We start from the raw sequence: 58,047 nt of genomic DNA, 5'->3' as shown, positions 1-58,047 counted from the left end.
CGGTGGGTTTAGGTCCCTGAGTATTTGGCATAATGAGCTTTTGATTACAGTTTCGAAGACATTACATAACATTTTCTTGGCACAGCAGCCAAAAGCAGTTTGGCGAGAAGTTACGGAGCCCATAGAATAATTTGATTATCTGGTGTACATTGAGAAGATTACAGTTGACTGGTCCCAAACAAGACAGCAGGAGTAAATGGCCTGTTCAAAAGCCGTGTCCACTCTGGCAGACTATGGACGCTGCACTGATGACAGATCTCGTGTCACTGTCCTCCTCTAATGGGACCGACTGGCAGACTCGGCCACAGTGGAGATCTGGTGTTGTTGTGTCCTGTTGCTCCGCATGTGTGAGAAGCAACCTGGAACGCTGAGAGCAACTCCAGCTGAAGCTCAGAGCCTCCGGTGTTATCTCATGCTAACCCTTTTCTTCTTGAAGTGTGTCCTTATGAGACTGAAATTGTCACTACTGCTACCCCATCCACAATCTCCTCTCTGTTCTTAACAAGCTATTTATAGAGTTGGCTCTCTATGTATGAATGTTTAATTGTAGGGAGTTTCCGAAAGGAAAACATGAACACAACTGAATAAGTATTATTTCCACCGAACAGCTGTGGGAGCTCTCCTTGTAGAATAAATGGGTTTGTAAGCTGGATGGTTGCTGTGTGAAGGGCTGGTAGGCGCAACACAATACAGCTTTTGCATTCAACTGGGCCCACAGACTGCCTTGTGAGTCATATAATGGGGGTATAGTATATAATTTAGATATAGTACCTCCTTGTATTGCATACACACACACACACACTTGCATGAGATCTAATGTGTCATGCGGAGATTGCTAAAAACATCCCACCTCCTCTCTTTCTGCTCTACATCCTATTCAGCTGATGGTTTGCCTCTTCACAGACAGACAGCAGTAGGACCTTTCTGCTCTGCTTCACCTGAGCACCGTTTCCTTGCTCGCTGCCTTCATATGTCCCTCTGCTACTCACCACTTAACCCCCCTCCTTTCCCACACACGCACACACACACGAACACGCACACACACACACACACACACGCACGCACGCACGCATACGCACACACACTCCCAGTCTTTCTCTCTGAAAGTTGCACTATCCTCGCCCATCCGCTGGTGCAGTGTTGTCGCACTGCAAGCTCCTGACTGGTTGCTGGTGGATGCTGGTACATGTGGGATCCTCTGAGCTAAAAGTAATGCCAAAAATATGTTTATGTCCCCTTATGTTTCCTCATATTTGGCGACAATTGGTACGCAATGTTCAGATTTCACAGGTTAACAGGTACCCTGAAGCGTGCAAATCCAATAGGATCTATTCATTGGATCCTCAGATGGGTAGAGCATGACACAAACGCTGCCATTAGAGTGTTAACACTAGAGTTTCCCACTGGGGTTAACCATACTAAAAATATATGCACTCATGGAGAAAGAGAGAGAGAGAAGAAAAGATGAGGGGCAGCAGATGGGGGAAAGAAAGAGAGAATGAGTGTGCATGAGAATGAGTGTGTACGTGTGGCCGTGACAGGAGCTGGGGTTGCTGGATGGGGCGGGCGGGGGGGATGAGGGAGATTTGGGGATTGGAGGTTGTGGATGGACTTCATTTTTGCTAAGGCACGCATCAGTCCACTCTACAGTCGAGAATAAAACCTAAAAACCTAAACACTGAAGTGTCCAGTGGGAGTTAATTGAGTCGGTGGACTTACTGACTCAAGTCAGAAGCCCATGAAATTGACAGCGTTCAGCCACAGGGGATATCACTTAGCACACTACATTAAACCTGTCTTCTTGTCCCAGCAGCTCAATAGTGGATGACATTTAATTTTCTAATGTGATAAGCATAGAGGTAAAGCATCATTAGGCGTTAGAATTTTGAAAAACGACCGCACCAAAGTGACATTCAGGTGTGAACTAATGAAGTGCACTTTCCTTAGAAAGTCTCAAATGTTGTTATTCCTTCCATTTCAGCAGGAGAGCTGTCATCTTGTTAAAGTTTGCATAATTCACTATCTTGCTCACATGTTTCCAGGATTAGTCCTAACAAGTGAAACTTTCTTGGCCCAACCGCAGCTTGTGTTCAGATGGGCTGATTTCTCTCAGGGCCAGTGAGTCTTATGTTCTCAGACACAGGAGGTCTGATTGGTAGATGGCCTTTGATGATGACGATGATGTTTTTGGCTAGGCTCACAGCAGGCTATATCACCAAAGGCAGCTCGTGTCAGTTTTAATGTTAAACTTCTTACAAAAAATTCTCTGGCCCCTTGAACATGAGTTCATGAAGTAGTCACTACTAATTCATCAGGGGTTTTGCCCTTGCCGAAAGGTTATTTTTGCTTATTTATGATATGAGTAAGTCAAATGTAATCTAATTTGGAATATGCACTTGCAGTAATAATCCTTGTGCTGACATTCAATTGGATTCAAGCAATGCCAACACTCTCCTACACGTTTGTTGTTTTTTTTTTAATCTTTCTTTCAAAGGTGTGTAAATATAGCTGGATGAATCAAAGGATGGTATTCCTGCCAGTCCGCTTTGCCGATCAGATTTCCACTCTGGGTCTTTGAATGTGATGGGATACAGACAGTGGGTTTGACAGAGGGACATGTGCCCTTGGGATTGATATGTGCACACAGCCATGCAAGTCGTCGGAATGCAAATCCGCTCGACCGGGCAGGCTTTCATTTTGTCTTTTGGATTGTTTATCTCTTGCGCTATCATTTCATTATATACCTATTCTTATTGCAGCATGGCCTCCTCCCCCCCGTCTTTCCCTGCATTGCTCTTTTTATGTTTGAGAACTATTCAGAGAGCATACAAATGTGCCATAAATATGCCAACACGGCATTGCACCTATTTTAATACATATGCAGGTTGTTATGCTTTAAGCGAGGCTGAGAGGCAGCTTCTGTTTAATATGTTTTTGAGGCTGCCGTGGCCTGGAGTGCACTGGATGATTTTGGTGACGACTACCCTTATTCAGTTATGCAAAGCTAAATAGTTCACTGCTGCACTGTCGGGTCTTATGTTTCAGCCAAAAATTGTTTGTGTGTGTGACAGACAGACATAAACAGAGAGAGAGAGAGAGAGAGAGGGAAAGAGGGAGAGAGAGAGAGAGAGAGAGAGAGAGAGAGAGACATTGGGGCAATTCATGGGATGATCTCTTGACTATGGGGAGACATTTTAAAGAGAGAATCATTTGATTTATTAGAAGAGTTCCCATGCTTGACAGTTTTGTGAGGGCATATGACCAGTTAATTACAAACCCAATGGTGTCAAAGAAGTTAAAGGCGGCAAGTCAGCTGTCCCTGGTGGCCACTAACCAATCAGCATTCAGGTTAAGCTGGAAAAGTGCTCTGTTCGACACGCTGATAATAATAGCTCCCAAAGATCTCAGCGGGCATGACTCTATATCTGGTATCCAGGCGTGAGAATGCTCCTCTAATGTTTGTACAGCTGGATGTTTTACACTTAAACAACACTCCTTTCAGTGCTGTGAGTTTGGGTGTGATGAGCGTCAGGCGGGCCAAGTTGCTTAATTAAACAGAAAGAGGTAATGGTCCACTCAATGTTTTAATAATGGATGCCGACAAAAAAAAAAAAGACACTCGTCTGGCGGCATCAAAGCGATCCTCTCAGCGGTGTATTAGCACTTACCTCATCCTCTTTGACGATAAGGGGGAGCGAGAGGGTTGAGCCGGGGAGAGCTAGCGCCGTAGCGCGCCCTGTCCAGCGCGCACGATAACACAGAGCCGCATGATGTCAGCGTGGAATCAAACCTCTGCACGATGACAAATGCACACAGCGAGTACTGTGAGCGTCACAAATACAATCTGACAGATTTGCCCACTGAGCTGACTCTAGGATGAAGAACAAATGCTTTTATTTTTATCTCAGCAGGCTTGAGAGAGGGGCTGTGTTGTTCTGGTGACTTGAAAATCCGCCGCACACCCTGAATATCTGCACCATCTCCATGTTAAATTCAATTTGAACTTTAAATTCAGTTAAATTAGGAAGTGGATTTTTTTCCAAATTGATTAAAAAAAAAAATCTGAAAAACCTTTGCCATAAAAATATTATGTACAATCTATATTAAAGTAATAAGTTATACATAAAAGGACAGAAATAAGAAATAAAACCATTAAAACTATTTCGGTAACACTTTACAATAAGGGTCACTAAGTTAAGGGTTAGTTCATGCTTAATAAGCAATAATAATAATAATAATAACCCTTAATTAACAGTTAACTAATGTGTAATTTACTAATGGTGTTCATGTTAACTAAGGTATTAATTTATACATTATTTAATAGTTTATAAAGATGACTATTAAATAATGTATAAATTAATACCTTAGTTAACATGAACACCATTAGTAAATGATTACCAGACACATTAGTTAACTGATAATTAAGGGTTAGTTAATGCTTAACTAACCCTTAACTTAGTGACCCTTATTGTAAAGTGTTACCACTATTTCTATTCAGAACTGTAGATAGGCGAGGATACTATTTTCATTGGCTATTTACTGAGCGAATTATACATAGTCTTGACTGTATTTTCTACATTTCCAGTCAAAAAGCTGTTATCTATCTATCTATCTATCTATCTATCTATCTATCTATCTATCTATCTAGGTGAAAGTGACTTTACCCCAGCAGTGATCATCACTATGTCAATGCATAATACTTATATAATGTCAGAATTTCCAAAAAACTATTCACATATCGCACGGCATGTACATGTAACAGTGTACATACACAAACATGCAGTTATGACCAGATTAAAATGAAATACGCTCAGGATCAAATCTTGTTAAAATTAGCTTTGGTTACTAAACAGCATAGCTGTGTTCTCCCTGAGGTGCAGAGATTATAATAGGCCTTGAACACCGGGGATTGATGGCAAGCATGTGTTTTAAATCCACTCCCATCATATCTGCCACTCAACTCTGTTGTTACAGCTGTTGACTGGCTTAGCAAATAACCTTTTGCCTTTACATTTCTACCTCAGGAGGTAATTTCAGTTATATCAACCCTGGAATTAACTCCTGACATGCAAAAGTAGTGAAACGAAACACACATACAATATCACATTGAAAAAACAACTATATATTCCCTTATAAATTACTTACAGAAACTAGAAGGGCACTCGGAGAGCGCAAGGTTCGCTCTCCGCCAAGGTTCATTCTATTATTGCTTGTTCGTGAGTCGGATCTGGATCCGCTCCAAAATTTAATGGGTTTTTCCTTGACCCATGCTACACCCTTCCACAAAGTTTCATGAAAATCGGGCCAGTAGTTTTTCCGTAATCCTGCTAACAGACAAACAAACAAACAAACAAACAAACAAACAAACGGCACCGAAAACATAACCTCCTTGGCGGAAGTAAATATAGTAAATGTATACATACTCGTTCTGGCCAGTGATGTAGTACATGAGAAGTCACTTATCACAAGGTATATTAAGAATTTATATCATAAAGATTTGTGTCATTGTGAAAAGGTGGATACTATATTTATAACAGTGGATAAACAGGGTTTAGTTGGGTAAAACCTTCGCTACATTCCTGAGTTTAACCCCTAAACTAAGCAGCTTTCACACAGAATACATTTGTAATGCATTGCATCCAATCGAAACTTATAGGAAGCAAAAGCCTTAATTGGCTGCAACACAGATTTGATTGAATTGCAGTTTACTGCATGTTTTTGTTATCCATCTTCATATCTGACAGGGCATTAGTATAAGATGTATTGTTTTATTTCCCCCACCCAGAGCAGCCACACTGTAACAATGTTAGACGTCATTTTGTATGATTCATGTCTTCTGAGGAGATCCAGTGTCACAGTGCCATCAGCTCAGACCACAGGAAGAAAGGAACTTATTTGGATGTAATCAGACGCTGAAATCACCCATGTCCTGTTTTTCTAAACTTTAATGGAGTGTTTAACTGTGTTTTCCTAAGGGCAAATGGAGACTTTGAAACAAATTTGGAAAATAACCCAATATGAGCATTTTGTTGAGATGGGCAGGGCCAGTAAAATACAGACTTGGCAATTCATCTGTGTTATTTCAGAACAGAATGAACTTGTATGTTGTATCTAGAGAAATCACTACTTCTAATAGTTCAGTTTCTAAAGAAGTTTTGTTTTATGACAGTTACAGTGCAAAGAAAAAGGGCTGTGTGTTGAGAGAGCTGTGACAACAAAGCATACGCCGGGATCCAAATCCATGCAGCGAGGAACATAGCGAACGCCTCATCAAACCAAGCCACAAAGGACAGGCTGAAGCTGCTCTTTTATGACGGGAAGTCACAGTTATACCTCCATTGACCTAGTTCATTTGAAGGAGTTTGAACTGAGGCAGAAAGTGAAAGAAGAGTGCTGTATGCCTTAATTATAGACCAGTTAGGGACATTTTTTTTTTAAGATTATTTTTTCGGTATTTTTGCCTTGTATTGGATAGTACAAAGTAGGGAAAGACTGGGAGAAAGAAGGGGATGACATGCGATAAAGGTCCTGAGCCGGATTCCAACTCAGGACGTCACGTTTAGATGGTACACGCCTTAGACCACTGATCCAGCAGGACGCCCCGTACTTTGGGGCATGTTTTGTGTGTTATCCAATCCTTTTTCTGTTTCTGCAGGGAACATCTTCGTGGTGAGCCTCTCCGTAGCGGACCTGGTGGTGGCGCTGTACCCCTACCCTCTGGTCCTCATGGCCATCTTCTACGACGACTGGACCATGGGCGACCTGCACTGCCAGGCCAGCGGCTTCATCATGGGCCTCAGCGTCATCGGCTCCATCTTCAACATCACGGCCATCGCCATCAACCGCTACTGCTACATCTGCCACAGCCTGCACTACGACCGCCTGTACAGCCTGAGGAACACCTGCTGCTACCTGGGCCTCACCTGGCTGCTCACCGCCCTCGCCACCGTGCCCAACTTCTTCGTGGGCTCGCTGCAGTACGACCCCCGCATCTACTCCTGCACCTTCGCCCAGACGGTCAGCACGTACTACACCATGTCTGTGGTGATCATTCACTTTCTGATCCCGCTGCTGGTGGTGTCCTACTGCTACATGAGGATATGGGTCCTGGTCATTCAGGTGAAGCATCGGGTCAAACCGGAGCAAAGGACTAAAGTGAAACCTAGCGATGTGAGGAACTTCCTGACTATGTTTATGGTGTTTGTGTTGTTTGCTGTGTGCTGGGCTCCGCTGAACCTCATAGGTCTGGCGGTGGCCATCAACCCGGCGAAGGTGGCGCCCAACATACCCGAGTGGCTCTTTGTCACGAGCTACTTCATGGCGTATTTCAACAGCTGCCTCAACGCTGTCATATACGGACTGCTGAACCAAAACTTCCGTAAAGAGTACAAGACGATCCTCCTCGCGCTGTGCATCCCTCGCTTGCTTCTCATGGAGACCTCTAGGTGCGCTACAGAGGGCCTGAAAAGCAAGCCATCACCGGCTTTAACAAACAATAATGTAGCGGAGATAAATGTATGAATGGTGTTTAGCTACGTCACCAGAAATCGGAAATACTTTCACTAAGAGCCTCATTGTGGATATGTATGTGATGATTCACCTAGTGCCTTTTCATGAGAAGAGTGTGTCATTTTTCTGTTGTGAAGGTATAATCTGAGAGGACACTGTGCGTGCCATCATATCCCCTTCTGCCATGTCAGTACACTGTGCTGTGAGGAAAACCATCAATTCAGTGGCACTAATACCACTTGTACATTAAGCTCCATTGTGAGAGCATCCCTTCACTCTGTTTAAAGGCAGAACATAGACCAACTAACTGGGTAACAGGCGAGGGAGATCCAGATAAATTGTCAGTATTCATAAAAAACATTACAGAGCACCGTGGGTGGTCAGGACTTGGCAGTGTAGTGCTGTCAACGTTAGCTGTGAATACAGTTATAAGTCAATACATACCGTGTAGCCTATTTGCTGGATGGGAAAGAATACACCTCCGATTTCCATTTGATGGGAATGTCACTTTTCAGGCGACACCCCAGCCTGTGTACATCACATGCACAAGAATGACTCACTGCGTATTTGCACAAATAGAAGATGATGAGTAAGTCAACAACATACTGACAAGCAAATAAATTTATTTTCTGATCCCACTGTGTCTTTCCGCTCTTGTATGCCACAATAATGATGTAAAAGCCTAAGGTTGGTTGTTTCCCTTCAATGTAATCCTTCATCTAATTTTAGATTAAAACTGAAACCCTTTTATTCCATTGAGACATGCAATGCCAGGCTCAATTATGAAGGATTTAACACCATTATTCAGCCCTTTAGTGACTCTGAGAATAGTAAAACTGGAGTAAGTGCCAATTCAGAAACATCTTTAGCTGCAGTAGAAGGTATGGCGCAGTATGCCGCCCATAGTCTCAGTGTTGCTGAACAATGTGCTAATCTGTATGTATATCTCGGGTTCCTTCTTAGTGGGAATGTAGGCCATTTTAATTCACTGTGATGCTGTTTCCCCCCCAGGCTTGTCTTCTGAGCGATGTTTCTCTCACAAAACACACTGGGAAGATTGTGAAAGCTTTTTCTCTGGTTTTAATATAAAAAAAATATATCAGAGCAAGCTTTGTCTAAAGGAGAAAAAAAACAACCTGCTATGTTGTTTGCAGTATAAAATTCTTTTATAGTTTCCAGTCAATTCTGCTGTTACAGAAAACAGTTTTTACAGTTTGATGTATTGCATGTATCAATTTATCAGACAAAAAAAGTACAAAGCCCTAAGGATCCCCTTCAGATCCTGAGTGATTTAGGATTAGGAGAAATTATGAAAGGGGAGGAATAGACGATAAACAAAGCTAGCTTTCTTGCTTATCAAATGCCTGAGGGATATGACACGCATCAGGAGCCAGAGATGTAATTTCGTGACAGTGCAAGTGTGCCTGAGCGCATGTCACCCTAGCCGAGATGAGCTCTGACAGCCTCCCAGCATAACTTCCATCCAGCAAACAAACTATGAGCAGTTCACCTCACAGGGAGGCTGCAAGATGTCAATGTGACACATTCTTGATATGATGCACTGTTAGTGGAATATTAAAGAGACTACACATTCCCTATGTCTAATTTGAAAGGTTTCTAAACATTCCTTGCATATCATCCTTTTGGCTCATTTTTGTATTCTGCTTTGCTATAGCTGCAGATGCGCTCAGTTAGGCTCCTGGATGTCTGAGTAAAATTAAATCCTCAGACACTCAAAGGATGATTGTAGACAGAGATGTGAATCTGAATGCATCACGGATCCTGTCAGGAGCCTATAGAGCCGGATGCCGTCGAGTTGCGGTACAGTAAAATGCCACAAAACTCTTCAATTCCCCATGCAGTCACTGTCAGCTCTGATGTGGAAAAGAAGCAGCCCACATGCCAGTGCAAGGTCAGCCACAGATGAGTGGCTAAAGGGGCTCCAGGGAAGATGACAGTGTCGGCTCTACCACACCAGAGAGTCACAGAGTAATGGCGGGGTCATCCTTCTTCCTCCTCCACCCACCATTCACTCTCTTTTTCTTGCTCTCTACCTAGATCTCTCTCTCCACCTCTCTCGCCCTAAAAGCCCCCCTGCCTTCTCTCTCTCTCTCCGCCGATGGCATCTTGGCGCCTCTGAAGATCTATCAACATGAATACTCATGTGACTGAAAATGGCCAGTCTGACGCAGAGAGATCAGGGGGAGCTGCTTATTGGTGTTCACTTTCCGGCTATAACACACAATCGATTTATCATAGAATTTGAAGTCCTTAAGTAACTTTCTAACACTTATGAAAGACAGCTCTTGTTCGAGACCGATAGATTTGAAAAATACTGGCTCGGATTTAAAATGTTCATTACCTCCTTTGCCATAAGCCATTTGCCATATGCAACATATTGACAGAAATGTAATGTGAAATGTAATGTGACAACTCATAGATTACTCATTCCGTAAATCAAGAGTACAATGCAAGGTCTGCAGAATGAATACCTGAAGTGACTAGTCCGCCCGCTCAGTCTGTCATTCTGCCTGTCAGCTAATGTAAGGGCAATAGCTTGTGGAGACATTTGTCTTACTGTTATATTCAAGGACAGCATGATCCATCCATTCAGACCTGCTCTATAAAATCCGCCAGGCCCATAACTCATGAGCTTATTTTTCCAATTTCACATACATCTGTGGTTCTGTTTCCAAGAAGTGTTTAACATTCCCCCGGGTTTCTCTCTACCCTCACCTCACCTCAGCACGCCTCCCTTTTGGCTACTCACTGCCCTACAGGTAAGCTTTCTGGAGCCAGTTAACATGAGTCACATCATAAATTCCTCCAGACTGTCATGTTGGGATATGTCAGAATTCCATATGAGAAATTGCATTGTTTTATTTTTGTAAATACAGTGTCTGCCTTGGTAAATGTGTGTCTGAGAGAGCAGCAGTGCATCCACTTGATGCCATCGAGTATTTATGCATCATGCCCAAAACTGGACCAAGCAAGAGGGAAGCTATAGCCGTAAAATTGAAGTTGTCTCAGGACGTGATACTCTTCTCTTTCTGTTTCCACGGCGATGCATTTTATACTTGCTTATTTCCATCTCATCTCAATGGTATATGAGCAGGAAAGGCCTCCAAGAAACAAACTCTCATGCTGAAAGATGAGGATTATTTCCACAACAGCAGAACGCTGCCACAAAAGTAGTTAACACAAAAAGGATGAGCAATGGGACATTATACGGCCTACTACTGGCATGACACGATGGCTTCCCCCCATTGGTTGAAGTCGGACACAGCTCCTTCTGTGCACAGAGGAATTTCTACAACTCTCGCACATCAATGCATTTTACAACGGAGGGATCAGACTGTGGGCCTGCTGCTACAATAGAAAGCATGGAGTATGTCTCCTAATGGATTTGTGCATTGGGTTTAGCAGAGCCTGTGTTCTCATGCATATGATGTGTTCCTACATGTTCCCAACGGGCCGTGGGTCACAATACCAGGAGGTTTTAGGTGTCATGGGCTGAAGGAAACCAATGAGAGCAGGAAGTGGGGATGATGATTGTTTGCGTCAGATTTCTTGACTTTATTTTTGGACATAATCGTATACAGCAGAGGGGATTATGGATGGTTTTGTATTTGTTTTGTAATTTATTGCTTGACAAAGTGTTCCCATGCTCTCTGTGTGTTGACAGTAACCTCCAGGGTGCCATGGTGCCAAGAGACAGACCCAAACGCAGATGTTGGCTAACATGAATTAATGCTAATAACAATCCTCTTACCGCTACTGGCAGCAACAAATGACATTATGAACTTACACGGCACTATAGTCTCTTTTATGTTTTTATTCAAGCACTCATTTCAGACGGACGCTTCATTTAATACTTCCACTCTATAGTTGCATACCTTAGCAGCACACCGTATCATGTGTGATGAAAACAACAGGTGTGGAGTGTGGGGTGTCCCATAGTTGACATACAGCGCTGGTGACTCATGGAACAAGGCATAGCTCGGGGAGTCCAGACAGAGAAAGCCATGGGAAACACTTGTAGAAGGTCAGAGGTCAAGACCCATGAGGAAGGACGTCCCGATATTGAACCTGGCACAGAGGACCCCTTCACTAAATCTACACAATGTGATTGGATGTTTCCACTGAGAACACGGACACGGTCAACATGACTTTTTTGCGGCTTCTATTTTGGAATCGGTTGTTTTATTAGAATTCATAATCCCACCATAACAGGGTGAACATGCGAGCAGCGATTGCCCCGGCTTCCTTCTCTGGCTCAATGCAAATTAGCTTAAGGTTTATTCCCAAAGCGCACTGTAATAAAGTCTCTGATTACATTTTAGTTTTGCATCTGTGTCCAGAGAAAATAAGTTTCCGGTGTTTCGGGGGGATAACTGTGATCTGGAATAATTACTCATGACCTGTTTATGAAAAGTAATCACTTTACTGTTTTTAATTATTTCTGGCCCCAATACTTTGGCCTGAAATATTTTGCCGAACATTTTATAGTTTGAGTAGTCTTTACTATAGCTAACCACCTATAGCTGCCCTCCAGAAACAAATCTTCAGCGTGTGTGATAAAAACAAAAGAGCCGCCCCATTCTCTTTTGTTTGAGGTTGTTGTGGATATCTTCAGAAAATAATATCTGAGGAGCTAAAATGCATTATGGTCTTGATTGTTCTCACCAACTCATACAAAAGATGTTCAATTATTCAGAATATATTAATCTGAAATATATTCAGAGGACAAAGTCAGGTGCATGTGGCATTCGGTTCTGATCTTTCAAAAAGAGAGCCGATATTGTGATACCCTTTTTTTCATCATTCAAACTTCCAAAAATGTATTAATAATTCAGAAAATATTCCAAAGTGCACTTACAATCCCTTAAAAATCAACCTTAATCTGGTTGCATGTATTTAAAAAGCATCTCTGGCTGATTATATGTAGTTTATTTTGTAATCGGATTATGCAGTTCTTGAGTTACAATTATCACCCAACAGTCTCCAACAGGTTAAAGGTTTCAAGAACAAAGCCTGCTGGAAATAATAACGCAGCAGGCATTAATATATGAACTGTGACACTGAAACAAAGTGACACTGATGTTTCAAATAGTTCAACTTCCTCTCTCTCTCTCATCCTACATTTACCAGGCAGAGGCAGCGGCTTCTGTAATGATGAGGTTTGCATATGATGCTCTCAAAAGAAGATATGAATCCAAAGAAGTATATTTGCTTTGAAGTGATGCAAGTCGACACACAGGCCTATAAATCTCTGGGTTGCTTTCAGTGAGGGAGTCTAATGGCTCAGGGAGCTGGGGAACAATACTCGCAATGTTGTGGGTTTGAATCCGGCTCACAACCTTTCCCCGTGTTTCCCGTCGCTCTTCACTGTGTGACATCTAACGAAGCAAAAGTGGCACAAAATAATTTTAAGAATTGCTCTCAGTGGTTCAGCCAGCCACAGCATTGTGTATACTGTTAATTTGATTCGCTGTGACAGTTCTCCGGGTCTACATAGGCAGTGACGTCTTGTAGGCTACTTTTTGTCAAGTAACTACTTGGGGGTGAAATTGCCACAGAATGCAAAATGATTAGTTTGAACACACATCACTGAATAGCCCAGTTCTTTAGTGGGTTTGGTCGGTCCCTTTTGAGAGTCTCTTCAGATGAAATGGGTTTGGAAACCTGCTGAGCGTGGGACCAGTGAGAACAAAGCCAACTGGAGCAGAAAGTGCCACTCCTCGATTCTCAGTCAGGGAGACTTCAACCAGCAGAAACACAGCCAGTGCCGCAGAGACAAAAGATTTATACTTGGCACGAAATGGACTGAATGGCTCTCCGTTACATCAACAATTAAACAAAAAATAGCCTATGGTGTTACATTATTCAGAGATGTCGGGTGCCTACATGTAAAAATGTCAGGCTTGTGGATACTCCTATAGATGTCATGACATTTTATGTTCATATAGGGGGGGAAAACACATTTTTGACTTAGGTTTTACTTGAGGGACGTGGCCTACCTGAAATTAGAGGTATAACTCACCCAACTCTGCAGTTGTAGGCCTTAACAATCTGTAGTCTTCCTAGTTGTGCAAATGATGCAGACCTAACCTAACAGGTTATAAAATTGTGATTTACAGTCATACAGATGTTACAATACACCCAAAATAATAGCAAAATATAAACAAACATAAATATTTATAGATTGCTTAAATGTTGGTAATCTGGCCAACACTTCACCTACTTGACATTGAGCCAATATTTCATAAACAACAGCTGTTATTTACAGTATTTTTTTGAAAGATCAACATGGCTGTTGTTTAATTTATTTTATTTCTTTATTTATTTTTTATTTTATATAGCTATTTTTATTTTTATTTTTTTTATCTATTTTATTTCATTTTACTGTGAACGTGGCTGTTGTTGGTGCATCTTTACACTCCTGAACAGCAGGTGGCAGTCAAACACTGGTCACGTGACCGCCCCGTGATCACACGCGGAAGTAGGGATTTCAATAGTGTCAACAAAACAACAGCGTCAGGTCTTCTTGTCTGCGCTAGCATTACTTATATTTTCAGTTTTTGCTCCTCATCTCGCCCCCCATCGGCACAGCAATGGACGGGTCTGTCAGATCATCTTCACACACCGCAGCTGGACCGCAGCCTGACTTCAGAGGGTGAGAAAAACAACAGCAACTTCAGACGAGCAGCTAACATTAGCTTCTTAGCGACTTTCTTAGCCTTTCTCTAGCTGCCAAGTCGCCAGCACGAGCCACTAAATCCCGACTCCCAGTATTGCTTTATCCTGAACTAGTGCTGAACTTGCCAGATGTCTTTTTCTGTGTTACGTTAGACTCAAACACCCTATTATTCATTCCTAACAGTATCACTGTATCAATAGTCACAATGTTAGAGGCCCATAGCTTGCTAACAGTAAGGCCATTGTGTTGGTTCATCCTAAACTGAATCATCAAATTGTGTTCTTCTCCAGAAATGAGAGCTCCTTGGTGTCAGCCCTGAAGACATTGCTGTTCTTCACGATCCTGATGGTAACACTGCCCATCGGATTATACTTCGCATCAAAGGCGTACATCTTTGAAGGTAAGGTTTGGAACACATTGCCTTTCCTTGTATCTATGGTTGCACACAAACTCTTTTTTTTATTATTTCTGATGAGAAATTTGGGACTATGCACTTGTACATCATCGAGTTGACAGCAGGGTTTGAGGCCATTCATGAACTGAATTGAGAATGCATGGTAAATATCATGTCAGTTCCTGGAGTTGGAATTGGAATTGCACCCAGCTCTTGGAATTGAATTGGAATGACAGGAAACAGAATTAAATTCCATTAAATTCCATGAAATTCCATTTCTAAGAGAGGTTGTCTTGACTTGCTAAACATTATAAATCAAACATTATGAATCAAATAAAAGACAGTCAATAATGTGTATATTTCAGTCACATGTTATGCATCAAATACCACCTGAAAGGTTCCTTTAACATTTTATGATATTCAGTATTGATAATATATAACACTACATGTAATCTCATTTATGTGGTAAGAAAAAAAACAAAAAAAACATGGGATTTCATCGAATTAAATTAAACTTCCCGAAATTCTAATTCAATTCCTGCAGTTTCCTGCAGTTTTTTTAAAAATTCCAATTCCTCAGCTGAATTGTTATCGATGAGTTCATTCATGATTTGACCCCACGCCTCTCCACTCCCCTCTCCCCAGGCTCCATGAAGATGTCCAGCACCGACAGCTACTTCTACGCCGCCATCGTGGCGGTGCTGGCCGTCCACGTGGTCCTGGCTCTGTTCGTGTACGTGGCGTGGAACGAGGGCACGCCGAAGGGGAAGGGCAAGCACGATTAAAGGCGCGTCCTCCCGTCGGCTCACGGAACCAGGGGGAGACGGACGAGACGCGGGCGCCGACCCACAGCCCCTCACCACAGGCTCCAGCCCCAACCACAGCACCACCTACCAGCCAGCCCGCTCGGGGGAATCTGGTTTGCGCTTGGGGTTTGAACCGAGGTTAATGCCTGAAACTACTGTATATTCCCTGGGACGGGGGAGTGGAGGCTGTTGGGTGCGCTTTCTTTTATTTTTTTATTTTTTTTTTTCTCCCCAGCCTTAGCTATCCCAGTGCTTGAGCTTTAGTTGTCATTCTCTGAAAATATGATACTTTTGTTTGACAAGAAGACGGCCCCTATTTTTAAGAGGCATAATCATAAACTGGCATTTTGTGCTGCAAGTACCTTCACAGCACAAAGGTTTGTCATGTAGGAAGCCATCTTGGTTGCTTTTGTTGTGTGTGCATAACTGTGTGTGTGTGTGTGTGTGTGTGTGTGCAGCTGTGCACGCACACAGTAGCCTACGCACTTGTCATTTCTACATATTGTCTTGTCATTAAAATAATTTGACGCATCTTTTTGTCCTTGTAAATGTCTTTGATGTAGGATGTTCAAGTGCTTTGTTTTTTTGTTTTTTTTCACGTGGCTAAGTGATATTCAGAATTTGAAATTAGGGAATTATTGACAAAAAAATCTAAATTGAAATCAAATTGCAGTTAAAAGAATCCCTGCCATTTCATATTGAAGATGTTAACGTGAGGATGTAGATGCCAGTGGAAGTTAGTGTGATGCAGATGAATATGCTGACATGTTCAAATACACTTATAACAATACATTTAAACCTGATCAATCATTTCATATACTGTACAAAGCAAAGATTGTGTGCTGCTTTTGTTCTGTTTCACCAAAAAAAATAAAATGTTCCAAATTATGAATGTATTTTATTTGTTATTTATTTTGTCCTGTGGTTGTGAACATGTCAAAGTTGAGCACAAAAACCCTTACATGTGAGGTAAAGATTGCTACTTGTCACAGTTAATTTTCCCTATAAAGAATACAAGGCTTAATAGAACAATACTCATCTGATCTTGACAAAATCAGAAGACTAAAATACATTTTTTAAGCAGACATCAGGGGCTTCCTTTATAGGTTTCTGATGTGCAATTGTTTTGCTTACAGTGGTTTGCATTGATTTTCTTAAGCTCTCTGTGATATAGCCTATCAAAATTTGAAACTTGTCATCACCCAAGGTAAGAATTTTCATTCGTTTTTATTATATTCTTCGGGAAGATACTACAATGAAATCCAGTATAAAGGGATATTCTTTATAAACGAGGCCTGTGTGTGTGATAAACAAGCTGCACCACACAAGAGGCGAGACTGGACTTCCCCCTACCATCTGCTGTGTGTGTGTGTGTGTGTTTTTATTTACTTGGGGAAATTTCTCACAAAATTTATTTCGGAGGAATGGAGGGTTAGCCTAATTCATGCTATGTCAAATTCAGAGCTTCCATCAATAATATACTGTATGTGTGTGTGTGTGTGTGTGTGTGTGTGTGTGTGTGAGGAGAGATGGTGTGTCTGCAGTTTGGCCCGCTTAGTCATAGATAGATAGACAGATAAATACACACACACACACACACACGTATACTTAATTTATCCCAGAGGCAAATTCAATGCAATACACAACATAAAATGCTATAGTAAGAGCTATTAAAATGTATCTTATTTCAATATACATAATAGCCTTTTTCTGAAAATTCAAAAGATTTGTTGTTTTTTGGGGCTTGAAAGTACATTTTTACGTCACTTTAACCACACAAGCGTTCTTTCAAGCCTGCTGAGATAAAAATAAGAGATTGGCTATCTTATTGATCCCTGTAGAGACTTTCAGCTGTCACATGGCGGCAGCAGACAGTCAGTCTGTTCCCAGCATACAGACAGACACACACACACACAGAAGAGGCCAAGCCATGAAGTGACAGATGCCAAGCCATAATGATATTTTCTGCCTCAGAAACCATGTTGAGAGTTGATTTTGGGTTCGTTTTCCTTTAAGTTATGCAAGTCCCCTTTTCAACAATTCTTTGGTGCAGCTTGCCCCGTATGCTTTGCACATATTCTGCAGAAATAAGAGATGTGCTGTGCTTTAACCAGGCTGGTGATGAGGTGACAGGGCTGCAAGTAATCAGACTCATTCAGTCAGTAAACCTTACTTTCCCCTCAGCTGATATTTCATAAGCTCGCCCTCGCAGCGACACAGAGTTGGTGTAAGGGCAAGCTCTGCCTCTGGCTCTGTCATTTCTCACACATCAGCAGTTTGGCTGCAGAGTGTCAATATGATGAAAAATGGGGCAGAAAGTGCTGTCCAGTTTCTTGAATAAAGCATTGGCAAAACACTACAAGTCTCCTCGATCGATTTTATTTTGCCCTCCTGACCCTGCAGTACAATCCACACCCAGTGCTGACTCCTCGTCCACCTCTGCCCCAACTGGGGAGTTTAGACTGCTACAAATAAAGGTTTCACCATCTTTATACTCTCAGTTATTAATCAGTAATCATTCTTGCTGTTGCAAATAGGAAGGGCATGACAAATGGCAATTATCCCACCTAGGCACACTTAGATAAGCTGTTTCCCTGAATCACTTTCCCAAACGTCCACCAGATGGCGTATTTGCAGACACGGCCCGTAGAGAAGCAGCATGTCTGCTGGATCCACAGCGGTGAGACCGAAGGAAAGGGAGGGGGCAGTAGAGTACCGCACTACAGCTGCTGGGTGATAATATTAAGCATCGGACCACAGGGGACAAACACAATATAGTGGTAGAATAATTCATCTGGACACATAAAATTACAGTGATCTTCCTCCTTATCCAACCATTAAATATAATAAAGGCAGTGCTGAAGAAGCACTGAAGAAATAACAGCAGTGGGATCCCACTGTTTGTCTAAGCATACAGGTTTTTAAGAAGACCTTCAGATATATACTATCACAAACTGGAAGTATTTTTCCAGTCTGTTAAAAAGCACTTGAAGCAGTGTTTTGTTATTGACATATTAGAAGTAGAAGTTATTAGCATTTGTCAGATTTACTTGTGCATGTTAATGGAACCTATGATAACCTATTCTCTAGCCTATATAAAATAAAATAAAAGTAAAGTCCTCCTATATAGTTTTCTACTGGAATCTGATTGAATGATGTCACATGTTTTCTGGACAGAGTGAAATGAGTCCCAGCTTAGGATAAGATTTTTGTTTAATTTTTTTAAAATAAAACTAAAAATTATACCTACAAATTCAAATTCAAAGGGCAAATCATGCGGCCTACCACAAAGCTAACATGCTGCTGATAGGCTATTCCTATTATTAGCAGGTTAGATTGAAGCTAGCCTTCACTATTATATTATAGCCTATTATATTAAATAATACTATTCTATACCTATTTCATGAGTGCTTTTCATTTTATATTATTATACATTTTGAGTTATGGAGCTCTTGATTTAACTAAAAGGTGAATGGAAGGCTACTGGACCTTTGAGAGCTTTTAGATTTAAACTTGCTGATTTACCCATAGCCTTCCACTATATTTGTAAACTCTAAATGTTCACTGTAAACTCCATTTAAATGATCAGCATTCAGTGGGGTAAGCAAATTGAAGTTGAATGGGCTCATGATGATCCAGCTTCAGTAGCTGTGAAATACACAATGGGTGAAGGACAAGGCTTTCATTGCAATTTAACTTCCTCAATGTTTACACTTGAAATTGCAGTGAAATCACCATCTTTGAATAGTCAGTAGATCAGTGTCGCAGGTGCTCATGTTAGCAATTTCACTTGAAGAGCTATTAAATACATGAAAGGCAACGTAGATCAAAGTCTTCATGTGCATTTAGAAATCAGCCAGTTTTTACACTAGAAACTCAATTAAAACTATTCATCATTTTATCTGATCTAAGCCAGAAATGTCAATTATTATGCCATTTAGCTACTGCAGTTCACAGACTTTTACTGTATGACTCACTCAGTGTTTAGACATTTGATTCAAATTACAAGCTGCTATTATGTGTTATTTATGCTCATATATCCATTTTGACTTTTGTATATAACATATTGAAATCTTTATATTTCCAAAAATGTGTTATCATCTATGAAGGTGCTACCTACTGATACAATCACAGTCTGAAATGTAACACACAGGGTTTCATTCCAAACTGCTGTGCTGTATATCCACTTAGGAAAAAAAATACGATACTTGATCTTCATCTGTCAACATTTCAAACACCCATAGAACTCTATCCTCGAAAAACATGACTACTCTCCAGGCAGATGTCTTCAGATGACTTACTTTCATGCTTTACTTTCATGGCAGCAATCCTTTTGTAAGGGTAGACATGAGATCTTTCAAATGGTGGATATCTCCTTTTGGATATCTCCTTTTTGGAATGAAACTCTTCACTCACTTCAGCTCTTTCGCCCAGGTTATGTACCATGAAGTTATACTTTTTGAATTAGAGGCTATCCATCATTGGTTCACTCACTGACTGGGACTATACAGAAAAAGTAACACTTCCAGCTGCTTTATCTGGTTCATGCTATTATTTCTTTCTAGTTTTGGCATATTGGAGCTCTGGAACTTATTCTCTGGCAGCCCCCCCCCCCCCCCCCCCCCCCCCCCCACACACACACACACAAAAGAAACCCTTAAACTTTATTTCATCTTTAAACCAGAGACTGGCATGCTCTTGAAAAGACATTGACATGATTTACATCTGTGCCCATTATAAACATTCTACTCTTCAATCATAGACCCCAAGCCAATTTTGTAAAGGTAAAAAATAGCCTTTTCAAAAAAAATTGTAACATACGAAACACATCCTTTTTTTTTTTGATTAAATATATCCCTGCTGTTGGATGAAAACCTTGTATCTCCAAAATGTCAACTTTTAGCTTGACCACCATGCATTTTTTACTTTATCCAAGGGGTTTCTTAGACTGAGGATGGTGGAATTTTCTCAAACCATAAAGAAACATGAATTCCTTCCAATGAAGTGAAAACATGAAAAACACACAGATTTTCACATGATATATACTTCACATGTACTATACTTCCACCAGTGCCTTCCATCATATTCATACTATATATACTATAGTAACAGTGTAGTTCTTGCAGGACCATAAGCTTTAATCAAATCTCAAAACATGAAGGAACTCTGTTACTACTTTTTTTTTTTTTTTTTTTTTTTTACATATGATTGAAAATTGATATTTGCTCTGCCTGTGACACACCAAGAGGTTACAGGAAATTATGAGCGTACCAATCTAAAGTTGCGAGACAGCTTCCTAGACATGAACATCCTATCTCATTCATTTTAAGGCTTTCATACCACGGGTGCCCATGTGTGCTTTCCTGGCATTGATGAGTAGCCTACAAGATACGGGTATGTGGGATATGCAGACTGCAGAGGCTTTATACATAGCATGTTTATTTCTGCTCAAACACTATAGTCTTGAGCAGGTTAACGTGTTCATGTTTTTGAAAATATACCCTGCATATTCTTATTTCAAAGCTGATCATGCAGTGTTCACTGAATCATAGCTATACGCTGATTGAAAAATTCAAACATATGGCAACAAAGCTACTGTATAAATATTGGAGCTATTGTTCAATACTCCCATCACTATAATTTCTAATCCAATCAATTCATCTTGATGTATTTGTTGGAAACATTTGAAAAACATGTTGAAATGTGTTCTAGTTACATTTTTTTTTCTTGATATAAAGACTGAAGATCACAAAAGAAATACTAACATTGCAGATTTAAGACAAGTTTATTTATGGAGCGCTTTTAACAAATAGGATTTTCACCAAGTGCTTTACAGAAAAAATGACACAAATACACATAAAAACAAGGATAAATCAAACAATGTGTTCAGAATTATGTGCTTTGCTAGCTCTTGTAACAGATACAGTACAAGTGTGAACTCCACAGACCACTGCAATTTATTTTGAGCCATGTCCTGGAATTACTTACAGCATTTGATAGGTTGTCCAATGTGTTGTCAGGTATTGCACAACTTTTCACATCTTCAAGTCGAAGCAAGCAAAGTATGCTACTTGGTGACCTCAAAACAGTTAAGGAAGTTAAATTTAACTATTTGCCCTATCTGGTTTCTTCAAATGAGGCCAGGAGGCCAGTACTCAACAAATTTCTGCTCCATTCTCAAATATGGACCTTACACTGCACATTCATTGGCTCATTCAGTAAATATTTTCAGTTAGTCCTTTTAACATAGAGGTTAATAATTCATGTAGCATTGGTTTCTTTTACATTACAGTTTCTGTCCCTAAGTTTATCTGTGATGCTTCATATTGTCACAATCAAACATGGAAAAAGAAATGCTCAATCTAAAGATGCATTTGTTTGTTAGACTTCCATTTTGTTTCTAGTGAATTCTGTTGATTTTCTCAGTGATAAGCAAAAAAATAAAAAATACTCACAGCTGAATAGTGGGAAGGCAACATGAGTATAAAATCAATTACATAAATACAGAAAACACCAATATATGTCAATATTAACTGAAAATATTGTGATGCCACTATCAGTGTCAAAATACCATTCAAACTACAATCTAATATGTGACATCCAGTCAAGTTGTTGTTGCTGTAATTTGCCAATACAACTATCCGTGAAGAATAAGTAGAATTTTCTTGAACTTTTCTTGATCTAAGGCATCTGAAATGTCATTATGTAACCAAATCAGTATTTACACATACTATGTAACAACTGCACAGTGTATTTGTGTGCCCTGTAAATGTCACTCCCTTCTAAGTTGGAATGAGTCAAAGCGGTGCCATCTTAAAGAGGAGAGTCAGTTGGGCATATCGGAGTGCTTCAGAGCAACATATGACCCCTTCACAGCAATTTAAGACCCCTCAGAGAAACATAAACCCTCTCATATCTTCAGATCATCTATTCTAGTCTTGTTGTTGCTGTGTTTGGCATGGCGGCCGGCCCTGGCCTGCGTAGGTGACCCAGGGGCTGATTCTGCTCCCTTCTTTGCTTTCAGGTCACATTCCTCTGGCTTGCTGCTGCTCCTCTCCACCGCCAAGTTGTCCTTATTCTGTTTGTAAGCCGCCTTGCTGTGGTAGGGGTGGAAGGAAGAGTCCGACTCCTCGGACAGAGGGGAGAGGTTGTAGCTGGGTACGGGCGGGTAGCCAGGCTGGACTTGGTGGAAGTAGTCATCGTAACTGGGTGCAAATGGCACTGCTGCCTCGTTGGGCTCCTTGCAGATGGTACCGGAGGGATTAGTTCTCCTGTAGCTCATACCCTGCCGACACTTAGTGAAGCCCAAGTGATAGACCTCTACAAGGTTAAGGAGCAGCGACACGCTGGCCACTCCTAACATAAAGATAATGAAGATGGTTTTCTCTGTGGGACGGGATATATAGCAGTTCACCACATTGGGGCAGGGGGGTCTGTCACATGTGTACATGGGCTTCAGCTCAAAGCCATACAAGAGGTACTGGGCCACAATGAAGCCCACCTCAAACAGGGTTTTAAAGACTACGTTGAAGACGTAGGTGCGTAAGAGCTCCCCCTGCAGGCGCACGCGGCCCTTGTCGTCCCTCACCAGGTGCTTCTTGTGCTTAGTCTCCACAATGAGAGCCTGCTTGTCCGTATGCTGTGCCATATCCTTCTCCTTCTGTTTCTGCTTCTCCTCCATTCGCACCAGATGGAGGATATGTCCCAGGTAGATTAATGTAGGCGTGGACACAAAGATGATCTGCAGCACCCAAAACCGGACGTGCGAGATGGGGAAAGTGATGTCGTAGCACACGTTCTCGCAACCGGGCTGCTTGGTGTCGCAGGTGAAGCCCGACTGCTCGTCGCCCCACACCTTCTCTGTCGCAGCACTCAGGATCAGGATGCGGAAGATGAACAGAACCGTGAGCCACACCTTCCCCACCACAGTGGAGTGCTCCTGGGCTTTTTCCAGAAGCTTCCCCAGCAGGTTCCAGTCCCCCATGGCTGTGTGAGATCAGATCTGTGGCTAGAGAGGGATTGAACAAGAGTTTAAGTACAGAAACAGATTTTTCACATTTTAATCTACATAGAGCCTAGTCTATAAACCAAGTAAATGACATAACTTGACAATATTTGTGAAATATCAAAAATGATCCAAAGGTTCAATGAAGCTCCAGTGTTCCCAATGTTTTTTAATGGCTAGAAGTTCTAACATGAAGTTTAGTCTTCCTTTCCAAAATGTCTTACCAAGTACAGTAGAGCTTAGACCAAAGAAGTCTCTAGTGAGCCAAGCTGTTAACTGAGTGCTCAACTTGGTGACTCCAATGCTGGGCAGGTAGTGGCCCTTTCCACACGGGTACAAACAGGATTATATTTACTTTAGGAGGGTATATATTTGGTAAGTGTGGACAGGGAGATGGCAGGTTCCGGTCATGATACCGTGGCTGCTGGCCGTCATGCCAGGGTAACATGATCCACACAAGGTGAAATGAAACACCCGGCAGACGTGGTGGAAGTGCGAATTAGAAATAGTCGAGTAATGACAGGATCGTAAGTCACTCTGATACATTATACATTATAAATACACCCAACTTCTCTGATGTACAGTAGTCGTACAGCAAATTCAGCATAAGCTACTGTGAGGGAGCGTGAGTTCTGATGTTTGCTGAAAAGTGATCAGAAAAATGCGTAAGACCATAAGAATTCACTAAAGGTGATACGGCAGACTTAGCCAGTGTCTCCCACAATTGTAGACTTTGGACTGAACTGTGATTTCAAGCAAAAGGAAATGCTTTAAATATTAAGCCCACCAGACAATGGAATCTTCCAAGACAAATGATAATACTATGAAAAACACAGTCTGACAACCAATAGAACCAAGAGACTTTCTTCCACGAGGATGGGAAAAAACGAATGCTACGGTTTAATATTTCACAACCCCTAACATCGTCTTCCCACACAAGTCAGTTGGTATAAACAAACTATAGGCTTTGGCCACAACTTCTACTCTGAGTCGTCTTGTGTTTGATTATTTCTAACTTTGATTCCCAGTTGCACGAATACTTCAATTCACAAAGAAGACTAAAGTTCCTGTAGAATCACACACTCACTGGGTAACCCACCTTGTCAGCTTATACATCCCCTGTGGAGGAGCACTACGTGTCTGTGAGGGTCCATGAGGTCCCCCTGCTTCGTTCGCAGGCCTCAGCGCGAGGTCGGTCTTCGGGCCCCCGGCAATGCCCTTGAATGGACAGGAAAACTGGACTCCCGCTAGCCGCAGCCTCTGTTCCACACCGGCAAACCCACCGACTCAGTCCTCCGTCTTCAACTGCGGCTTATCCAGGATCCACAGGCCCTGGGGTCTTCCACTGGCCACAGCACACATAACCTGCTGGACACACTCACAAGCAAGTCCGGCTTGCCCTCCCTCAACCCCCTCCCCCCATGGTTAAATTTGGCACAGGGCACACTCTCTAATGTAAACTATTAAAGCCCCTCTACTCGCTTGTTACAGTGAGTGACAGGGCAGCTGGCCAATAAAGGTTGTCTGCTAAGTCTGTCTGGCCACAAGTGCTACTGTGGTCTAAATATAGCATGAGGGTCTCTCCTATCATAGGGGGCATGACTTGGAGATGAGTAGCCATTTGGGTCTTCAAGTTACAAATCGCAGTGACAGAATGGAGCTAAGTCAACGGAGAGGTGTCGGCTTCAACATGTCAGTGTTGAGATGAGCCATTCTACTACCAAATAAATAGAAAACATGGGGTACATAATTACTGGAAACAGGACAAGGACAACTGTGATCCTTTTATCCTATCAACACAGCCCATTTCACAATAAAATATGTTGAGAGATAACACTGCCATGAAATGAAACAAGAAGTCGTCGTATGATTGCTGAATAGTTTGTGTCAATATATTTGTAAAATTAACACAAAGTTTATTTCTTAATATTAAATAATGTACATATATACAGTTCTAGCCCATTTTTTATATTTTAACCGGATTGTTTACCTGGATGTAAATTGATATGCACATTTAGGCATGTCTACATAAGACTTTTTTGTATACAATGTGAGTAAAAACAATAGCAGGTTAATTTCAAAACACAACAACTCTATAAAAAGATGCCCGCCTACTTCTAGTCTAAAAGGCGCACCGGACCAGAGAGATACAGAATAATATATGGCAATGGGAAGCTTTCTGACAGTGATGGGTCTCTGTTAAGAAGTATCTCAAACATTTCTCAGAACCAACACAAAGATGACCTTAAACAGAAGCTGCAAGGGAGTAGGTGATTTACAATTCAAGGAATTCAAGTACTTTTTAAGAGGATGAAATATGGACAGTGCTTGGCTGGGATCTGCAAAATGCTAAGAGAGACCCAGCAGGGAATAAGAATGAATGTTCTAATTTTGCCTATTCATCATTTGAATATCATGTGGCATCTGCAAAAAAAACACCATTTTAGTTAGTGAGTTAGGCCTGGAAAGAGTCCAGAATAAGTTTATACAAGTTCACTGAAACTTCCAACTGAAGATCTTATTAAAAACCTTTGATCTGTCACACTTCTGAATATTGTGTCAGCACAATTGTTAATTAGTGAAATAATTTACTTTACTAATTGTTCAGTAGTAACAAAAATGTTTGAGAAAAAAAGAGTTTTGCTTATATGTCATTTTATTTTTTATTTTTAACACTATAATATCCAATGTCCGTTGCCTTTGTTGGGATAGCTTTTACCAGTTTTCTTTGGTTTCCCGTTAGCACCATCTGTTATAATATTTCAGTAGCTGTATGCTAATAAAGTTACACAATAGTTACAGCTGTCTGTATACAATATATCACAATCAAATAGCTAAAATTGTCCAATAAAATCAAATATTGCTGTCATACTATTCCTATAAGACATTTACTCAAATAAATGCCCCTTTCTCCTTTGCCTTGCACCAGCTTTGACCTGGATTGGAATTTAGATATGAGACATATTAGCGAGATTTTTGATCACAATGAAAAAGTTAACCTTCCTTTCCAGCATTTCAATTTGTACAGGACTCTTTCCTTCTTAAACCTACAGTACCGGCTCCATATCTTTTAGACAAGTTCCCACAGCAGCTAATGCTTGTGTCAGTAGAATAAATGGAAAAATGGATGAAAATAACTGACTGAATGATACAATACATAAATGAACGGTCTAAATGAGTATATTCAAAATGAGCAAATATACAGTATATGTAACATTAATGCAGAGCAACAGTATGACAGCACGCTCCATGGACATTACTGTTGATTAGTTTCACTGGGAAAGGAAAGGTAGTGTCTTAGAAAGCAGAACACCTCTCACCCTTGTCAACTGGGCTCTTTTTGGTCACAGTGAACTTAGACTTGAGTGAATGGTCTGCTATCAGCTGATTGATCTCATTTTGCTTATAAGAAGACAATTTTTGAGTTATCCAAGCCACTTTGGACTCTTCTTCCGAGCCGTGTAAGCACCGAATGCAGGCCCTGCCTATGAGGTATACCACCTCGGCCAGGTTGAGCAGCACACACACCCCGGACACTGCCAGCATGAACACAGTGAAAATGGTCTTCTCTGTGGGTCTGGAGACAAAACAGTCCACCGTGTTGGGGCATGGGTATGAGTCACACTTCACCAAACGCACCATCTTAAAGTCAGGATAGATCAAGTAGAAGATGTAGAGGAAAGCCACCTCGAAGATTATTCTGAAGATGATACTGATCATGTATGTCCACCACAGAGCTCCAGTGATCTGGAACTTCTGGTTCTTGATGTGTTCTAGCTCCTTGGGGCTGCCGCGGCCCGACCTCTTCAGGATCTTCTTGTCAATGTGGCGTCGGTGGGCCACATGCATGGCCACCAGCAGGGCGGGGGTGGAGACTAGGATGAGCTGGAGCGCCCACAGGCGGATGTGAGAGATGGGGAAGAACTGGTCGTAGCAGACACTGTTGCATCCGGGCTGCTGGGTGTTGCAGGTGAAGCCCGACTTCTCATCTCCCCAGACGCTCTCAGCTGCCACCACCAGCACCAAGATACGGAAGATGAAGATGACAGAGAGCCAAATGCGTCCAATGCCAGTAGAATGCCTGTTTACGCCGCTGATCACGGCATAAAAGGACCCCCAGTTCATTTTCGATTCCAGGTCTGGAAAGGCAAAGGTTAAATGTTATAACACGGATGTAGGCTAAGCTAAATCTACATCTTAAGAAGGTTAACTGTTATAACCATATAATTAATGAGTAATAGATCAAGTGAATGATGTTATCAAGCAAAATAGTGTATTAATATATCAATAGTCAAACATCTTTCAGGAAAAGCAAAATACAAACTAACTTAATGAAAACCGCAGCTTTGTAGCCTTGCATAAAGACACAGTCATATTTATAGCAATGGTATAACAGGTGGAAAACATTAAATAACTTGCGAGCTATTACCACTGTCATCCTCCACTACAACTTTACGCAATCATTTTGTAAAAGTCTAACTGTTAGAACAGTTTTGAAGAAGTTTACCAGGCTCAGCCGGCGGTGTAAAGGTCCAAAGATGACCATCTTCAGGTGTGGCCTGAACATCAAGCTGGATTTGGCAGAGTAGGAACAACAGACGAGAATTGCCAAGTAGCTTGTTGGCGGTATAAGAGCAGGGGCGATGGCCTACCGCCGTGCACCGTCACAAGACGCAAGAGATCGAAGCCAATTGCGAAAGATTCGCCGAACCACGTGATTTGCTCGCTCTGTATTAATACTGTACTCCCAATCTGACCTACAGTTCAGTTGCAGACAGACTGACAGACTATGCCAGCCAATTTCTCCAAGGAATCAGCAAGACATCCATCTCATTACATTTTTTTTCCTACGACAAATGAGAGACCTCTATTGTTTGTAAGAAAGGCAATAGGCTTGATCTGATTTGCCTAAATAAAAACATAAAATGATCCAACTAAGAAATATTTATATCCTGAAAAGTTGTTTCATTCAAATATTACTACTATGCAGAGCAACGATAATTTGCACAACAGCACGCCAAGTATTTGTCAAGACATCGGGGGCACCTCAGCCATCACTCACCCCAAATCTGACTTCACTGCACACTGAATGTTAGTACAAAATAGAATTGATGAAGGATAGAACATGTATTTTACCTTCAGCTGTGGTGGTACACAAAAATGTGTACAAAATGGGTGGAAATGAATTAAAATATTGTGTTTTTTAGCAAACCAAAAGGCTGGATTGAGAACACCATGCGTTTGGAAAATGCTAATCATTCCTCCGCCACTAGCCACTGCCCTGCACCGTAGCGGTCATATGCTCTTATATAAACTATTTACATACAATGGCATCCTTTATTGGGCTGCAACAAGACTCTTTAGAATTCAGATCAAACGCCTCGATTTCCGCCTACCCCAAGCAAAAGAAAGAATCTGTGTGGACACAAAAGGCCTTAGCCTGCCACATTATTTATTGTGCTTGGCGGGGCAGGGAAGTGAAGGGTGCTTTTGACCTGAGCCACTGTCATGGAGAGTAGGGAGTCAGTAACAGGTTTGCAGATTCATCCAGCAAGTACATGAACTGTTGAATTATTGCAAACACTGCGGGGGTGGAAAATGAAAGCCAGTCTTACTGAGGAGAAGATTTATACAACGGATTTAACTGAGACCGTCTAAAATGCTACGTCTTGATTGCTCTCAATTGCTCATCAAGCTACTTTTTGTGATATAGAACATGCCACAAATCAAAGTCAAAATATACTTAGTAACATACTACATTAGGCATGCAAGAGTATATCAACAATTTATGATACAAACATCATATACACTGTAGATCTGAAAATTGTATTGAATTCATAATTTGATATTAACTGCAACTGTATAATAAACTTCACAAATGATCATTGTTCCATGCCACAATAGCAAGCTGTTTTCCCTATCAATTTAATTGTGCATATTAGGGAAGAAACAAATGATCCTAGCCGTAACTAGTTTTATTATGGACTACTTTCATGTTAAATTTGCTTCAAATATTTACTGAATCATGCTGACAGCAGAGCATAGCAAATACCCAGACATTCACTTTGATCAAGGGTAACTTCGTCGAGAAACTGCTTTCACAATTAGACTATAGGGTGGAATATCACCGAGCCCTGTCTTTGTGCCAGCAGCTGTAAAATACTAGTCTGCTTATGAATGAGCTAAGCTACAGCATGTTGTCACATGGAGGATCACAAATTTTAAACAATGTTTTTGCCCTCAAACCTTCATGAACACACATAGGCATGTACTTGCCGTCATAAACCCTCTGAGCACTGTCAGTTTATTCTGCTCAAACTCCTCCCTACAATACAAGTAACAATAATTTACAGTATCAAGAGAATGAAGTGAATGCAGGGAAAAACACAATGCAGTTGTTTGTCATGCACTATCAGATGACCTACAGCAGTTTACTGTGCCATGAGCGTTTCTGCGTCACTTTTGACAATGTAGTGGGAGAGTTTGGGTGGCCTAGTAATTCTTTGAATGAAATAAAACTCATTTGTATTCTCTCTATACATTACTAACTCAACAATACAGGGAGACATAAGACATATTTTTACATTTAGATAACATGCACTTTATTGCTATAAAGCATAGATTTGTACATTCAAAATACATTTTCAATTTTTGTCAAACTCAAACAGTACAGGAATACAAGAACTAGATATTAATGTTAACAAAAGGTAGGGCAGCTTTAGTAATTATTCTTGTCAAAGGAATGTGATACATAAAAGAAAAAGAAAAAAGTGAAAAAAGCAGTCTGTTCGTGGCATAGCAACACTTAATAGCGGGCAGATAATCTGACTGAATTGGCACTGTCTAGTGGTTGAAATGATCAGGACACAAAATATTAGACTTTTCTGCCTTTGGGGAAATGAGGAGAGGTGAAATGCAAACCACAGAGTAGAAGATACAGAAATACAAAACTTTCTAGGGCTTAGAAAGACTCAAAATAATACAACATATGCCAGAATTTGGTATCCCTAACCCTTTGCATATGAAAAGTTTAGAAAAAAAAATATTGATAATGTAATTTCTGTTTTTATTTCAATCAACCCTCTAAGGACAATTCAGTCAAAATCTATTAGACCCTTAAACAGGATTAGATTAAATACTTAAAGACTTTTAAGAAGTTAAGAAATTGTGTTCCAGTTTGAATAGTGAGGATATGGAGAATCATTAATCAAGATACTTCAGTGTAAAACTGGATTAGAGTAGAGATATGGTGCAAGAAATTCACTAGACCTAGTTTTGTAGCAGTGTTATGAATTGCAATGTTAAGTTTCAAAATACAGAAGAAAGCTGATACCTGCTACTCCATTTGAACTATTCCAGTCAATGCCTTCAGTTTAAATTAAAAATGGTCTTTATCTCCTTTAAAGTTATAACATTCTTGATTTGTTAGTGTGCTGCAAAGAGCCAATCACAACAGCAGCTTGTCAACATCTAGCCTTCAATGAAATTCCACTGTACTTTCACTTGTAAACTGGTCTTCAAATCTGGTCATAATCAAAATCAGACAATCAATCTAAAGCTCTCATCTATGAACTGGAGTTATCAAATTTCTCCATGTTTAAGATCTGTGTGCTTCATGGCAGGGCTGCTGTTATGGGTTTTGAATTAGACTGAGACAAAATTACAGCAACAACTCTGTAAACCACATCCCCTTCTTTCAGAATCACTTCTTACTTTTGAGTATAGCGTGAGATGAGGTATTTCTCCCAGTCAGACTCCTGTTTTCTCATTTTAAGCTGAAAAGTGCCTAAGAAAGCAAAGCATTAAGATTTTGAATGAGAATGAGAGTGCTGCATCGGTCATACATAGGCTACACTGCCACCTAGATGCACAAATTAAAACATTCCAAAACTGTAGAGCTACTCACTTCGTTTTATGACACCAGCATTTTTCAGTTTGTCATGTTTTGCATGTCCGTTCTGGGCCAGTCTCAAAGACAGCGGTGCACCCCTCCTGAAATGAACAAACACCACCATTGTATAGTTACTGTGTTGTATAACTCCCCACTTGAACTACTAAAAAGGAACGATGCATTCAGGTGCTATATTTCATCTTGACACATAAAAGTACATCATCATACTATAAAGCAAGGAATCTCTGTCTGTATGTGTGTCCTTCACATATCTCGAGAACCGTTCATCCGATCTACTTCGCACTTGGCGGGTGTATTGCTGGGGACCAAGGACGTGCAGTGTCGAGTGTGAAGTTGTTTGGATGAGCGGTTCTCGAGAAAGCTGCAAGCAGCAATACCGGAGGCCAAGCAATCGGCCCGTTCCGAACAGGCATGTTTTGAACGGGCACTGCGCTAGTTTGTACAATGACAGTTGGCAAAATAAAATGCCACACTTGTTTCCAGTGATGACATCTACCTGCTAGATATTCAATTCAATCAAAAAAAAAAACTTTATTTATCCCCGTGGGGGTAATTATGAAGCCAACATAGTAAAAAAAACACATAAAAACATCCAAGCAATAAAGACAGACAAAACCAAAAGTTGATGACAGACATAACAGATCTCTGTGCAATGGGGCTTAATAGCAATAAATGTGAAAGTGATGTTATCAACTTCCATCCCATGCTATTAATCATTCCATAAATCATAAGTTAACATCTATTCAGAATGCATTTCTTGTGTTTCATACTTAAGTACCTCATGGCGCCTATCTTTCCCTTCTCCAAGAACAGCTCCACTGTTACTTTGGGCCCCTGTGGGTAAAGCCTGGCATACAGTGTCCTGTTGTGCACCATTGCTCGAAACCAGCCCACTGCCTGCTCAGACCAATCCTTCCCATTCACAGGCGTCACCTGAGGGGGAGGATACAGACACTAAATACCATGCACTGTGATAATTCATTTCCTTTATCACCGAGCAATAGATAAAGACTGTGACTAATCACATGGACAAATGCCAATAATCCAGGCTACACTCTCAGAGTGGAACACAATATATTAACCATTTCTACGAGTCCAAATACTGAGAGGGAGAGAATGAGAAGGGGGGAAAAGATAATCTGCATCTCTGTGTCCGAAAATCTTCATCAATGAGAGAGATTCAAGTACTAGTTTAAATGCATATTGAAAATGATGAAGCCAAAATTTAGGCTATATAATATCTATATGGAACCACTCACATTTGCCAGTGAGACCTGTACAGCTTGGAGGGGAAAGTCGGCCATTTCTGGGGTCAGCTCCTTGACGTTCGACAGAGACAGGCAGGCAGTGTCACCATGGTCCAGCCTCTTCACCTCCACCTTGATGGCTGTCCCACTCCCAGCACTGTCAGTGGTATTATTATCTTACATGTGAAAGGTAGAGAGCATGATAGGTTTAAGTCAGAAAAGAACTAGAATCTATCCCTTTTCAACTGAAGGGACACATGCAGTAATATCCTCTTCAGTGGCTACAGGCAACAGAAATGACATTGCTACCATCTAGGGGTAAGCATTTGCAAAATCATTACCATGTATGAAAATTGGGCCCACCTTCACTTATCCCACATATCTTCATCACCTGGGCCCTGTACCATTGTTCCTGCTTCAGGAACCAACCCATTACATGGGCTCCGATGTCTGGAATGCAATTCTGCTCCGAAAGTGAACTACTGGCTTTCCAGCTGCTGCAAATGAGAAAAATAATCGGACAACCAGAAACATGTGGAATACTTTTTTTTTTTTTTATTCTATAAAAGCGTGCAGTCCAATTTTGCCTTGTGTTTATGTAATAGGAAAACAAAATAATCAACAAAAAGGACAAGGGGCCTTTAAAGTCCTGCAAATGTGATCAGCAAAGAGAAAAGCTGAGAAAAAGCCGCTACAGACAAGAGATTAGAAGCCACTCCTAATAACTCACTCTGTGACAAGGGCCTGCAGATTCACGGTGGAGTCTGCATGCTGGATGTAGAAGTTGCCTGGGCTGACGATATGAGACACCACAACCTCAATCTCTTCAAACTTCCTGATCTGGAACTCTGGGATGCTTATGCGGTTGATCGTTGACGTTGCAACAGCAGAACTGTTCTGGGGTTCAGGTTCTGTAGCCTGGAGACTTTGGGTTTTCAAATGGAGGCTTGCGGTGGTTTCATTTCGGCATGCTTCGCCCATTTCTTTTTCCGAAGGGCTGGCTTCAGGGGGCTCCTGTCTCGCCTCTGTGAAGATGTCTCCGATATCCCACAGTTCAGTCTTGGTGGCGATCATGCAGGTGTAGGTCAGACAGCCGCTTGACTCGACTCGCTTTAGTTTGAAGACTGGAGCTTGGTCTTCCATGTCTGCAAGCAACTTCTTCCTCGGGGGAAGTGCATCAGTACATCTCGTTTCATCTGACATGTCATATCTGAATTGGTGGCTTTTTATTTTCATGGTGGGTGATGTTGGCAAACTTGAAGTGTACTGAAAGTTGTTCCTCCACTCGATTAAAGTGACCTCCGTTGCACCCTTGTTTTCAGCATTTGTTCTGAGGAAGTGCAACAGCTGAGAGGATGTTTGTTTTTGGTGCTGCACCTGGACATCATTCTCACGTCCCCAGCCAATTAGTGGTGCATTCACTGTTATTTTCATGGGGTTAGGGTTTCTGAGCTCTGGGAGTATAGCTGTAATGGGAGGTGGTAGTGGTGGCCGCTCTGTGTTATCCTTTTGACGTTGAATGATGGCAGGTGGCTCAACCACTACATCTGTTTGGGGTTTCTCCTCAAATATAACAGCATGTTCCTTTTCTTTGGCCTTAAAGTGACAGGATGAGCTGGTAGTCTGAACGACAGTGTTGTGGCTAGATGAGATGCTACAGATCATTACATCATTCTGGACCTCTTTAGGCTGGGAGATGAGGAACTGTTTCAACTGCTGCAGGGACAATGTGGCCCCAAGCACCTGGACTGCTTTGGTTATGGAGCTCGCCATAAGGACATTCTGCAGCATGGGCCCAAACTTCAGAACATCTGTCATCAAGATCCCTTTGTCTTGGAGTAGCTGAAGTTGATTTGTTATAACTCCGTTTACAGCAGAGGCTTGGAGACAAAATTGCGGACCTGCACAGATGGGGAAGGCCGGGGGAGAGATTGTGTTTTGAGAAATGAAGACTTTGAAAATGTGTTCCTAAATCACACATTGGACAGCTATGTGACGCGATAGCTGGCAGTGGCCCAGGTAATTATACTACTGTGTTTGCTGGTGTGCGTGACTCAAGGTGTTGGATACAGCTGGTGCTGCCACCTCGGCTGACCTGTTTTACACATGCACATCTGCAACCCTGCCCCTGACAGTCACACCAGTTACTAAACTGTACCATTATTCCTTGACTTACCATTTCTTATGTCTTTTAATACAGCCAAGAGCTTGTTAATAGTTTGGCATTTTGCATCCACAGCCTTCACAACGTCACTGTACAGGCTGGTTGGAAGAGGTGAATTCAGGAAACCTTGGACCTCTTCATAGGCCTGAGGAAAACGTTTAACAACCGTTAGATTATCTGATATTGCAGGCAGGATATAGAATATTCACCGACTATTTTCGAATCAACAACGTTTTGTTTCAATTATACGGTTAACGTTAACCAACTTTACCATAACTTTGCTAGCTGGCCAGCCTAGCTAGCGATAATCGGTGTGGCAGCTAACTAACGATGTGACATGCAGATGGCGTGCTTGCTAGCTAGCTAAACTAATGTAAATTAGAGATTAATATGGCCAATACTGTATGTTAGGTTGACTGCTTTTAACCCACGTTATCCTACCTTGTCGGTGAAGTTGCGAAGTTCTTGGTCGAGAGTGTTCCGAGCATTTTCCAACAGGAGGAGTTTGTAAGTTATCAGGCATTTCTGTGTGATGTTGGATGGATGCGGCTCGTTTTGGAGAAGCTGCTGCGGAGTCATGACGAGACGACTGGGGCTGGTAGCGTTAACTGCTGGTTACCTCCGGCGAAGGAATCCGGGTTCTGCTTATGAAAATGGCGGTTTTCAATTAGCTAGTCAACTAAATATGTAAATGATACTGGCGGTGAACATCATTAATCTGGTATTGGCGGTTGACAGCACCGTTTGTTCACTGATTTATTGTAGAGATGAGGCTGATGTTTCTAGAGAGAGTTATCTACCACAGAACAGCATTTCTTCTTTTTTTCTCCTCTTGTCCTTGTTGACCTACTTAACAGCCGTTATCGGTGATTTAGGCAAATTGGCAATCTTAGTTGTCGCTGGCTTGGTTCAATGTCACAACAGCAGAGGCGACCAGAGATATCCTATGTCGCAACTCCGACGATTTTACTTTATAGTGTCAGATTTTCTCATTTGGTCAATGAAATGTGTCCTGCTCTTTCTTCAGCTAACGTTACTGACAAGCTGTGGACAACGAGGAGCCATTACCCGCCATTTTGAAAGTCAAACAGGCCTCCTCCTTGTTTCGAGGAAAACCGTGGTGGGGCGTTCTGCTCTTTCTTCAGCTTCTCCTTCACTGTAGGTGGAAAAATGGAAAGTGGTTCCGGTGCCAGTCGTGGGACAGTGGTTTGTGGGACATTTTTAAAGTTAATTTAAGCAGCCCTGACAGGCTGTCCAATACCCCAGAACAGTGGACTAAAAATTCTGATGGAGGTTTTTGGTGGGTGTGTTGAAGCCTGGATGACCGGACTGCAGCCCATCACATGTGCATGTGCATGTGCATCTGCCATAACCATGGGGAATGAATAAATGAGACTGAGACTGCTTCCTAAAACCTCCTTGACACCAGTGCACACTTTAGGAGCACCCTGTTTTCATGGACACTGTGCAGTGATCAAAGTCACTTCTTACTACAGAGTGGAACTTTACTCAATGATTCAGGAAAGTTGCAGCTGTCTATCGGTGTCTTTGAGTCGAGAGAGAAAGAGGAAAAAGATGCACCATAATGGTGCAGAGAGGATTAGTCTGGATCATGGAGGCCATGTGCGTTCTTGACTGAGATGTTACCAGGAGTATAGCGTGCAGAAGGAGAACCAGGCAGAGTGCTTTTGTAAAGGAAACTTTGATTCAGGGTCAGCATTGAGTCCAAGAAGGAATAGGGAGGAAAAAGTTGTGAAATTCGAGCAGAGGAGACAGCTGCTGAATAGTGTGGAAAGTCAAGGGAGATTTTACTGACAAGGGAACAGATAAAACCATCAGAGAGCAAAAAGGATCAATTTTTTTTTGTCTGAATCAAAGTATTTTGCAAGATATATTGCAATGACAATGAACTGCACTATGGAAGTTTAGAGGAAGCCAGAGAGGACCCAGATATTAAAGATGTAACGGCAAATGTTAAGGAAATATTGAGAAAGAGATTTCCATCATCTTAAGCCTAAATGGGTATGGAGGACAATTCCTTGCCTAATCGATTTATTTGAAGTGATGGGGTTTAGAGTAGCCTTTAGTGGAAATACAGGCATTAGAGGGAGTAGAGATTGACAGTAATATTATGTACAAGTTTCCAATACTTACCATAAGGTGTTAATAAACCAGCTGCTGCTATTGCAGCATTTTGAATGCCAACTACCATAAAACACCAAGAAGAAGAATGAACACAATTTGCTACATGCATTCCTATGGTTTTACAGCTAATACTATCCGCACGGTGTTCTTTTCTTTGAGTGCTCTTTGCTTGAACTTGTCAAGCTGCTACTTGATCTAGTAAATCTTGTGGGTGGGGCAAGAGAGAAATTTCCTACAGTATATCTTGCTCAAGACCCAGATTGATAGGCTCGTCCCACCTCTTCTGACAGTAATGCTGAAATCACAGGCCTGAGCCCTGGCTCTACCCAGGTGGACGCAGTGATAATGGGCATACATTAGAACAATTTCAAAATGGCACATTACATCACTTTAAAGGAGGAGGATGTGTCAAGTGTAGGAGTTGTAAAATGACCATATGAGGAATTGCTCAACAGGATATCCTCCTGCAACGGCACTTTCTCTTTTATTCCCCTTGTTTATCCTGAGCTACTTGGTGAGATGGTAACACAGTCTTGTAAAATCCCTGTGATATCCTTGTAAAGCTGCATTTTTACTACGCATTGATTCGCTATTTGCAAGAAGAGTCATCAAGCTTTCCTGTCTTCATGAAACATGTACCAGTGTCCATTTTCTGCAGAAAAGTAGTAGGAGTTTGTAGTGTCTTGTCTGAAATAGGCGTCATTTGGTAGCTGTTGCTGGATTTTATGAGAATTACTTTTCACACTTTTCACCAGCATTTTGGGTGTTACATAAATTGAGGCAAACATCCTGCACACTGTTGATGATTGACAGTAGCAGCCCTTCATTTCACATGATGCAAATATAATATATATATATATATGTATGACTTGATGGAATTCCTCTCTATCAAAATCTCAATGATTTACTTAAAGGAAAATGGGAAAAGTGGGATTAATATTTCTAAAGTGAGGAATGTCAGAATATGTATATTACAATGTATAATGTGATACTATACTTACTACAATATTTGATGAATTTTCCAATGGCTGCAAAGAGATTTTTGGCTGACACATAGGTGAGTCTCCTGGGGTCAGGGGTCAAGAGATTAAAACTGATAATTGTAATAGATAGGCTAAACACTGTTCCTTAGATACAGTTTCTCAAATAATAATCTGACAAACAGCTTCAAGCGCTTTCACCAGGAAAATTTACAGGGACTGTTATTGGCATTTCACTTATTGGCATCGTATTGACTAGTTCAAGAGTTCACATCCAGTCCAGATTCTGGGAATGTTGTGCAAGGCTTCACAGACGTCATAAAAATTTGCGCCAAGGTTAAGACTTTTATCTGAAAACAAACATTACAGTGAAGGATAGGCAAATCTCATTGACTTGATAAATAGTGAATTGGCACATCACTGTAGCAAAACAGCTTGGGAGTTGAGGAGTTGTTAAATTAAAGCCAACTTCAATCACAACATTTTAACTGCACAGGTCACACAGTATAATGCACTTTCCACAGATTAGTAGCGTGCAATGGAGTCATGCATGGACAGAGCGAGAGTAGATTCACATGTCAGATCACACCGTCTCCACTGCGTTATTTATATGGTATAGTAGTCTTTCAGCCCCGCCTCTATTTACAGTAACATGGGTGATGGAAACACACACACTCACAGGAAGTATGCTAACTGTAGCCTGTTATCCAGTTTCTCACTGAAGGCATTTGGTTAGCCTACTGTATGTAACCCATACTCATAAATGGAACAATGTGCATAATGAAACAATGACAATATATGTTACATATCACACTATAAATGATCTTTGGTAGCAACATACATTCCTTGTGAATATGATGAGCATTGTTAATACTGTAGTTACAAATAAAACAATTATGATTACTTGTCCAAAGTTAATTTCTGGTGTCTTTGTATGAAACAAACAATACATCGAAGGGTTTCTCAAATAATCTGTCATACTAATCTTACTGCCTCTTGTAATGCATTCAGCTTGACTAATGTCAGGCACTTTCATCTTCAACTCATTTAGGATCGTCAGCCACTTACTGTCACAGCAGTTGAAACAGTTCCCACTAATATACATGATATCGAGGTGATCAGATATATCCCTGACCAAAGAATGGTTTAAAGACACAAAAGCATTACTTCTTATGTCGATTTCTCTAAGAGGAGAACAACTTACACCGCTGGGTATGACATGGAGACGGTTGTTTGAGATGTTCAGTTGAGTTAAGGCTGGCATGCAGGGTAAAGACAGATCCGAGCTGCTCATGTTGATTTCACTCATAATCAGGGACTGAAGACTCCTCTGCACACCCTCTAGTGCGCCCACTTGCATTACCATGTCTGAATTTCTTGCAAGGTTCAGGGAAGCCAAAGAGTTTTTTTCAAATGTGTTTGGGTGAAGCATCTTTATACCATTTTCTTTAAGGTTGAGGTGTTTAAGAGTCCGTATCTTCCCAAAGGCAACACAAGACATATTAGGATTTAGGATTTGCAGTCCCGAATAGTCCACGGCTGCACAAGGTTTCACTGAATTCTCCTGTAGATTCAATGTCTCTAGCTGTGTGAGAGACTCAAGAAAGAGGGGAGAAATATTTAGAAGTCCATTGCTTTGCAGGTCAAGGTACTTTAAGGAAGGAAAGAAAAGCTGGTGATGGTGTCCCAATGGGCTATCATTTGTACTATTACAGATGATGTTTTGCAGACAGTTATAACTTAAGTTCAATGTTTCCAAAGATGAGAGAAGGCTCAAAGTTTCCAGTGGGAAAGACCTGAAGTGGTTGTAGCTCAGGTCAATGTAAACTAATGGCATCAGCCCCCAGTTTGCGTGTATATTTTTTGTGTTGTCTTCCTCCCTTATAATCTCTTTATAAAGAGAGTTGACCTCTGATATCATTGTCGTCTCTGAATTCAAGGTACCAACCATATTATTCTGTAAATAAAGATATTTCAAACGACTGATCTTTGGAACAATTGGGAAATAAAGGAGTCTGTTGAAACTCAGATCAAGGATTTCAAGCCTGTACAACTTGTCGTCTTCTTGTGTAACAAAGAACTCGACTGAATTTTGACTAAGATTCAAATATTTAACTTGATGTAATTTAAAATCACAGATGTGAGCCAGATTATTTTTGGCCAAGTTTAGCGTCTCTAATCTGGTCAGAGGTTCAAATGTCCCCTGCTCTATATCTGTTATCAGGTTATCATCAATACTAATGGCCCTCAAGCCCTTGCTCTCTTTGAACAAGTTGTGCGTGAGTCTTGTTAAGCCATTACCAGTCATCTTAAGTTGATCAAGAGAAGATTTGTTTCGAAGGTACTGTTCCACTGCATCATCATTCAAACTGTTCATTGATATGTCCAAACTCTTCAGTCTACTGATGGATTGGAGGGCTTTGCTGTTACTGCCAAGGTTGTTGTTCAGCGCATTTCTGGACAAATTCAACTCTTCAAGTTGAGCCAGGTTTTCAAAAGCCCCTTCGGAGATGAGATCCAGCTGGTTGCAACTCAGGTCCAGCTGCTCCAAGTATGGCAGACCAAGTGTGTGCAACTGTCTGATGAAGTTATTGGACAGGTCCAGTCTTCTAAGCCTCATATCCAAATTCACAGGAATAGAATAGAGGTTCTGGTTGTGCCAGGACTGCTCCTTGAAATGAAAGGAGAATGAATGATTAAGAGTGATCCAAGGAAACCACAGTTAAGCACCCTTAGTAGTTGACAAGTTCACCCAAAACCAGCAAAGGTGCACCTCTAGAGACTACAGCTGTTGGAATACATTGCAATGATTTTACCATGTATTGAAAAGGTTCAGTTTGAGCCTACCTTTGGATCATTATATGGCACTCCAGTTACGCAAAGGTCATGGCCAAGTGACCAGAGTAATAGGAGATTAGAGAGTGTGTGTCTGAGCATTCTCCCTCTGCTGCTTCTGCTGTTGTTATACTGTACCACTACTGTTGTCAGAGCTCGCATTCACACACACTCTTATAGCCGTGCTTCATAAAAAAAAGAGAAAAGGGAAAACAGCTGTGGACACCAGATAGGCATTGTGGACACTATATTCACACAATAAAGACATTACCATGACAAGCACTTTCCAAAAAAACGGTTTTAGAAAGTACCTTCTGAGTTGGGGAAATACAGTCTTTTAATCAAACATCATCACATATGTTTTAATTGTAACACATCAGACAAATATACAAACTTAATACTGGTTATTTAAGGAAAGTCCATTTGGGAAATTTCATGTTTTGTACAAAGGCAAATTATCCCATATATAACAACTTTAATTATATCACGATATCTGTTTTATGTCAACTGGAAAACACCTCGGCTATACACAATATGAATTTATACCTTTGTTTGTTCCTGCCATAGTCTTAGTTAAACGGAAACCATTCTATAATAGGCAAGAGGAACAAATAAACAGACAGTGTGGCGGTGGAGGGAAGCCCCCAGCAAGGTATAAAGAGACACGCAGAAATAGACTGTGATGAAAGGACAATGTTAGGAGGACAAGGCCATGAGGAGTAACCTGAAAGATACACATTATAACTGGGCTTTTATACAGAATGATTTCAAAAGTAGCTGTCTTCTGAAGACTGATGGCTGGACAGTTCATTTAGAAAAATCATTGAGCCGGATGACAGTCACCAAGAGATGGTAGACTGCTGTCACTCGTCTCTCTATCTGCGTCCCCTCAGACAGCTTGGTGTCGGCTGCCTACATCCTGCCACAACGAGCTGCGTCCTTATTGTTTTCATACCGCCTTGTTTCAGTTCAGCTGCATGACACCAAAAAAGGTCGAGTGTGCGTCCATGGAGATCACGGCTTGAGGTCGATTTGGAATCACCAGCTCTAGCTCGTCCCGCTGGTTCAGCTTCACTGTGCCTGAGACAGAGGATTCATGTCATTCAAATAGAGAGCATCAGGATAGACCAGATGAAAAATGCCCTTCAAATCCAGCACACATGAACAGGCAAAGCTAATTATTTTAAGAGGCCAGGATGTAGTACACTACCAGTCAAAAGTGTGGACACACCACATTTGTCTTTATTTTGACTATGTTCTGCATTTTAAAATAATAGTAAAGGCATCAAAACTATGGAGTAACACAAATGGAATTATGCAGTGACCAAAAAAGTGTTAAACAAAACAAAACTATCATATATTTTAGATTCTTTGAAGTAGCCGCCCTTTGCCTTGATGGACAGGCAAAGGCTTTGGAAAGAAATTCATACATAGGCATCAACTTCACTGTTTATATTTGTCTAAGAAACTCATTTCAAGCATTTAAGCATAAGCATCAGATGTGTCCAAACTTTGGACTGTACTGTAGTGCCTGACTGACCTGCAGTGTAGCAGGTGTTGACAGAAGTCGCCTGGGACATCTCTTGCAAGCAGCGCAAAAGCTCTGTTGATCTCATCCCCGATTCAGTGGAACCCCAGCTGCGAACGATGTGGCCCATAATGGCGCCGGAGCTTTCGAACAAAACCTGAGAATTAAGCGGAACATGAGCAGCATAGTTGGAACAAATCACAAGCAATATCAATTTAGTTATGCTTGAGAGTTATACTTCTAAAGTGACACAATACTTGTCCAAACACCATGTAATAACCATCCTCTTGCACAACAATTCTGTTTGCCTTTGGTGAAATTGCATGTCCTTGCTGCACAGCAACAGTCCAAGGGATCACTGTTACATTTCCTATGGGGAAAGGCAAAATAGGCTTATGGCAGACATTACTAAAATAATGGCAGACATTACCATGCCAAAAGCCAAAGACTTGAATTTAGCTTTACCTCTTACGTATGGTTGTTTGTTAGTATTGGCTGTTAACTGCAGGAATGACTTTGGCACTGGTAAGGGAAAACAAACTTATAATTATTTTATTAACTTAAACTGTTTATGGTCTCACTACCAGATTAGATTTGAACTAATAGACACATTTTTATCTCTCAACTGACAAAACCCACCTCTACAGCCGCCCTGTTCCCGTTTAACTCTCCTAAAGGACAATCTCAGAAAATTCTTTTGAATTTGTTGGAAAGCACTTGACTTTATGTCCTAAGAGAAAACAGAGCATTTAGAGAAAATTTATTATTGCAGTGCTATCTGAGTACTTGATAATGGCATAAATCTTAGTAGTACAATGTCCAAGATGACTCCATCCTGCATAATCAGTGACATACCTCCCTTGTTTTAGACATCTTGGCCATGCTCCCATCACTGACTCCCTCAGAACGTGGCTGATTTAATTGTAGAATTATGTCCCCTTGGAGTTTTCGAAAATCATTTTCTAAAACACTGGCTCTGTACACCAGGAAAAGACTAAGACAAAACATAAATGCCGTTAGTGATAATAAAGTATTGTAAAGCATATTGAGACTTGGAGACTGGATGTCCTCAAGTTACTGAAAAGGGTGAGGTCACAGATCAGTTAACCCCCCGGAAACTTGAAATGTTGTTTCAAAATGAGTTTCTAAATGAGGAACTATCTCCTCCACTCCTCTTTCTCTACTTCTCAAGATGGAACTCATTTAGATTGTATGAAGATTACAGCCAAATTTGCAGTGTATTGTGAAACTCACAGTCTAAGTAAAAGCCGCATTTTAATATAGACAAAGGCTTCATTCAAAGGACATCATTTGTTCTTGTCAGTACTTCTGCCAATGGAGTCCAATATGAAAGAGAAATTGTAACCTTTTAAATCAATACCACTGGCTGCAAAAACACCAAAGACAGACAAATGCTTTTAGACAGAAAATGAAACATTTTAATCCATCAATCAAATCCATTTACAAAAGTATATCCCATTTTATATACAATATGTACAGTGACATATAAACATAACTATCATTTTTCAACATGGATTCATTCATACGGTAACTAAACAATAGCATTGTAACAAAACATATCACTCTGATATTCTGCAGGGATGCTGTAGTGCAAATGTGCGCAAATATATAGTGCTGTTGTCCCGTGAATACCTTATAACTCCAGTTTTGATGGATTGTCTTTGCTATGCTTGGATAACTTTGTACTTGCACTGAAGGTTTACATGATTTTGTATATTCTACGTCATTTTTATGACCCAGGGGTCCATGGAACTGAAACCCCCTTTTTAAACCGCATATTTAAAACCCCTTAGATAATTTTAAAAAGGCATGGTATACAATCTGAAGGTACAATGTTGTTTTTCTTAGTGTCTGAATAGCTGATGTATTTGGAGATACAAGATTATCATTCAACAGCACTTAAAAGTACGTAAATATTAAGTATCTGTCAGCGCAGTGTCCTTCCTTGATATAAAGAGAGATGCTGTCTATGTGTTGAAACAAAGTCATGACTATAAATAAGAACGCTTGACTGATGAGAAAAAGGACATTTGGCTCATCAGGGCTTGTCATTTTGCACAGAATCTACGTCACGGGAAGCATAACAGTCTATATTGTCCTTTCAAATACAGAACTGTGAAAGTGAACAAAAGTCACAACAGGCTTCCTCAAATTTAATCAACAGAAGGCTTACAGTATCTTCTGAACAGGGTCTCAAAGGGCAAGGCTTTAGCTAGAAGTTGCTTCTAAACACAGATCTAATCAATTTATCAATCCTTGCAGCAACTACTGGCAGGGTGAAAAGACAGTATGACTCTGGACTGATGTGGCCATCGTGAGCAACTTCCGTTTAGTACTCTGAACAGGGTCGGTGGCTGTGTAGTGATCAGTTGTGTCCAGCAGATGGAGCATCTCCAAGTCTGACACTTCCCAGGAATGTGGTGTGGTTGGTCATGCTGATGAGCGTGTCCTCATACACCATGCGTATGGAGATCCTCTGGCCGGCGCGCAGCAGGCTTACCCCAGCCGTGTAGCAGGTGTTAAACTTACGCTGGCCCGTCTCGATGCTGCAGGTGCAGCGGAGGAACGGAGTCGAGTCCACCATCACCTCATAGCTGGCAATGTCGGTGAAGTTGAGGTAGTACACCTGGTGGGAAGGGAAGACATAAAATACGCAAGACTGAGAAGGGCAGTCGATACAAATCTTAAAAGGCTTATTCAAAGGTGAAACGGTTTCAAATATCGAGGGTTTGAGTTATAGAAGTTCACATTCAGCCACAAGGAGAGGGAAAATAAATATTTTAGTGTGTGCTGCGCTGTAACGCATTACGCCAGATGTTACGGACGAGCAAAGCCAACACAGATTTTTATGAGCTACACTACAGAATAACTGACAGTTCTGTACATTTTGAACTGTAAAGTATAAGAGTTAGGTCAAGGACCGTACTCACTTCTACCTGACTATATATGAAGTAGACACCATCCATCAGCACCTCCAGCTCTCCAGAGCGAGAGTGCATCTTAAACACACGGTGGTGGATGGACACCATCTTCCAGTTCCTCAGGACGCCTTCAGACAGATCTAAACATCATGAGAAACAAGAGGAAAACCGTCAGCAAAAACACTTTTCAGCTGTGTTTATTTTAACTACAACCAGGGCTCATCCCTCGGCTGTGTGTGCAACATGAGCCCGGTAATGACGCTAACTATAGCTGAACATGGATAGAAGGATAGAAGACCCACCTTCCCTCACTTGGATGGTTGTTTCCTGCCCCTGCAGATGAACCACTGCTGGCTGAAAAACATACAGTAGAATCCATGGTGACTAATTTGGATACAACACATGAGAACAGCTCTGTTCCATTAGGGATTCCATGTAGGATACAATTAGATTTCAATATGTGACATACGATACCTGGAATTCCCTTGCTTTAGTCTTATCAGCAGCCCCTGCAACAAGAGAGAGACATGATCAAATGCTGGCCAACAACGCTGCCGAAGAACAAAGAAGAGACGATAGTTAAAACAAAACAAACAATGACATAGTTTAAAGACGGATCACTGCTATCCCACACAATGTTTGACATCCTGCACTAAAATCATTTCATGTGAAGGCAGTGAGTTCATTGATTTTGACAACTTGAGCTCTCTTGTAGTGTGGGAATACTCCGACATGCGGAGAAAGACTGTGCTGTAAGTGTTAGACAGGCACTCGATCTATGTTTTCAAGTACTCTGGCTTGTAGCACCGGGCTTGGCTATCGCGGAGCATATCATATGTTTTTTGTATAAACAGAGCTTTATACCTGCTGGACCCTGAAGGCCCGGAGGCCCCTGAGGGCCGGGGGGTCCAGGCGGTCCCGCTGGCCCCACAGCATTGCTCCCAGGAATGCCGGGGATTCCTGGGATGCCCGGTGGCCCCTGTGGGCCCGGGGGACCTGGGGGACCAGGAGGGCCTTGTGCACCTGGAGACCTTTTCCTCCCTGGGAAGACGGAGAGCAAGACGGTTGGCAGTCGAAAAGCACAAGCGCATTCAAAAGGTTAATCTTTTGACAGTTTTTGACTGTAAATTCTGATACAAGAAAGGCGAGAGGGTAAGTGAGAATTCTGTGCAGCATTCTTTCATTTTCCTGGAGGACAGAATCAGGAAAATTGAATGCTTATCATTCACTTTGAGCCAAGATGGTTATTGGATTGCAGTATTGGATGACATCTTAGGGATATTGCCAGAAAGCAGAAAGCAAAAAGCAGCAGTCAGCAGTCTAATCAATGAAAAAGATAACTGAAATTTAGGCTGCATTTTGTATTACCTTTTTTCTTCTCTTTCCTTCTTTCCTTTCCAGTTGATTCTGAAAGAAACAAAAACAGTGTGATTAAGCTTGAAATGGTCTTCTGAACAATTATCATCTCAGATAACATCTAGAGTATCCAGCTCATTCCGTGTAGGTATACTAAATAGGCTAAAATAACAGATTCAGATGTTCTGCAATGAGCAATTGAGTGGAGGTATGTCAGTCTGCGGTATCTTCTAGTGTAGTAATTTGTAAGTGTGGTTTCACCTCCTCTGTATGAACAAGTGCCTTAAGCATTCACAGGCAGTGGAACTGGAGAAGATCATTAGAGAGATACTTTATCCTGCCAAAATCCTTTTCTTTGAATTAAGCCCAGATGGGGAATGCAGATGAAAGTGTGTGTACATGTGTGTGTGCATGTGTTTGTGTGTGTCTCGCCTTTACAACCATGTGTATGTGTGTGCGTGCATGGATGTTGGTGGGGCATCCATGTCAATGCTTGAAAGAAAATGCACTTGTGTGCATCTGTGTGTGTGTGTGTGTGTGTGTATGTGTGTATGGCTATGTGTGCAGCTGAAGAATCCTTTTCAAAAAGCTGTCTCGCTGCTCTTGTGTTTACCATGTCATTACAACTACAAAGGCCATTTAACCTTAAAACCTCACAGTTTGAGTCCCCCTCAAACATATGGCCAGTGTTTCTCCTCTGGCTAAATGACTGGATGCATCCGCATGGATTTCTCTTAACGAGCAGCCCTATCTGGAATCTGGTGCCCGTTAGGAGTGCTGAGAACGCACACATACACACACATGCACGCACATGCATGCACGCGCAAACACAACACACACACACACACACACACACACACAAAACACACATCTAAGGCTGAGATTACAAAAGCCTTTGTCTGTGTGCTGAGAGCAGAGAGAGACCTGGGAATGATTAGTGTTTAGAGGCTCGGGACTTTACTGATTTATGTAGAAAGTCTCAAAGGTGAGTTTTTTCTTCTAATTTAAACACAATCACTAAACTCCCCCCCCACCCCAACCCCCCACCCCCCAAGTATTCAGTGTCACGCCACAGACATTGGAATGCCTTGTGATCATGCTGCACTTGTTGCACTCAGACATGGGACTTCAAAGGCTTGCTTTTTTATTTGCATAGCTCACATTCTAAACAAAAACTACAAAAGCAAATTCAAGCATATTGACCATATGGCTTTCTGTTGAGCTATTGATTGTGATAAATCAAATCAATGAAATTAATGAAAGACATCAAAGTCTCGGAGCTGATAAAACTCCTTTTAAAAACGGCCACCTGGTTCCCCAAAATGACTGCTTGTTCCATGAAATGATTAATTCATGTCTATGTTCTGATGGTTCGGGCCGGAGCGATAACACAGTTGGGTTCCAAAGTCTATATCTGCTCAGTTAACCGATACAAAAGATATTTCAGGGATCTGATATTATTTTGAGACGGGGGAAATCAACACAGGCTTCGCTGTCTGTTTCAAATTGGTGAAACCCTCCCAAACTCTGTTTTCCTTGTTTGCTATCCAAGTAATAATCAATCCCATTCCATTTAATCCCTTGCTCTATAAACTCAGCAACATTATGTGGTGGAGCTGCTTTGTTAAGTAAGCACTAAGCAGTAAAAAATCAATTCCACAAAAAGTGAGAAACCATTAACAAACTGTTTTCAAAATTTAAGAGCCTTAAGCCCACCATAAGGCTGGTATTTACATTGTACCAAATCCCCTCCAAACAAACAAGGGTTAGAGAAACCATTGTTGAAGTGTTATTGTAGGACCAGACCATTTTGAATTGATCTCTAAATAAACACAGAAACAACACTGATACAGGTGCGCCGGCGGAGAGCAATGAACACGCTCGCTTGTGGTTTTATGTGCCCCCTCGAAGTCCTGAAGCTCCGAATTCTTTGACGAACACAGAGGGCCTATAGACTTTGTATAAAGACAGACACTCATTGAGGTCGTTCTGATATTGGATTTGAGGTTTGAGCTTTGGAGAAATGAAAGGAGAGTACCGTGAGGACTTGGAGACAGTGTGGCCAAGGTCTCATCACCAAGAGCACATGACATCCACATCAAGGTCTGATGACTAAGAACACATAACAGTGGTGAAAGGTGGTAAAGAGGAAAAAAAAAAAAAATTCCCATACCCGAGTCTGGTTGTTTGCTCGGGCTCCTTTTCGCTCGTTGAGTTATGCCCCTGCTATCCTCTGTGGCGTGGAAGTCGCTATGTCTGTGGAGTAACTTCTCCTGGTGAAAGACAAAAGGAAACAATAGTTTGAGAGTATGGAAAAATTCTTTCTCTTTTTTTCACAAAATCCAAGAGCGAGCATGGGGCCCACTCTTTACGCAGAGGCTTTTTTTTTTTTTACATTTATAGTCGAGATATATAGAGAGATCACCTTTAATTAATTATTGTGTGCAACAAAGAAAAGAAATAAGTGATACAGAGTTTTGAGAGTGAGACCCATGTTACAAGTGCTCTTTTCTATTCTTGGGGTATAATGTTTGCACAAAGACAACTTGGGGCATTTGAAAAACTGTGAGACCCTGCCAGCCAGCACACTCATTCGTGGCCAAGTCATTGTCTGTCCCATCGGGGCTGTAACCCATCCTGTAACCCAAGTCACTTTTGTCTGTGTTTCTGCCGCTTGAGACAGTCACCTGGACACGACTGCTCTAAAATTCACCTTTTTATACAAAAGGAGGACATGAATTGTGGTTAATCTGAGAGCAATACCCATTCATATGGCACCTGGTTCCAGCCCTATTCAGAAGTGGCATGAATAAGCTAAAAAATGGAGCTGAAGAAAGGATCTGATGTAGCTGGTCTGAGCTCATCCCTAAAAACAGGAAAGGCTATGCTACAGCGGTGGGATGTTCCCATGGGTGAGTGAGTGGCGGGACAAACCGCATGCCTGTGTTCTTATGTGACTAGTTCTGGTCGACCTACATTCACATGAACTCTGTAGGACGTCCTGACCTGACTGTAACCGCCCAGCACTTATTCAAACATGACCAGCTCCGACAATAAAATGTCCCTGCTAAGGATTCAGAGTTCCTAAATGCAGATTGTGCTATTGTTCAAAGTCACATTCTGTTAGAGAGCCAGTGTGTGATCACATCTTTGGAGGATTCCCAGAACCAGACAGACAAAGAAACTCTGCACTGGTAACACAACAAGACCACCCAAAGCCTTCTGTTCGTCAAGCCTCGCAGCCTAAGAGATCACTGTCGGTCACACTTTGGAGTGTCAGAGTAAAAAATGGTAAGAAGTGCAGGCATAAAGGCTGTCACTGGCTGAGGACAAATAGGCGTATAACTGGTATTGTGGTGGACATCTGCTAGGAGTTTGTGTAATTGACATCTCCCAAGCAGTGACACGCGCAGCACCTTAGCACGGATCAAATAATGATAAATAATGATGTATCATTTAATCTTATTTCTAGGAACGAATCAGGCATACAAGCTTGCTGACAGGCACTTTCACCTCTTATTTCCATGTGGGCCTAAACTAATTGGGTACTAAATGACATATTCCACGTTTCCATCTGTGACACTCGAGTAAACATAGTAGTTAAACCCCACGGCAAGAAAACAGATCATTCTACTGAATGCGGCATGAACTCTCCATGGCTCTTTGTGTGGTTTCAGGCAGAGCCACTGAAAGACCGTAGGAAGGCGGACAGGAAAAGTTATGTTTCGGGTCTTTTCTATACCTCGACTCAGATGTGGAACCCCCCAAAGTGGGATGAGCTGTATCATGTCAAACACCTCCCCCCGCCTGTATCGGGCAAGCTGAGAGTAGTTAAAGTCCACATCCCTGACCAGCTGCCAACCATGTCTGACCTTATAAGCACGGGAATTCCAGCCTGATGGAGAACTATGTGTTGGAATGGTTTATCGACACACAGGCCTCCAGATGTTCCCGCGAGCAGCGACGTTTGCTGTTCATTTGGTGTGCAGGTGTCTCCACATCTCCACTCCAGCTGTTGGCATATAGGGGGCTTTTACCCCTCAAAGGATTCTGGGTGTATGTTCAGGCATATGGCATTACACTTTCGTCTGTTCTGACAGCCAAACATGATTCCAACAGCCAATTTCTGGCCTAAGATTAAGCTCCATCGGAACGACAAAAAACAAACAAACAATCTGCTAGGCTACTACCAAACGGGTTCGCTCGGCGTTTTAGAAAACATGAGATGGAGGCTCACAGATTAAAAGAAAGTCAGTTACTTCTATTATAGGAGTGCCTATGAGAAAGGATTGTGTTTGCTTCATTTCACTTCATTACAGCATTTACAGCCTTCATACCCTTCAAAGGCATGCAGAGTTACAGTAAATCAGGATGACAACGTGTTGGTATGTATGCCAAGTGCCAACTATTGAGTAAACCATTCTTTTTCAGCACAAGGGAAAAAATGCTATTAATTAGAGGGCTTTCAAATCTTCAAAGTGCGGGGGGTGCTGTTGCACACAGAGGACGCGCTTCCCTGTAGCTCCATGAGGATATGACTAAATTTCAGTCACTCCAGGGATGTGTAATTTTGCGATCACAAGATTTTTTTCCCCCCATATTAACAGTTCTTTGCAAATATTATAAGGGCTTGCATTTTTGCCTATTTCTGCACACACACACACACACATATACTACATACTATATGTATATAAATCCCCTCACATTGTTTAAGTTTCAGACTAGTTAATAAAGTACTACCTCTAGCATATTTTTTTGGAAATGATGTCTTCAATAAAGTTTCTAGCTCACATTTTTTCACCCACAAACATATACAGAAGTTCTGGCTGTAAAATGCCACAAAGTCTTGGACTGGGCCTGAAATGTAGCCACTAACCAGCTGGTGAGAGAATGTGAGGTTTCAGAGTTGAGGAGGTAAAGGTGAGATGAGGGTGCGGGTACCAGATGAAGCCTGCGAGCCGCTGGCTGCCCATCACTGCTCTAATGGCATTACTAACTTCAATGGCATGCACACTGTCGAGAACTAAAAAGATTTATAATACTCTTGTGATCCACACGTCCAGCTGGAACAATGACAGTTTCTTTGTGTTGCTGTTTTCTTCTTAAATGGCACGAGAGGCGCGTCCGTACATCAGTCGACATCAGGAGCTCGTCTCCCTGGAAGGCCGGGGTGATTTCCATGGGCCGCCGTCAGAGGGAGAAAGCTGTGGAGCTCAACTTGGGGGAAATGTTGCCTGTCAGCAGCCGATCACATTTCCAATTGTTGCAACACCGCTGGCAAAGCTTGCTGTCCTAATGCTGTTAATGCCTTGACAATTTATTATTTTGTTAGGTCATTCCGACTCTGGGCTTAAAATCCTTTACTGGACTGCTCGTCTGCTAGACTATGCCATTTGTGTCTGCCAAGGAAATTCTATCTTGTATGGAGGAGGCTGCCATATCAAATCCCTGATGTTTTTGCCTCATCTGCCTTTTGCTTTTATCACACCTTTGCCCACGCTGATCAAACCCCGATATAAAAATAGTCTCCCTCCATCTGTGCATATGATACTGTTGTTATAACTGATCACGCACTGGTCACAATTAACTTAGATGTTGATGGGGGTGACAGCCCACCCCGGCGCCCCAGTGCACGAATGCTGCTGAGGACTTTGTGTCCCATCAAACTGCCTTTTTTTAATAGCTATTAACTAGACTCCAGATGTTTCAGCATCTGTTCTTTGTGAGACTTTGAAGGCATACATCAGAGGAGAAATTATTTCATATACTGGTTATAAGAAAAATATTAGGCTCAAGAAAACGATCTGAGCTAACACAGTTAATCACTCTGCTGAACGACGTCTATTTAGCTTTGTTCGAAGCTTTGTTTGAATGAGGGTTACGGTAACTGAGAGTGACACTTGCTCTTATTCAGGAATACCCAGCAACACACTCACACCTCTAACTTATAGTTACACACTAACACCTGGAAGTGCTTTTTTTACTGTTGGGAACCGCACAGACTGCTGGACAGCTGGGATTTACTGCCTTGCTCAAGGGCATATCAACTGTGGTTGTTGAGAGGAGAGATTGTTCATTCACTTCCCTTGCCCAGATCGTAAATGATCAAATCATCTGCTCTCATGCCAGGCAGCTAGGTGGATCTGAGTAAGTGTGAGATGTTTCCTTTAGATTTAGCAGCAGGTATAATCTGCCTAAATGATCCTATCTTTAAGAGAACACTGGTACTTAATCTTTAGCTGCATGCCTCAACTGTTAAGATGAATATCCTACTAAAATGTTTCTATCTTTTTCCCAATGCATTTATTGTCCGTCCTCCTGCTACACTATTTGAGTTATTGTTGGGACAACTAGAGCATCTAGAAACTGTTCAAATGCCAGTGTGACCTGCAAAACTCTAGTTTTAGTCCCAGAAACCGTGACTCCCATCTCCTTATCTGCCAGATGAAGCGGTGTTCATTCTCTCAGTTTGTCCTTATATGTTCTCATGTGAGACAAACTAGATACCATGAACTTCAAATAAAAAGGACTTGATATCTTATCTGCAGAAATGTAATGAAATCAATCTTTATAGACATGCTGACAGATATTCAATATGCCGAAAACCATTGTGAGAAAGCCACGTGTTACATAAAATGTATGGGTGGCATTTTTCCCATTTGGTTAGAAAGCATAAGCTGTTTTCTCTTACTTTCTTAGTCTCCCTCGCATCACTCCGCACCCTCCCAGCACTCACATGCACTATAACATACTAGCCAGCCCCTCCCTTGTGCACAGAGAGATTCTGAAAAATGATTAGAGGCTTGTAGTATTACAGCTTATATAGCCTAGACCTTTATCTGGGAGTTTTATCTACAATTGTTTATATGAGATCGGGTGTATGTAAAAATTACCCCAATTTTCAGTATAAAAGCAAGACCTAGCCTTAATTGATCCACTTGTGTTTGTTTCTGTAAAAATGAGTGTAATGGCCGGAGCGCTACTAGACAAAAAAAAGGATAAAAATGTGAATTACATGGGTGTGACAAAGCAAAAGGCAAGATGAAAATGTCTAGAGCTTTTGTTGCCTAAAGCTAAACAAAAACTAAAACTGGATAAAAACCTAAGACTAAAACTAAGAAACATTTTAATAAATAGACTAAAACTAAATATGCTGGAAAAATTCATCACCAGGATGGGGTATTCTTTTCATGGTCAAACTGTGGCATCAAAACTTTTACAAGTCGAGGTCTATGCATTGAAAACACCTTTGCATCTTTCCACGAGCACTCAGAGAATTTCTCCCTTGGCAGGTATTTACAGATTCATACTTTAGTCCATGATGCGAGCCAGTTCGCCCATCTCTCCGAGGCCACACCTATTGGTTTATTAACAGAGCGTTTACCCTCCATTACGTCATGATCTCTTATGAGCAAATGCAATTTCTGCATCACATAGGCTATCTGTTTAACACTAGAAGCTGTCTAAGAGGAGGATAAAGCCAAAAAATACCCAATTTTGCATTGGCCGCACATTTTATCACGGTCGATTTGGCTAGGCATTGACCGACCCAGTGGAAACTACTGAGATCCCTTCACTGTACCCACGACCAGAGCTGAACTTATTTGTGACAGATGCAGTTATACCCTGCTTCTACTTAGCCTCTCTCCCTCACATAATGTGGCTTTGTCCGTCCTTGCAAACTCGTCGGCTATTTTTTAAACTGTGTCTGGAGCAGCTGAGATGCCAAATGAGCCTGCTGCCATTACAGAACTGTTTAGAAGACCCCCCCAACCCCCCCACCTCCACCCCTCTGCCCCTCCCGAAATATAATGCTGAAGAGCTCAGTGCTCTGCCTCTCCCTCTCCAGGGATCAGAGACAGTAAGGGGATCTACTGCCAAATTAAATTAGGTGCGGAAAGCTTTCTTTGCATGCTGAGAGGCCACACCACCCATCTTTTTCAGAAAACAGCTCCACCACTATGCTGATTTAGTTAGTCACCGATACACCGATACTATATGATAGCCAAGCCTATGTGTTCCCTGTGTGGTATGTCTCATATGTAGCGTGTATGTTTGTTTGTTGCCTTACCTATTTGTTTTCCTTTTCTTTGTTTTCATATGTGTACTTTTCATATTCAGTTACTCTTGATTGTATACCTGCATATCACATCAAATTTCATTGATGCTTCTGAAGGGCCTTTGATGTTGACTTGTGTGAAAATTCCAATAAACAATGTTTAGGTCTATAAAAAAAAATTCTTCAAAGGAAATGTCTCAAAAGCTAACAAGTGCGGCCGCTACGTCCAAATGCCACATGCTCCTGTTTCTCCAACTATGTAAACTGTGGGATGTGTAATCAGAGTTGTTTAATGCAGACATCTGGCAGGGACAGCATCACAGCCCTGTTAAATATTTACAGCTGGGCCACAGTCTTTCACCTCATGAAGCATCACCATCTGGGTTGAATACCAGGCCCATCTCACTCTGGTTTAACCGGGGAAACCACTACTATCTAAAATAAGCTTAGCAAAAGACATAGTGAGGACTAAATGAATAGGCTTAGTTTGCCACTTATGAAAGGGAAATGTTAAAGAAGCAAACACAAATAATAAAACCGCTTAAGAATGGCCCTGGGATCTGGATCTCTGGAATATTTGGTGAAGACAAATCACTGCATCCTAAATTACGTTAACTCCTTGGAGTGACTTTCAAGTTTAACAGCAGGATTTAACACAACTGAATGTCTCCAGTCCGGCCAAAGCCCCACATAGAGGATTATTTTCCCCAAAAAAGGTTACACAACCGATGACATATGAGCTAATTGAGCAAGGGATGCAAAGTTGAGACCTACACTTGGTCCCTTTGTACTGATGAAATTAGGGAGGGGGGTGCAGTTGCCAAAGCCACAGACAACACAATGAACATTCAATCAGCCCGCTGCCAGAAAAGAAAACACATGTGAGACGAGGCTGGCCCTGCTCCAAGTACCAACTGCCCATCTAAGTCCTGATGAATTTACATCAGCCCTTGGGCTTTGCACCTGCTGGTGATCCAGTTAATTTTCCGTCCACCTGCTCCAGCACACTGACTGACCCCTCTCTGTGAATCCAGCTGGGCGCCGAGCCTAACTTTTCTGCATCTCTCTCTCTCTCTGTTTGGGCACAGCTATAAAAACAAGACAAACGCGGTTATGTGTGTTTGGTAATTCAAAAATAAAGCAATTTCTGAAGAAAAAGGAGCTATCAGTGGGGGTTTTTCCCCCCCAACAGTAGCTCCTTTTCTATGATGGAGTTAGCCAAATTTGGACTGTGCCTGCAACTTCCTTGAGTTGCCTCCTGGCTGTGGTTACCTGCACTGGCACAGGTAAGGAGACATTGGCCGGGTGACAGACTAAAAAAGCTTATACCTTTCTGCATCTGTGTCCAAGAGGCTGGCTCACGCACACACACACACACAATTCAAAAAACTATTTATCTGGAAACCGAGCTGGCAAAACTCATGACAGGCTACTGTAAAATAACTTGCCCAGAAACATGCCATAACAGAGCAGACGCAAAACCTGACACCGCGATACGGAACAGGAGACCTGCACGGAGGTGAATGAACACGAACAGCCTCCCGTGTTAGGAATGAAAACAATGTCGCCTATATGGGACTCGGGGGGTCTGGAGAGACGTCTGGCGGCTGCCGCGTCCCGCTGCTTTTGATGTTGTTGTTGGTTTTTTTTGTTTTGTTGTCGATGTGATGTTTTACCTCATGACCCTCTCCGCGGCTGCTGCTGGAGTCCACTCGCTGGTGACCGGGTGCGAACGCCGGGTCGGCCAGATCCGTTCCCCCCAGAGTCAACATCGAGTCCCTTTTCTGGTGGAATATTTCCTTTTTTACTTCAGACCGGAGATCCAAATAGCAGACGAGTGTGATAGCATGCAGAGACAGCGACAGCAGGAATAATCCCAGGAAGACAACACTGCTGCTCCTATTCTTGCACTTCTTGTTGCACGTGCACGGAGGTGGTCTGGGCATCACTTTGTCCGGGAAATCATCCCTAGAAGAACCATCGCATGCCATTATCGGATAGAGAGCAAGTCAGATGCTGTTTATCTCGGCATAATCAAGTCGTTTGTCTCGCTCGGGCCACGGCTATTCATTAACATAGAAACTCATAGGTGCAGCAGGTCGGTGCAAACTTCTTCGAGTATCTGTAGTAACAATGGAGACCCGCCTACGACGGCTGTGATTGGTCCAGGACAATTACGAGCCAGACAATCCAGGCCAGAGGTTGGGCGGGCCAGGTGCGGTGTTTGAGCGACACCTAATGGACAAACCCGGTTTCTGCAAACGCCTCTGAGGGCTGGTGGAAGATGGTGTGAGAATCATGTCCCCATTATACTTATCTGCCACTTCCCTTAACTGTGTTTTATGGTTAGTTTGGTAATTACTCAGCACTTTGGGGCACGACAGCGCATCTCGTGTGAAGCCTCTTCTCATTTATGCTTTCTTTTTTCCTATGTTATGTGGGTGTGGAGGGGAGGGGGAGGGGGTGGTCATTGATGTATTTTGTTTATGTATGTGTTTTATGTGTGAGGCATGCTATTTTTCATTGCTGTGCTTTGTTTGGCACTTTGTTTTGTTATGTGGGTGGTACGATGGCGGTGGCTCAGAGAGGGAGGTGGTCCTGTTTGTCATCTTCTGGCCTGCCATTGAACTGAAGAGCGGGGGAATAAATCTCTAGAAAATATAGTAAATATTTCACAACACTGTCGCTGAGAATTTGGTTATTTCATCATATCATCAAAGAACGGAAAACCATTACAAATTATGCTCTTATATAGAATACACACTCTAGATCAATATAATTAGATTTAATTACATCTGGACTCCGTCGAGCTCAACATTATGATAACAGGATGGGGAGAAAGTAATAGTCACACCGAGGGCAGCGCTGCTCTGTGTACAGCAACATCCCATTCTCCAAACACGTGTCAGTCAGTGGAAGTTGGGGAACAGTTTGACATTTTGTTTCTGAGAGGCCAGCTGAGGACAACAACGCCTTAACAAGATTGAGTGTGACACTGTGGTTTCTCTATTTTCAGCATTCAAAGCCGACCTTAGTTGTGTTCTTTTCAGATGTAGACACTTTGATCTGTGAAGCAGGGAACCGGAGGTAGGCTGCGGATCTGGCTGTCCTTGAGCCACGGATGATGAAACCGGTACGCTAAGCAGACCTGAAACTTGGGGCTTGATGGATCGCCCGCTCAGTCTGGTTTTCAGACAAGTGCCACAAAACATCTGTCTTTATTTCTTTGGGACAAATCCTGACACTTGTGTGCATTTGACCTACAGAAAGGTACACTCCTTCATGATGTGAGCTCACGCTGACAGGCAGTGAGTAATTGCTGGGTTTCACCTCCTATTGTGAGAAAATAATGAAGCAGAATGACTGTTGGAGATCACACAAAAGCGCCGTATTTCATCCGTTTCAGTTGATGCTTTCTGCAAGAAGTTGTTTACTGTAAGTAGAAGAGGATCTATTACTACATAA

At 41.7% G+C, this 58,047-nt stretch overlaps 7 protein-coding genes across 8 annotated transcripts in view; 2 read left to right on the top strand and 5 right to left on the bottom strand.

Moving 5' to 3' along the window:
- mtnr1c (melatonin receptor 1C) overlaps positions 1-7,521 on the top strand; it is a 9,247-nt gene extending 1,726 nt beyond the window's left edge. Inside the window, exon 2 of the mRNA XM_071923045.1 lies at positions 6,656-7,521. Within this exon, the coding sequence (XP_071779146.1) occupies positions 6,656-7,521 (866 nt within the window). The remainder of the gene's footprint in view (positions 1-6,655) is intronic.
- A 6,493-nt stretch (positions 7,522-14,014) lies between these two features.
- Positions 14,015-16,297, top strand: vma21 (vacuolar ATPase assembly factor VMA21). The gene is made up of 3 exons (XM_071923042.2): positions 14,015-14,185; positions 14,500-14,609; positions 15,249-16,297. The coding sequence occupies exons 1-3, from the start codon at positions 14,124-14,126 to the stop codon at positions 15,386-15,388; spliced, it is 312 nt and encodes a 103-aa protein (XP_071779143.1). The 5' UTR covers positions 14,015-14,123; the 3' UTR covers positions 15,389-16,297.
- Positions 16,298-22,319: 6,022 nt separating this feature from the next.
- Positions 22,320-24,636, bottom strand: LOC139929953 (gap junction alpha-3 protein-like). Its single transcript, XM_071923041.2, has 2 exons — positions 24,514-24,636; positions 22,320-23,417 (listed from the first exon to the last, which is right to left on the bottom strand). Exon 2 carries the CDS (start codon positions 23,391-23,393, stop codon positions 22,320-22,322), a length of 1,074 nt encoding a protein of 357 aa, XP_071779142.1. The 5' UTR covers positions 23,394-23,417; positions 24,514-24,636.
- A 1,989-nt stretch (positions 24,637-26,625) lies between these two features.
- On the bottom strand, positions 26,626-27,934 carry LOC139929956 (gap junction beta-1 protein-like). Its single transcript, XM_071923044.2, has 2 exons — positions 27,922-27,934; positions 26,626-27,553 (listed from the first exon to the last, which is right to left on the bottom strand). Exon 2 carries the CDS (start codon positions 27,537-27,539, stop codon positions 26,712-26,714), a length of 828 nt encoding a protein of 275 aa, XP_071779145.1. The 5' UTR covers positions 27,540-27,553; positions 27,922-27,934; the 3' UTR covers positions 26,626-26,711.
- Positions 27,935-38,196: 10,262 nt separating this feature from the next.
- On the bottom strand, positions 38,197-41,768 carry LOC139929971 (transforming growth factor beta activator LRRC32-like). Its single transcript, XM_071923060.2, has 3 exons — positions 41,653-41,768; positions 40,710-40,882; positions 38,197-40,533 (listed from the first exon to the last, which is right to left on the bottom strand). The coding sequence occupies exons 2-3, from the start codon at positions 40,857-40,859 to the stop codon at positions 38,671-38,673; spliced, it is 2,013 nt and encodes a 670-aa protein (XP_071779161.2). The 5' UTR covers positions 40,860-40,882; positions 41,653-41,768; the 3' UTR covers positions 38,197-38,670.
- On the bottom strand, positions 41,656-43,297 carry LOC139929973 (tumor necrosis factor ligand superfamily member 13B-like). Its single transcript, XM_071923064.2, has 6 exons — positions 43,081-43,297; positions 42,865-42,955; positions 42,691-42,747; positions 42,483-42,595; positions 42,238-42,382; positions 41,656-41,777 (listed from the first exon to the last, which is right to left on the bottom strand). Exons 1-6 carry the CDS (start codon positions 43,267-43,269, stop codon positions 41,662-41,664), a joined length of 711 nt encoding a protein of 236 aa, XP_071779165.1. The 5' UTR covers positions 43,270-43,297; the 3' UTR covers positions 41,656-41,661.
- Positions 43,298-43,675: 378 nt separating this feature from the next.
- Positions 43,676-56,656, bottom strand: eda (ectodysplasin A). Of its 2 annotated transcripts, none has more exons than XM_071923061.2 (8): positions 56,259-56,656; positions 48,697-48,796; positions 46,536-46,574; positions 46,032-46,208; positions 45,642-45,676; positions 45,470-45,521; positions 45,177-45,307; positions 43,676-44,872 (listed from the first exon to the last, which is right to left on the bottom strand). In XM_071923061.2, exons 1-8 carry the CDS (start codon positions 56,571-56,573, stop codon positions 44,612-44,614), a joined length of 1,110 nt encoding a protein of 369 aa, XP_071779162.1. In that variant the 5' UTR covers positions 56,574-56,656; the 3' UTR covers positions 43,676-44,611. The 2 variants fall into 2 exon arrangements, with proteins under 2 accessions (XP_071779162.1, XP_071779164.1); XM_071923063.2 differs by having other exon boundaries at positions 45,183-45,307.
- Between the last annotated feature and the right edge of the window lie 1,391 nt (positions 56,657-58,047).

The sequence above is a fragment of the Centroberyx gerrardi genome, chromosome 16 (assembly GCF_048128805.1).
Source record: "Centroberyx gerrardi isolate f3 chromosome 16, fCenGer3.hap1.cur.20231027, whole genome shotgun sequence".
Lineage (NCBI taxonomy): Eukaryota > Metazoa > Chordata > Actinopteri > Beryciformes > Berycidae > Centroberyx > Centroberyx gerrardi.
The sequence above is the reverse complement of the archived record's forward strand: the minus strand, read 5'-3'. Positions and strand labels throughout refer to the sequence as shown.

Bases quoted from the DNA above. Each gene is read 5' to 3' on its own strand.
- LOC139929956 (XM_071923044.2), bottom strand. From the start codon at position 27,539: ATGAACTGGGGGTCCTTTTATGCCGTGATCAGCGGCGTAAACAGGCAT.
- eda (XM_071923061.2), bottom strand. From the start codon at position 56,573: ATGGCATGCGATGGTTCTTCTAGGGATGATTTCCCGGACAAAGTGATG. The intron at 48,797-56,258 runs GTAAAACATCAC...GTCTTTCACCAG, and splicing joins GCCGCGGAGAGGGTCATGAG to GAGAAGTTACTCCACAGACA. The intron at 45,677-46,031 runs GTATAAAGCTCT...CTCTTGTTGCAG, and splicing joins GGGCCTTCAGGGTCCAGCAG to GGGCTGCTGATAAGACTAAA.
- vma21 (XM_071923042.2), top strand. From the start codon at position 14,124: ATGGACGGGTCTGTCAGATCATCTTCACACACCGCAGCTGGACCGCAG. The intron at 14,186-14,499 runs GTGAGAAAAACA...GTTCTTCTCCAG, and splicing joins CCGCAGCCTGACTTCAGAGG to AAATGAGAGCTCCTTGGTGT. The intron at 14,610-15,248 runs GTAAGGTTTGGA...CCCTCTCCCCAG, and splicing joins AAAGGCGTACATCTTTGAAG to GCTCCATGAAGATGTCCAGC.
- LOC139929953 (XM_071923041.2), bottom strand. From the start codon at position 23,393: ATGGGGGACTGGAACCTGCTGGGGAAGCTTCTGGAAAAAGCCCAGGAG.
- LOC139929971 (XM_071923060.2), bottom strand. From the start codon at position 40,859: ATGCGAGCTCTGACAACAGTAGTGGTACAGTATAACAACAGCAGAAGC. The intron at 40,534-40,709 runs GTAGGCTCAAAC...TTTCATTTCAAG, and splicing joins TGCCATATAATGATCCAAAG to GAGCAGTCCTGGCACAACCA.
- LOC139929973 (XM_071923064.2), bottom strand. From the start codon at position 43,269: ATGCTTTACAATACTTTATTATCACTAACGGCATTTATGTTTTGTCTT. The intron at 42,748-42,864 runs GTGGGTTTTGTC...TTCCCTTACCAG, and splicing joins GGAACAGGGCGGCTGTAGAG to TGCCAAAGTCATTCCTGCAG. The intron at 42,383-42,482 runs GTATTGTGTCAC...CTTAATTCTCAG, and splicing joins ATTACATGGTGTTTGGACAA to GTTTTGTTCGAAAGCTCCGG.